The sequence below is a fragment of the Ursus arctos genome, unplaced genomic scaffold (genome assembly GCF_023065955.2).
Source record: "Ursus arctos isolate Adak ecotype North America unplaced genomic scaffold, UrsArc2.0 scaffold_26, whole genome shotgun sequence".
In the NCBI taxonomy this organism is placed as follows: domain Eukaryota; kingdom Metazoa; phylum Chordata; class Mammalia; order Carnivora; family Ursidae; genus Ursus; species Ursus arctos.
The window spans coordinates 27,956,308-28,017,255 of record NW_026622941.1 but is presented as its reverse complement, the minus strand read 5'-3'; the positions used below and the strand labels follow the sequence as shown (position 1 = coordinate 28,017,255).

The following is a 60,948-nucleotide window of genomic DNA, read 5'->3' as shown; positions in this document are numbered from 1 at the left end:
GACTCCTCCAGCCTGAAAGTAGGCACAGGTGTGACAATTTTGCAAAAACCGCTTCCAAAACTATTTTTCAACGAGAAATGGTGCGTCCCAAGAACTTCAGGGTGGAAAGCACGTCACGCAGCCGAACGTTCTCCCTCCGCTGCTAACCTTTCCGCCTTTCCCACCCCGCCACTCCCCCTACGCCGCAGCCTCCAGCCAGGGGGCGTTTGTTTACGTGACGTCAGCCGTAGTAAGCAGTCCCCGCCCCCGTTTCCCTCTGGCCGCCTCGTTTCCCGCGCCGCGGCGCTTCTCCCCTTAAAAGGACAATAGAGGCCTCGGGAGCGCGCGCGGCCGCCGGGCCTTCTCCCCTCCCAGCCCTCGACGCGCGCGCGCCCGTATGCAAATAAGTTCGATTCAGGAGAATTTTGTACCGGGAGACGCGCGTGCGCAAAGGGAAAGCGGAATCTACACCTTCCCGGCCAGCGGTAGCAACTGCAGAACTGCAGGAGACAATCTTTCTAGACAAGGCAGTTGAGGAGGAGGGAGCGATTGAAGGGGGGGTTGGCTTGGCGTGCAGTCCGCACCCCGGGAACGTTATTGCGCGTGGAACGGCTGCCTTTGGAAGGTGAGTGACTCTAACCATTACTCTGGTGCAAAACTGTCTCACGAGGCTTTGATTTCAGAGTGTTTTTTTTTTTTTCCTTTTTTTCACCTCCCCCACTTCCCCCAGTCCTTCCACACACATAACGCACACACACGCACGCACAGGAAGTTTTGTCTTGGAGATGGCATTGCTGGGAGCAATGTTCTCGTGATCTTCAAACCCCGGGTTCTTTTGTATACATATGTTTAGTGTGTCTTTTAATTGGGGAGGGTACAGGGGGCAAACCGAAAGTCTTGGGGTGGGGGAAGTGAGTGGTGGCAGCAAACGAGTGAGGAGTCGCCGGAGTTGAGGGATCCACGTTGAAGGTGACAATGACTTTTCTCAGCCGTAGTGTTCTCTGGCGGAAAGGAACTGGGTGGCTGGAAGGCCCGAGAGAAAAATGACTTGCTGGCAATTGCGGAGGGGCCCCGGGCTGGTGCATCCGCGTGGGCGCGCGCCCCGGGAGTGGTCGGGCGCCGTGGTTGAACCTCGTGGTTTAGTTTCATTGCAGCCCCCCGCGCGTGTTTGAGAAGGGTGGACAATAAACGCCATTCGCTCGGAAACTTAAGTTGCCGTCTACTTGCGAGCTGGCGGGCGTGAGGGGGTTTTAAATCGGCCTTTTGGGTCAGCGCCGGGGTGGCCGGAGTGCACGCGGCGTGGCGTTGTTTGCCGAACTCCGGAGGGATGCGGATGCGACAATGAGCAACACGCGGCCGCTCTGAAGCAGCCCGGCTCCCCAACGCCTCTTCCCCCCGGACCGCGCCCAGGCAGCGCGGGGGGCCGATGTGTCTGTGGAGCCTCAAGTTTTGTTCGCAATTTATTCACCTGTAGCGTAGATGTGGGCGCCACGGCGAGGGCTTTCTGGGGCAACCGTGTGCGGCTTAAGATGGCCAGTCAGAGCCAAGTTGACTTGGGGATGGAGGCAGCGGCGTTGTCTGCGCCGAAGGAGTGCGAGAACTCCGGAGGGCACTGCTTTTTGTGCTGAACATGACAGACCACGTGCTTGGGGCTGCGACCCTGGTTTTCGCCAGAGGTCTGTGTGACTGTCCAGCTCCGAGCCGGCAGTGAGGTGCGGGTGCTGTCGGGGCCGGGCGGCCGGCAGGACAATGTGATTTGCTGATGATGGCGTCTTGCCAGTTTAAAAAGCAGAGTGAAAGTCGCCAACTCTCCGCTGGTGCGGGGCGGGTAATCGGGCGTTTCTCATCAAGGACACTGAAAAACTTTGATTAAATGGGCTTGCTGCTGAGGGGAGGACGGGGGGACAGGCCCCGGGCTCTCGCGGCGCGGGGTCCGGACCCTTCCCCAGGGTGTTCGTCAAGTGTCTCGCCTCTGAGAAACAATCCGACATCCCTGATGCTGCACGTAGGCAGCGCCCGGCTGGACAGAAAACAAAGAGCTGCATGTGCCCGTGCGGGCCCCGCCGGCGCTCGGGGCGGCCGCCGGGCGGAGGGCCGTGCGGGCCCGGCCCCCCGAACTTCGGGCGAGTTTCGAGAGGGGCTTTTGTCCCTCAGCCCCTCGCGGGGAAACTTTGGCGGCGCTGCTGGTGTGAGGTGCCATGCTGGTGCGCGGGGAGGCGGCGTGCTCCGCGCTCCGGGCGGGCAGGGAGGCGGCGGTGGTCTCGGGGCCCCGGTGCTTCAGCACGGGCGCCGAGTGCCGCGACGGCCGAGGGGCCGGGAGAGCGTGGCCCCGAGTTCTTGGCCCGTTACCCGTGGCCCGGAGCCTGTGTCTGGGAGGTCTGTGGATTCGCCTTTGAAGTCGAACTGTTGCCATGTTTGAATTACGTCAGGGCAAAGCCATGAGGAGGAACAAGCCCCGGCAGCGCGGCGTGCGGGAGGCGCGGCCTGCGGGAGGCGCCGGGCGGGCGGGTGTGCGCGGGGGCCCGTTGTTCCGGCGCAGGTGAGGGAGGAGGCGGAGAGGGACGCGGGTCACCTCCTGCCGCCCTCGCCCCGGAGAGCAGCTTTCCGCAGGAACTTTCTTCCCGACCCAAGTTGTTCTATTTACCAACAAACCCACCGGGGAGCGTTTCTATTTGCTGCCTTGGTGCCTCTCTCTTGGCCGTCACCGTGTGCCCGAGGGGGAAGCGCGTTTGGGGGGGGGGGCCTGAGGGCCGCGGGAGGACTGGGGAGGCATCTAGCTGCTTTCTGGGAAGCCGGTGCGTGCGGCGAGCACCCCCAATCCCCCCGCAGTCGAGCCGTGGTCCGCATGTTCAGGGGACCCAGCCCCGACGACACCCGAAAAAACCACCGTGGGGAAGTTTCGGGGCTCCCCGTCGTCCTACAAAGGGAAGTGAGGACTGTGCCTGAATTGTGCGTGCCGCTGTTTTCTTTGTGTGTTTACGTGTGGGAGGGGGATCCGGGAGGGGCGAGGTTTGTTTTGGTTGCGGGTGGGGTTGGTTTCTTGGGGTGGCAGGGCGGTGCAGTTTGTTCTGGTAACTAGACCTAGTAGGTTTCTTTGTTTTTATTTTCTCCGTCTAACCTTGGATAACTACAGGCACTGGGAAGACTGGGAATTGCCGATTAGACCAGTACGGACCCTGCGTGAGGCAGTTTTATCCCAGCAGTACTCCCCCAGCCCCCACGCATCACGTTGTCCTAAGGAAGGTTAAAAAAAACTTTTTTCTTCTTTTTCTTTTAATAATTAAAAATATGAACGTGATCTTGTCATTAAAAGTACACTGAAAGCACCTGTTTTTGAACTGGAGTTTGCTAGACTTGAAAAGCCTTTTATTTTAATAATGTATGTCGCAAAACCGAACACGTTTACTTAGTTGCTCAATCTAAATTAAATTAAAGTCTGGGAGTTTGTTTCTGGTGGAGTTGGAGAAAAGCCTGATGGCATTTAAAGTATTTATATAACGATTTGGGGAAGGGGGGAAAATCTCTCTTAGCCCTAAAGATTTGCCTGGCTCAGTGTTTGGTGATTGTTCACTGCGTTATCTTAGGATGACCTTGAAGAAGCTAGCTGGTGGGGAGTTGGGCCTTTCTTGGAGATTTTATATGGGGGTTGGGGAGGAAGCTGCTCAGGGGGATGACAGGGTAAAAGGCTATAGCTAGCTATCCCTGCTAGCTGCTTCCTAGTTCCTGTGAACTGGGGTTGACCTTCTGGTTACCCCTCTTAGATTTTCTTTTCAAGCCAACCTTTTTTTTTTTTTTTTTGTTATGTGGCCCCAGGCATAGCTCAAAAATTATGCTGGTTTGACACATGGATGCTTCTTTGGTATTTGGGGTTTGCCTGCAGTCTAGACAACCGATAAGCAGCACCGTATCCGCTGCTTCTTTCCTGATTTCTCGTGCATTTGGATCATGTTTAAGGGTTAGAATCTAAAAGTGGTCATTACCAAAAATTAATATCCTTAGATGCCAAGCCCAACCCCCCCCCAAAAAAGCTGTACAAATTATACTTTTCATTGTTCTGTTATTAAATAGACATGTTTCTCCCAACTTTTGGTTGACCAAAGTCCGAATACTTAAAGGCAGCCAATACTAGTAACAGCACATTTCTGAAGTGGGTAGAAGAACATGTTAAGAAAATGAGAAAGTTTGTATTTAATAACTTTATTTTGTGCAGTTATTTCTCTGGGTTATTTTTTTTAAATGCATAAGATGCTTTGTAAGTACACTAAGAGTCTTTGATTTGTTTTTCTTAATTAGTATTTTATACCTGGGATACAGCTAGAATTTCAGTGTTCTGGAAGATTTCAAATACAATAGAGCTTAATAGTTTGTTTTAAATATCACATGATAATGTGGAACGGAGATTTTATTTATCAAAGTGAATGAATGAAGAGTGGGAAAGACCGACAGACAAGGTCTGCTGCCTTTTTGCGTTACTTTTTGAGGGAGTTTGGAGATGAAAAGTTCAATATGTAGTGTATTCTGGAACCTTGGTGGGCAGCAGGCCTCAAGACTGCTGTCGTGCAGTATTCTTAACTCTGTAGGTCTGGAACCTGGATGGTCAATTTATTTTCCCAGTTGTAATCAGGCCTTGGAAAAACCTGGCTCATGGGGCTCAGACTCCAGCAGATTTATGTCAGAAAAGCAATTTGAGAATGATTTTTCATGTAAAATAAGTTTTTCACTGGGACAAGCTTAAGTTTATTTGAAATCTAAACCAACTTTATAAGCTGTCATGAGAACAAATTAATTTACCATGCTAACACATAGTAGGTTGCTTTAAAAATAGGACATTTTTCCCCCCACGTAAAGGGAATATAATTGGCTGAGAAAGAAGGGGGAACCCATTTGTTGAGGCACTTAGGTTAGTTGTTCAGAAGTCTCGGCTTTAAATGCCTAAGTTTCAAAGCTCTGATCATGTTAAATAAGTCACTTTGTGGTCCAGTTTTTCTCCTCTGCAAAACAGTAATAATAATTTAACCTACTTCACAAGGCTGTAAATAATTAAGCTAGTAATGTGCTTGGTAAATACTGGCTGTTCTCACAACTTTGGGAAGTAGACATTTTACAGGAGACAAAACTGAGGCCTGAAGGCCAGTTACATTGCTGGAGGAAATACTCAATAATGTTGAGTGGAAAGAATGAGTGTCTTTGGCCCTCTCCCCCACCTTCAGAAACTGGTTTTGGGAAGACATTGTCTTCTACACCAGGTTGCCTGTCCAATTCTGATTGAACCATTTTACATCAAAAACTTGTGGAAATCGAGAAAATGCCATTTTCTTTCTTTCTGATTTCTCTTGTCCACAAGAGTCCTTTCATTTCCCACACTTAGTTTTGATTCTGGTAGGTTCTAAATTGAAAGCATCGTCTTTTGGCTCTTCAGTTTCTCTTTTAATTGAGTCTGTAACTAAGGTTTTCTGTATTATGGAAATGATCCGGAAATGCATCTAGTCTAAGAGAAGGCAGTTCATTTTCAAGGAAGATTTTCTTTTTTGCACCAGAAGTATAAGAGTTGCAGTTGAGCTAAAATAATTCATTTCTAGCTTTGTATTGAGTTGTTTACACCTATTATGAGTTTGATTTGTCTTAATGTAATTTTAATTTGGTTCATGTTAATGTATGCTGAGTTTAAATAGCTCTCATTTTGAGATTCATTTCGTTCCACGCTATTCTCCTAATCTTTCCTTCCTCCCCACATGCCTCCTTCAAAAAGCAAGAAATATTTTTCTACTGATTGTTACGAAAGCATTGAATTATTTACTATTAATCTTCTCTAATTAAAGTAATTCACTTAGTTTACATTTCCTGGATCTTTGAACCTCAAGATTTTTTTTTCTGCAAAAGTATAGACTAACTGTTAAAAATGACTCCATTCAAAATATCAGTTTTTTAATACACCTCTTTATTGTGGACACCATTTCCCATTCTGTGCCCTTAAGTATACAGTTCAGATCTGTTTGCCTATCCCAACTTCAGGTGTTAGCAAATTCTGCATGTATCTGTGTACCATGTACAGGCACCACCTGGCTGTAATATAAAACTTAGTTCCAGCCCTGCAACAGTTTACCATTGAGAGGAAGAGATAATACAGCAAACAAGTATGTAAAAATCCTGTGTTGGGTGTTATAATACAGATATAGACAGCTTTTGTTTAAAAAAAAATCATCATTTACTGAGTTAAGGGGATGGAGGTAAACCATTCCAGACAGAGATAACAACCTGAGTAGTGATGTGGCTAGTTATTAAAGTTGGTTTGACACTCCTGGAATATCAGGACTCCAAGTTGGGAGCAGCTGGTAGGCAGGACCAGATCCTGAAAAGCTTTGCATTTCTTGCCAGGGAATTTAGATATTATCCTGAAGCCCATATTGATTGATACCTTGGAAGAGATGATTAATGTTTGAGCTTTGGGAAGGGACCACCTGTTTGAAGGTTCTGAGGAAGTCAATTACGAGGCTCCAGCACCATGATGAGGAACAAATAGGCAGTGGGGACAGAAGGGACATGAACCAGAGAAGTGAAGGAAGAAGTAGAGTCTTCAAGGACTTTATAGTAGAAACATGTTGGAGGCCACGCAGAGGATGAGAAGGGAAAGCCCAGTTGACCTCCAGATTTTTTGTGTGACTGTATAGGTGATAACTAAGATAGGTAAACACCAGAAGATGTTGTCTGGAAGGGAAGATTATAGAATTAATTTAGAGTAAAGGTTAGGACTTGCCAGTCCTTGTGTTGATGCTTTATAGGTACCATCAGAAATGAGAGGGTCAGAGAGCTTAAGAAAATTTTCTGAGGGTTGGCTTAGACCAGGTGTATGCTAACATATCCCGTTTCTTAACATTTTTCGTAAGTTTGGAAATAGCTTCACAGAAAAGAATATGGTCCAATTTCATGACCTTAAAATCTCCCTGAAAAGACCAAGTTCCTCTTTTCCCGAAAACCTGAGCTTAAAAGAAAACCTTCAGAAATCAGGATTCTATCCTCAGTTTAATTTGTTGGACGTGTCCTGGGATAGATAGAGTTTATATTTCTATAATGTGCAAGTCTTATAAAAGCAAGGAAATAAGTGGTATACAGACACTGGTATTTTCATACTCTTGCTTCACAGCATCCCTGGAAAGTAGAAGTGAGATTTCACCCTAATATTGCAGAAGGGCAAATAAAATTAGAAGTGACTTCCTATTCAGTTGTAAAGACAAAAGCAGAAATAGACTCCAACCAACTTGACTCATTACAGTGCCTTTTTCACCGGACTCAATAATAGTTACATTTCTTAAATGATGATAATCACCCTTTAGAAGCAAATAAATACTATCTTCACACTGGAGATCCACTGGAATCACTCCTAATCTAGAATTGGGATACCCACTGTTTTTTCACACTATTAAAAATGGGAGGACCTAATATTTTTTTTTTTTACACTATCTAAAAACTCAGAGACCTTGATTTTTGATTTTTATTTTTAACTTATGCTATTTCAGTTGAAGACTTTATTTCTGAGTTTGACCTCTTTCCTCTAGGATGAGTTCTAGGTTCTTATGCTAAGTGTGGATTCCATAGGTAGCCATAATAAATACTTTACCATATAATTTCTCAGAGATTGGGTGCATGTGTGAAGAAGTCAATGGCAAACAAGTGGGGTCCACAACCCTTTCTCAGTTTTCCTCCAGGCAAGTTAAAATTTGTCCCTTAAAAGTGAATAAGTAAAGTAAATTCAGAACTTCCGATGTTAGGATGTGGATTGGTATCAAGGAGGTATGAGGGAATAATCATGTTCAATTACTCCATGGCTTTTCCTTAATCGCTGATGAAACAGGTCTCATTGTGGGGGAACATTGCAACCAAGTGGCCTAGCAGCATGAGAACACAAAACACACTTAGTACTATTTGACTCTGAGAAGTGTTGCTCCAGTTACATTGTCGGTGTTTACTGGATCCTGTACTTACAGGTGATTAAAGATAGCATACCACTGAGTAAAAATGGTGTCAAGGGTGACATTAACAGTTACAGCAACTAAAGGTTGCTTATAACTTTTGATCATGGGTGTTTTTCAGTGTTTATATCTCTTCCTTTCCAATCATCCTGTCATTTAAAGTTCAACTCTAAAGAAATGCCATCTCCTTCACTTCAAAGTTGTCTTTGGTTGCTTGGTTCCTTTTGTCTTTGTTCACCGCTGCTTCCTTCCCACTTTACAAATCTTTTGCTTGTCTCTTCTCTGCAGCTTCCTTCCCATTCTGCTCCATGTCTGTTCTGTACTCTGTCTCTGCTGCGGAGCATATTTCCTAATGTGTATCTCTCCATCTTGTGTCTTTGAGGAAGTTTGTTTAAACTCTCTGGGCTCTTTCAGATCCCTCTTTAGTTAAGTCAAGGTGTGCGATAACTCAGGTTTTGGGGCGTGGTGCTAGAAAGAGGAAAGTGAAAGTAAGCTTCCTTCATTCTTGCTCCCCTCAGAGGCAACCACTAGTTATGAGTTTTTAAAAACCTATTTTAAAAAGCCAGTTTATTTAAGGTTCCATTTTAAAAACACTATGGGATTGTACTGTGTAACTATTACTCAGCTTGCTTATTTTACAGAACAAGATATCTTGGATAGTTCCCACGCTGTACATGTCACAGATCTCTGCATTCTTTTTAGGGGCTGAAACTGTATTCTGTAGTATGAAGACATAATTTAACCAGTCTAAGAATCAATGGACATTTAGGATGCTTCCAGTATCTTGTGTATTTTTTTTTTAAGGTCTGCGTCAGTTGGTTTTTTTTAGAAAAAGTCGTGATTAGAAGCTGTAGGATTTTAGTCTATTGAAAATGAAAAACACTTTAGGAATACTGTTTTGGGGGAGGATGCACTTGTAATTGTGTTAATAGAATTTCATTTCCCAAAGTGGTGTGGACAGATCGTGACATTAACTATAAAGTTGATTTGTCACCCTTGGCATACATACTTCTCTTTCAGTTTTCTTCTCTCTAGTCCATCCAGTGGCATTTTGAGTTTTGAAAGGTATTTTTGAAAATAAAAAAACCCTTTACTTCCTGAGAGGAATCTAGAAAGTGGAATTGGGGAAGTTATCTTTAGGAGGAACTATTGGTGTCCTTCAAAGTATACCAAAAAAGGTGAGCCTATTAGATGTTGCATTTATCATAAGAAGATAAATCTCTGTTTTCCTAAATGTTAAATTAATACCCTTATAAGATATAAAAGACAAGAATACTGTGTAGAATTAAGTTCTTCACCTCACTGTCTCCAATTCCATATTAAAAAGGGTACTAAAAGCTTTAAAATTTGCATTTCACTAGTCTTCATACGACTTCCTGATTAGAGTCAAGTTTAAAATGAATTTAGTATTGTTAAAAGACCCTCTTTAAGGCTACAATTATTTATCAGAAAACTTTTTCTTAAATAGCATCCCTTCACTATTAGCTATTGCTGTGAAGATTCCTTTTCTTTCCCATTTATATTATATTGCACTCAGTATACTTACCTTCCTCATGTTGAATTAAGTGTAGAATAGATACCATCCCCGCCCTTTGGCTTCGTAATCTCATTAGATTAGATTAGAATTGGTCCTTTTGATGGGGCTTCTGGTGGCTCAGTCAGTTAGCAGAGCATTGGACTCTTGATCCCAGGGTTGAGTTTGAGCCCCACGTAGGGCCTAGAGATTACTTGATAAATAAATAAAGAGTAGAATTGGTCCTTTTGTATCTTTGATATGCAGCGTTGATGCCACCCTTTCCCTGTGTTAAAGCTAAGGTTGCATTCCCCATCCTTTAATTAATTTGATCATTAGATTTATATGAAGTGTGCAGCTTTAAAGTGGAAAAAAACTCAAGAAATTAAATGTTTAGAATTGTTGCATTTTTAAAAATTCACTTTTTGTTGTCTATGTATGATATTTTGCCCATATAATTACAGTTATTTCTCTTATGGTTTTTGCTGACTTAACTATTAACTTTAATCTTTTTAACTTTGGGAGATTGAGTTAAGTTGGACAGAACAGTAATAATCTGTGGGTATTTGGCTGACAGAAGCCAAAGAAATAATGTTAATGAAAGTGCCTTATAAAACATGAAATGCTATATAAACAACTTTTTTAAAAAAACCAACAACTTGTGAAAAAATTTAATCACATTTATTGAGTACCTACTAAGTGACAGGGATTATTCTAGATGCTGAGGTTATAAAGATATATAAAGACAGGAGCAGTCCTAACCCAGTCTGTTTTCATTTTTAAAAACAAGCTTTTTGAGATTAATTCACACACCATAAAATTCACTGTTTTAAAGTGTACAATTAGTATATTTACAGAGTTTTGCAACCATCGCCACTATTCTAATTTTAGAAGACAAATGGCAGTTTTTAATAAGCATTTTTAGTCTTTCCTGATTTTTGGCTTTTTCTCAAAGCTTAATTTTCTCCTGCTTTACCCACACACTTTCGAGCAGGATTGTGTGGTGTCCACTCTCTTCTGTAATTATTCATCAGTTAGGAAGCAGATGGTATTAGCTTCCGTCTGTGAAAACAGTGCCGAATGATGGGATTCCTGTGAGTAGATGCAAAAGTCACAAATAGTTTAATAGCTTACAGTGTCATTTGAACAAATAAATTGTTCTGGAGGAATCACTTAATATTGCACAAATGTGGGACTAGGAAAGAAGTATTCTGAAGAACCACCAGATTTGTTGAAATAACAGAAATTCCAGGTTTAAAATCTAGTTGTGTCACACCTACCTACCACGTTCTCAAATATAAAAAGTAAGTTGGTTTTTGAACCATTTGTGTCCTTTTCCTCCAGACAGTGGATAGGTTTTTTTAGGGTTGTTTTTGTTTTATTTTGTTTTTTTAAACATTAGCAGGTCTGTAGATTCCTTGGAAATACTTTCATTAGTTTCTGGGCTCCCCAAAGTGCAAAATGGTTAAACACCAACCACTGCTTAACTGGGTTGCTGTAAACAAAGCCCAGAATGAAACCCCTGTGTATTTGCTGCAGATTCCCAGGTGCCTCTCAAGTGCAGGAATAAGCTCAGAAAAGGTTTAATAGGTTTAAGTAATCCGTTAAAAGGTTCATACACTACTTGTGTGTTGTGCCAGGTGAGTGCCTTGCACCTTACTGCATTTAGCACTGCCTAGAAGAGCGTGGGCACCCCTCTCAGACATTGAAGCAGAATTTTATCAGGACGAACATAAGGTCTCAGAGCTACATAAAAGATTGTCAGTCAGAAGATATTAGGCTATTTTATTTTCCCTGATAGCAAAAAACAACAACAACAACAAAAAACAACAAAAAACTCAATCTGAAGAATGGGATGTCTTGTAGGGATTGTTGGGTAAGTTTTGTGGAGATCCCCACCAACAAAAAAAAATCATACTGAAGATGAACACTTGATTCACAATAGCTGCTTATAAAACAGAAGGCCTTGGTATTTAGCTGTAACCCTAGCATTCCTTAAAAGCTTGCCAGTGTAATAACTGGCACAAACTCTGTTTCTTGGTCAAATCCAGTCTTAGTGAAGATAGTTCCTATCTTGGAGATGACCCTAATGTATGGTTTTGATAGCATGTTTATTTGTGGAAAGCGAAGGGGATTGTGAGTGGAGAGATAGGAATCTATCTGTTGTAATAGGATTTGGTCTGTGTATTAATGGAATGAACTGGCCTTTCTTGCTGTACTTCCTTTGTCCTTGCTGAGAAGGGAGGCTGAAGTTTCCTAGAGCTATTGATGAAGCTGGCGACTGTAAGAGGAAGTGTGGACTTTTGACCTTCTTGATGGTAATGGAGAATGTTAGGGGAGTTTGGAGAGCCCACAGGTTAGTTGTGAGGACTAGAAAGAGTTATGTAACATTTTTGCCTCGAAACAGGAATACATAATCATTTTCTTCATGACATTTTCTTTTCTTTTTTCTTTCTTTTTTAAGATTTTGTTTATCTATTTGACAGAGCAAGAGAGCACAAGCAGGGGGAGCAGGAGAAGGAGAAGCAGGCCCCCCACTGAGCAGGGAGCCCAATGCGGGCTGGATGCACATGACCCGAGCCAAAGGCAGATGCTTAACCAACTGAGCCACCCAGATGCCCCCAGGACATTTTCTTTTCGTTCATCATTTGGATTGGTTGTTTGGGGAAAAAAAAATCTGTATCTCATTTCACAGGCCTTACTATATATACCTCTTCCTACCAAATAGATTATCTTCCTCATTTTTTTCTCTCAAAAAAATCAAATTCCTAAGTGCTCCACTTAACAGAAATAATCAACTAAGAATATTTTGTTTTCTTGTGTTAACAATTCTTAAATTGAAATAACTGTTTAGACTTGAAGTGCCTCAGTGGCCTTCTGCCCCGCCCCATCTCCCTTCTTTGCCTGCCACCCTTACCAACAAAAACATTAAAGAAGAACGCTTGATAAATAGCCCCGGTTTTAAAAAGGAAAGCTTCAGTGTTTAGCTAATTGTTAGCTAATAAAACATTTTCTTAAAAATAAATCATAAATCCTCTGTCCATATTTCAGAATCCCTCAATCTCAGACACATACCACAGCATGGGTATTTTGTTATTTCTGTGAATTGTTTTTGTAAATACTTGCTCTGGTATCCTAACCAGAATTGAGATGGATGATCAGATCAAAAGACATACCGAAGTTTTTGTTTTACTCCTGTATTTCAGTGTATTTCTAAAAGACCTTTAAAAGGAGATGGTGTTCTGTGGTTATGACTCCTAAAACTATGGGCACCAATCTAATTGGTATTAATAATTTTTTCTTATTGATGTTGTATGTGATGCTTTTGTGATGATTTGTTGTTGGACTCTTAACACTTGTCCATTGGGGTTCAGTTTCTTTTTTTTCTTTTCTTTTTTTTTTTTAAAAAAGATTTTATTTATTTGACAGAAAGAGAGAGCAAGCTCAAGCGGGCAGAGCAGAAGCAGAGGGAGAGGGAGAAGCAGGCTCCCTGCTGAGCAGGGAGCCTGATGTGGGGCTCGATCCCAGGACCCCGGGATCATGACCCGAGCCGAAGGCAGATGCTCAACCAACCGAGCCACCCAGGCGCCGCGGGGTTTAGTTTCTATATTCATTGCTTTTTAGTCCATCTCTTATGGGACACCATAAGAGAACACCAGATGTTCTGGTGAAACTGGCCCTTGGTTTGGATATTCTAAATTTCTTCTAAGGTGGGTATTTACTGCCTGCTACGTTTTTGCTACATGTAGCTCTAGAGCCGTTTCTTCTTCTTGCTTGATGTTGAGATTTTTTTTTGATCATGAGAATCACAATTTATCTCACCCTACATTTCTTGGATATCTGCCTTTTATTATTTATTACTGCTCTCAGCCACAGGGCTCCATAGAGAGCTCCAGAAACTTCTGTAACAGCTGAACCAGACCAATGGTCAGGAAATACGAGCTTGTTTTTAATTCATTTTAAAGATTTATGAAATTATTATTTTTAAATCCTGACCCTGGATTTTTGTGAATTTTACATCCTCCTTTCAGTAGTTTTAATTCAGAGTCAACTTGCTGCTGAGAACTTCCCATTTATCACAGAAGAAATCCCCTCTAACTTCCCATAGGGCAAAGTGTTGTGGGTTGATGCATATTGAGCTACTTGTGTTCCTAGTATCAAACAGTGGTCATTGTAAATGCTCAGAACTTCCCCAGCAGGGAATCGTATCCATGCAAAGGTGCAAAATAGAAGGGGGGTGCCTTACCTTAAATTTTAGGATGCGTCCTTCATTGTGATTCCATCATTTTATAGTGGGGAGAGTTTGTTACATTTTCTACTTAAAAAGTTGATTTTTAAAAAATGCTTCCCTCCCTTCATTTTTGGAATGAGTGTTGCCAGGAGGGCAGTAGGAGGTATGGTAGAGGCCTTGTTAAGTAACTGAGCTACTCTGTGTTTTATACACTTGCCATGCTAGTGCCAAAAATGGAGGTGGATCCAGGAGGTCTTCCCCAGAGCCCTCCTGTCTGGCTTGGTCATGTAATATCAAGTTGCTGCGGGTGGGGTGGAGCAGAGAACTCTCTTTTTAATGGTTCCTTGTTACAGCCCTCAACAAAGCTGTGTCAATTCCCTTGGCTTTACAGACTATTGCCCAGAAGAAAAGATGTTTGGTTTTCACAAGCCAAAGATGTACCGAAGTATAGAGGGCTGCTGTATTTGCAGAGCGAAGTCCTCCAGTTCTCGCTTCACTGACAGTAAACGCTATGAAAAGGACTTCCAGAGCTGTTTCGGGTAAGATCATCTGATGTTTTTACCATTCTTAGAGTGAAAAAGATCACAGCTTACGGAAGTATTTCCAAGCAAGGCAGGCAATGGGAGTAGCATGCTAATAAATTAAAATCACTTGCATTCTCATCTAGGCTATTTTAAGACTCTTGCTTTGAAAACGAATCAAACAATACTGACCACTTACCCTATTCCAGATTATAAGGAACTACCCAGTTGGAAGCCCCTTAGTTATACCAAACAAACTCTTTTGTTTTTAACTTCTAGATATATAGAGACTTTTACTCTTATTCTCTCCTAATAGTAGTTGTTCTCCGGTAGTTTTCTATTCTTTGCATTGTTTTTTCTAAATTATGGAAATGTATTTTAACTCAGCCTCCTGAGGATAATAACAAGACTTAATGTCCTGCCCTGAAATCTGTCATTTTATAATTTTGTTCATTTATGTTTTTTTTTTAAGATTTCTTTTATACATTTGGGGGGAAGGGGCAGAGGGAGAGAGAAAATCTCTGAAGCGGACTCCCCGCTGAGCGCAGGCAGTAGGTGGGGCTCCATCCCACAACCCTGAGATCAGGATCTGAGCTGAAATCCAGAGTTGGACGCTTAACTGATCAGCCATCCATGCGCCCCTCCTTTATCTTTTGACAGTAAACCTCTGGTTAATAAAATGGAATTTGCTTTCTGACAAATACTTGGATAAAATACTTAATGTTGAACCATTTCCCATGTTAGAAGTTATTTTTGTGACTTTTTTTTTTTAATGAAAATACTTGATTGTTTGTTAATCCTGGATTTTGTAGTTATTTTGAAGGTTGTTAAAGTTTCTCCTGACCTTGCCTTTTTAAATTAAACATTTTTCTCTTAATGTTTCCAGTGGTATACATGGTAAAAGTCACCAGTATTTTTCTCTATGTATTTATAATACAGGAAAAGTGTATTAAATGAAAGTTCCTCAAAGATATAATTTAAAAAGAGCTTGCTGATTAGTCCTATAGATTTTTCCCCCATGCAGATGCAATCATTTTGAAGAAATTTCAGTGCCTCTTCAGTTATGTGTCTTGTAAAACTAGAATATCATGGTACATTATTTGACTTAAAAGGTGGCATTTGGTTGCCTGTGGAAGTACCTACACACTTCAGAAAGATTAATTGGACAACATTGTTTGAAACCATGGTGATCAGGATCTCCTCTAGGTCTTAAATTTTACTTTAATTTTAAAAACATTATTTTAGAATGACCAAATTGCAGTACGTAGAATTGGTTCATTGGATCGAGGAGTTAATTATATTTCCAAAATGTACCACAGAAACAATGGAACTGGATCGCCCAGAGCAATTAGAAATAGCATCTATAAACTATAAACTGGTGTATTTCTTTCTAAAAGAAGTGTAATTGCATGAATTCTTTTTTTTTTTTTCCTCCTCTAACATTTTATTTTTAAGTAATCTCTACACTCAGTATGGGGCTTGAACTTATAACCCCAAGATCAAGAGTTACACGCTCTACCAACTGAGCCAGCCAGGAGCCCCTGCATGAATTCTTTAATGTAAATGAGACTAATAAAGGTTTGATTGTTTTCTTATCAGGTTGCATGAGACTCGTTCAGGAGACATCTGTAATGCCTGTGTCCTGCTTGTGAAAAGATGGAAGAAACTGCCTGCAGGATCAAAAAAAAACTGGAATCATGTTAGTTCATCTTTTGTCTTTCTCAGTTATACCTCTATTACGTTTAAAGTAACATTAGCTCCCCCCCTCATTTAGGAAGTAGTACATCCCTCAGACGGAAAAGTGGAAAAAATAAAAACACCAGTTACTGCTCAGATATAATTACTTAACATTTTGGCATGTTTAGAAGCAAAATAGCTTGGTGTAGCATTTCCCTAAGGCTGTATCCAGTATCCTCATTTTGGAGATTTCACAGTGTACATTCACATATTTTTAGGTTTAACACACATTCCTCCAGTTAATTAGACATGGATCCTTTTTTTCATCTCTTAGGATAACATTTATCCTAACTCAAGGTGGTACCATTATGAACACGTAGGGTTTAGAATCAACTGGATTTGAATCCTGGCGTTACCACTTACTAGTTGTGAACTTCAGGCAAGTTACATTTACTTATGAAGTGCAAGGATAATAGCTATCTCATAGCTCTTGTGAGAACCGAATGAGATTATATACATAAAGTCTAACACACAGTGATCAATTATGTGGAAGCTATTCTTATGCTCTATATTTAAATCTAGTTGAGCTCATACTGATATGTAAGTGTGTTCTATTTGCTCATTGTCACTGGTTTTCAATGACCAGAACAACACCGTTAAGTCTTATTTAATTCTTCTGTATGTAGCTTTTAGAACATTTATGGCATTTATACAAAATACTTGTTTTTAAGCAAGCAGACATTTATCTTTTTTGGTAACACTAGCCTTACATTGTCGTTTGGTGACCGTGTTACATTATTATGATAGGTTTTTGTGGGCCTTATAACTTACAAAAAGTTTATTTAAAAAAGTGACTGTTCTTTAATTAATAGCTTATCTAGAAACGGTCCCAATTGTGATTTTGAAGGTGTTGGCAACGTTTTTAAGGGTAGAAATGCACAAATAGTAAACATGAATGAATTCATGAGAAGTGGTACCATGCAGGGCCGGACCAGTGACCATGCTAGAACATACCGTTGCTGTCATGTAAATGACCCCAGCGGACTAAAACGTGTAGTGAAAAGAGCATAAAGCATAGGTAGTGAAAACCTTGATTTGAGTCTTGTACCCTTCTCTACCCATTCTTGCCCGTTTACTAGCTTAGTGAATATAAGGCAAAAGATAACTTGTCTTGTTTTCCTTCACTCTAAATTGGAGTAACAGAAATAGTCCCCTTACTACTTTGTAGTGAAGGTAAAATCAAAAGTGTGTGAAAGCTTTTTATAAACCGTAAAACACTGTCTCGTAGAAATGTTAGTTGTTGTTAGGCTTGCTTTTCTTTAACCTATTGGGTCATTCTTATATAAATCTATTTCAGTTACACTTATTATTGCCTGCTTCAAAGGAAAAAAAATACGACATGAACTGTTCATTCTACAGTACCATGTGATGATTAAAAGTACATGTGGATGCTCAAACACTCTGAGTAGGAAGCTGGTTCTCAATTTTGGCTGCTTCAAATAGGCATTCGTCTGAACCAAAGGAATACAAGAGGTGTCATTTTTTAAATGGTATTAAATATTCAGTATTTTCTTCCAGGTGGTAGATGCAAGGGCAGGACCCAGTCTGAAGACTACATTGAAACCAAAGAAAGTGAAAACTCTATCTGGAAACAGGATAAAAAGCAACCAGATCAGTAAACTACAGAAGGAATTTAAGCGTCACAGTAAGTTTGATATTGAAATACAGGTACTTAAGAATAGTTGTTTGGTTTTTGTGTGTGGGGTGGGGGGTGGCATATCGTATATATAGATTTCTTAAGTTTCTTTTAAAAAGTGTTTGAAGGCATTGTCTTCTGTAGAGATATTTCTATGGACTCTCGAAACTCTAATTTTGATGTCATCAAAGTACTTTGACCAGCAGCTTCTTCAGATTGTGTGGAGACCCCTCTGACCACTAAGATCTCTTTATTACCATCTTACATTTTCTAGAAGATGTGTTTTTCAAGCTTGTTCACTTGTTTTTTGTGGACAATATGAGACCAAAGCCCAGGTTTTCTGGAAAGTGACTTTAGAAATCATAACTCACATATTGCACTAAAGCTAGCCTCAGGACTTTCGGGTTTCTGGGGCAGTGTGTGTTTTGTGTGGTGAAATGGGAAAGGAATGACAAACTAATATCAGGTTCATACACTCTTAAAGGAAGTTGTTGAAGGAGAGGGCACCTGTAGTGGTATTTCGGAGTTTAGATTTCAGGGTTTGAAAAGGAAATGCAGTACACATAATGTTGCTATATTTAGCATTTGCATCAAGCGGGAGGGTTACTAAGGCAGCACTATTGAATTAAATACAGTAGTATTTCTGTAGCAGAAATTCAGAGGAGTATTCACATAGGTGGAATAAATAAAACTTGCATGGGCTAGTCAGGCTTAGCTACCCTAATTTTATAGTTCAGGTCAGGCCAGATTTTGTGGCCAAACTTTCTGTTTTCAGAACTTTTTTTTTTTTTTAAAGATTTATTTATTTATTTGATAGAGAGCCAGCCAGCGAGAGAGGGAACACAAGCAAGGGGATTGGGAGAGGAAGAAGCAGGCTCCCAGTGGAGCAGGTAGCCCAATGCGGGGCTTGATCCCAGAACCCTGGGATCAGGCTCTGGGTTAAAGGCAGATGCTTAACGACTGAGGCACTCAGGCGCCCCTATTTTCAGAGCTTTTTCTCAAAACTGTAGATGGGGGTGGTGGACCAGTAATAGAATTTTCAGCATTAAAAGAATAATCTGTTGGACCCTGTAGAACAATTATAATAACAGTTGGAAGGACAAAATATTATCAATCAATGCTTGTTTTAGAATAATGGTAAAAGATAGTTAAGTATACTGATAAGGTAGAGTGAGAAAAGGAAAACTATGATTTCTTGGGCATTTTGGTATATGTACCAAGCACTTTACATACATAGCTGTCTTGATAATTTGTTTAGAGACTAGGATAGGAACTAGAGTGGTGATTTTACCGTGACCCAGGTCATTTAGTAAAGATGCTAGAGATGAATTCAGCCTCTGGTTTGTCTTGACTTCAAAGGCCTGTGCTCTTTCTATAATACCACCCTGCTCTCTGGGGTAGTATAATCAATACCCATGACTCTGAAGTCTTTGCAGAACTTCTGCTAACTTTCTGCTCTTTTAAGTAGGTGTTACTAGTTCATAGTTATTCTGATGATATATTTAATCTTTGGCTAAAATATCTTAATACTTTATAGTAAAATATTTAGGTAATAGCATATATGTGTGTATTTTAATTATACATGTTCTTCTGTCTTTTATTTAAAAAAATGTTTTTTCCCCCAAGTTTTTATTTAAATTCCATTTAACATACAGTATAATATTAGTTTCAGGAGTAGAATTTAGTGATTCATCACTTAAATATACCCAGTGCTTATCACAATACGTGCCCTCTCCCTAATACCCATCCCCCACTTAGCCCATTCTCGCCCCACCCGCCTTCTAGTAACCAACCCCTAGTTTGTTCCCTTTAGTTAAGAGTCTGTTCTGGTTTGCCTCCCCCCACCCACGTTCATGTCTTTTATTTCTTAAGTTGTACGTATGAGTGAAATCATATGATATTCGTCTTTCTCTGACTGACTTATTTCACTTAGCATAATATTCTCTAGCTCTATCCATGTCATTGCAAACCTTCTTTTAAAAATCTCATTCTTGGGGCGCCTGGGTGGCACAGCGGTTAAGCGTCTGCCATCGGCTCAGGGTGTGATCCCGGCGTTATGGGATCGAGCCCCATATCAGGCTCCTCCGCTGGGAGCCTGCTTCTTCCTCTCCCACTCCCCCTGCTTGTGTTCCCTCTCTCGCTGGCTGTCTCTATCTCTGTCGAATAAATAAATAAAATCTTTAAAAACATATATATAGGGGCGCCTGGGTGGCACAGTGGTTAAGTGTCTGCCATCGGCTCAGGGTGTGATCCCGGCGTTATGGGATCGAGCCCCACATCAGGCTCCTCCGCTATGAGCCTGCTTCTTCCTCTCCCGTTCCCCCTGCTTGTGTTCCCTCTCTTGCTGGCTGTCTCTCTCTCTGTCAAATAAATAAGATCTTTAAAAAAAAAAAAAAATCTCATTCTTTATGGGTGTGTAATGTTCCTGCGCGCGCGCGCGCGCGCGCACACACACACACACACGCACACACACACACACACACACACCCATCTTTGTTTATCTATATAGATGGACCCTTGGGTTGCTTCCATAGCTTGGCTGTTGTAAATAATGCTTCAATAAACATAGGGGTGCATACATCTTTTCAACTTAGTGTTTTCATTTTCTTTGGGTAAATATGCAGTAGTGGAATCACTGGATCACATATTTCTATTTTTAATTTTTTGAGGGAACCTCCATACTGTTTTCTACAGTGGTTGTACCAGTTTGCATTCCCACCAATAATGCACAAGGGTTCCTTTTTCTTCACATCCTTGCCAACACTTATTTTTTGCCCTTTTTTTCTTTCTTTGGAAAAATGTCTTTTAAGGACCCTTTTGTAACTGAATTATTTGTTTATACATGTTCCCTTCTTAATCAGCTATCACCCAGGGAAAAGAAAAAGACTAACTCTGTCCTCCATTCTTACCAGGTTTTAATGAACATTTGGGAAATAGTAATTTTCTTCTACCACTTGAAGGTTAGAGGAATTGATCATTCGTATGTATATTCTTAGCTCCGCCCTTTAATTATGGGGAAAGTGATACCTGACTCAGTTTTGCCTTACCTAAGGGAATATGTCCAGTGTAATTTTAGATTTTTATTACAAAGCTGTGTTGTGGAGAGAGGGATTGGAGACTGAAAATAAGTCCCTTTGAAAAAGGTGTGTGGGCCTTGTAGGCTTAGACCAAAACAGGGTTTTCCCATGTGCATTGTGAATTGATAGCACCTGTGTGTAACACAACAGTTTTGAGTTTTTATACGTCATCCACTAAATAGTGTTCCCACCTCTGGTTATATATTTGCTTCCATGCATCCTGCCTGTACCTGACCTTTATTTCTCTTTCTGAGATAGTCTTTCTTATGTGTGGTGTACTGGAAAGGCATAAGACCTAGAGCTTGAAGATCTGGATTTGAGTTACTGTTCTTGAAACTTAACAAATATGTGACCCTCGTGGCACTTAACATTGAACCATATTTTTCTAATCTGAGAAATGGGGATAATCAAGTTAAAAAGTGTTTTGTAAAACAAAACAAATTCCTATATAAATGTTATTCTTTTTGTCATTCTTCTTAAAATCTACAATGAATTCTGGTTGCTATGGAATAAAGTTGAAAATCCCTAGTGAGTCTTTTGGAGATCCTATTTCAGGCAAAGAATATTTGGACTGAGTCAGTTCCCTTCCTGTGCATAGTGTGTTCTGCTTCCACTACTTTGCTCATCATCCCTACCTACCCCATGCTAGCTAATTACTCTTATGTGCCTTTTCAAATCCCACAGTTTTTAAGATTTTAAAAATTGTAGTTCTTTGAAGAATTTCCAGGCCTGCATTCTAGAAGAGAATTTTCTTCCTTACTGCATTTTTATATAGTTAGTTGTATTCTTGTATCCCAGGTGTTAGATTTAGCCATGTGAAATTGCCATTTTTATGGGTAGAAAATGGTCTAATAAACTGCAGCTTCAAATGTTTCTTAGATATTAAGTGCTTCCTAGGATAGTGCATTTTCTTCACCAGCATAGAGCTGATTGCTGCTGTTGCTGCTAATTGTTTGGGAAGCCTTTTAAACATTCCAGTAGACTTATTTCTTAAAGCGTGCTGTTCTTGAGGATTTTGTAGGTAAACTTTCTGGCTTGTAAATTTGACTTGTCTTTTAGGGGTGAAAATACTAAGTCATGTTTAGCTTGTATCTGATGAATTGCTTTTATACCTTTTGAAATCAAGATCTGTTGTTTTTCCTTTATAGGTAAGGTATTGTTTTTCTTTGGTTGTTTTTAAGATTTTTTCTTGTCTTTAGTTTTAAGAAATTTAATTAATGGTGTGTCTTGGTATTGATTTCTTTGAGTACATCCTGTTCGGGGTTTGCTCAGCTTCTTGAATATATCAGTTTATGTCTCTTGCCAAATTTGGCAAGTTCTCAGCCATTATATTTCTTTAAGTACATTTTCACCTCCGCCGTCTCTGTCTTTCCAGGACTGCAGTGACACAAATGCAGATTTTTTGTTATAGTCCCAGAGGTCTCTAAGTCTCTATTCAGTTGTTTTCTCTGTGTTGTTCAGGTTGGATAATTTCTGTTGTTCTTTCTTCCAGTTCATTGATTGTTTCCTCTGTCTCCTCCATTCTGCTGTTAAGCACATCCACTGAGCTTTTTATTTCATTTATTGGGTTTTTTTTTTCCAGTTCAAATTTTAGTCCACTTGGTTCTTTATTTTTTAAACTGAGATCTACTCATGGAGACTCTTTTCATTTGTTTCAGTCATGTTCATGATGGCTCACTGAAGCATTTTTGTCACAGTTATGTTAAAATCTTGGTCAGTTAATTGTAACATCTGTCATCTTGCTGCTAATATCTGCTTAACTTTTCTTGCAGTTTGAGATCTTCTTGGTTCTGGATATGGGGGATTTTTTAATCCCCTTTTATTTAATATTTATTTTAAATAAACTGTTCCCTGGGTGTGGAACTCGAACTCATGACCCCAAGATCAAGAGTTGAATGCTCTACCAACTGAGCTCTACCATAGGTGCCCCTATGAGGGATTTTTTTTTTTTTTTTAAGATTTATTTATTAGAGAGAGAGTGCACAAGCAGGGGGAAGGGCAGAGGGAGAGAGAAATCCTCAAACAGACTGCCTGCTGAGCACAGAGGCTGACATGGGGCTTGATCCCAGGACCCTGAAACCATGACCTGAGCTGAAATCAAGAGTCAGACATGTAGCCAACTGAGCCACCCAGATGCTCCTCCTTTTTTTTTTTTTTTTTTAAGATTTTATTTATTTATTTGACAGAGACAGCGAGTGAGAGAGGGAACACAAGCAGGGGGAGTGGGAGAGGAAGAAGCAGGCTCCCAGCGGAGGAGCCTGATGTGGGGGTTGATCCCAGAACGCTGGGATCACGCCCTGAGCTGAAGGCAGACGCTTGACTGCGCCACCCAGGTGCCCCCCCCCTTTTTAAAGTAGTCTCCATGCCCAGTGTGGAGCCCAAAGTGGGACCCAAACCCACAGCCCTGAGATCAAGACCTGAGCCAAAATCTTCGGGTGCTTCACTGGTGGAGCCACCCAGGTGCCCCTGAGGCATTTTTTTAAATCGAAACCTGTGGAATTTAAGAAACAAAACAGAGAACATAGGGCAAGGGAAGGAAAATAAAATCAGATGAAAGTAGAGAGGGAGGCAAACCATAAAGAGACTCTTTTATAGGAAACAAACTGAGGGTTGCAGGAGGGGAGGTGGGGGGGATGGGGTAACTGGGTGATTGGGCATTAAGGAGGACACTTGAAGTAATGAGTATTAGGTGTTGTATGCAACTGATAAATCACTGAATTCTACCTCTGAAACTAATAATGCAGTATGTGTTAATTGAATTTAAATAAAAAATGAATTGAAACCTGGACATTTAAAAATTATGTTATGGATCTTACTTAAACCTTTGATTTTACTGGCTTTTTTGGACACCCCTGTAACAGAGGTATTAAAAGTTACTGCCCAGGGGCGCCTGGGTAGCGCAGTCTTTAAGCATCTGCCTTCGGCTCAGGGCGTGATCCCGGTGTTCCGGGATCAAGTCCCACATCAGGCTCCTCCGCTGGGAGCCTACTTCTTCCTCTCCCACTCCCCCTGTCTGTGTTCCCTCTCTCGCTGGCTGTCTCTCTGTCAAATAAATAAATAAAATCTTAAAAAAAAAAAAAGTTACTGCCCAGTTAAAAGTCAGGTTCCCCCCTCCACCTCCATTGACACCTGGGAGGTGGGAGAGGAGCTCCTCATTGCTATGGGATGGGGGTGGGAGTTAAAGTTCCCACATGGTGGGGGTACTCATTCCTGGTAGGCCATGGTGAAAGTCCTGACTCTTCAGCAGGCTTCCTCTTGACACCCTGGTGGAGTTGTTGGGGTTTCATACCAACCTTAGGAGGATGGAAATCTTAGGCTCCCCACTTGGCCTGTGTTGGAGTGGGTGGGGTTGGGGCCTCTTTTTTCTGTGGTGCTTGAGTAGAGTGATTATTGTCTATAAAAGTTTCCTGTCTTGTTAGGCTGCCACTTTCCTCCTGGCCTTTTGTTTAGAGAGCAGGGTTTCGTTGGCACCTTTTGGGGGGGAGTGTCTATACCCATTGGTATTTCTGGGTTGTTGGCTTCTCTAGCTCTAAGATTGGGATTTATGAGGCAAGAAGAAAACCCATAAAAACTAGGGAACTCACCACCGTGTCTTTTCTTGGGTCGAGCTCTCTAACTGTTGCCGACTTTCAGAGTCTTCAGGTTTGTTTTATATGTAATATCCAGGGTTTTTAGTTGTACTTATTTATTAGTAGGAAGAATGGGGAAAGGTATGTCTGTTCTTATCTTCCTGGAAGCTTATATCCTCATTTTCTTTTAGAAACACTTTAGTACAAATGTCTTCAAATACCAGTAATAAATAGAAAATAAATTCTTTTTTTCTTTTTACTAGTTCTTTCACAGTTTTTTATGCTGAGCCTTAGCTGCATATAATGAAATTATACATTTTTCTTCCTCTTTATTGCAGATTCTGATGCTCACAGTACCACCTCAAGTGCCTCCCCAGCTCAATCTCCTTGTTATAGTAACCAGTCAGATGATGGCTCAGATACAGAGATGGCCTCTGGCTCTAACAGAACGCCAGTTTTTTCCTTTTTAGATCTCACATACTGGAAAAGGTAAAAGCAACAGAAAATATCTTTCTAACCAGCAAACCTTCTTAATTACAGGCAATGGTTTCCCACTTCCTTAGCAATTAAATGGCATTTGGCAAACAGCTGTTAGCACACATGGTTGGAGGTGGATTAAGCAAGAACTGAGCTGAGAGTTGGGATTTTGTGTGCTTTTCCTATTAAAATTGATGTAAAATAAAAGTCATGTTAGAGAACCTAGATTTCCTATAATGGAGTAGACTAGGTATTGATCAGTTCTCTCACTGGAAAAAGTAAAAGCTAGAGATTTATATTTTTAAGTCTTTAAAAATAGCATTGATAAGTGAGTAAATTAATAAGGAATAATCAGAGGCCAAAATGCTAAGTGAATGTAGGACCCCCAAAGTCAAAAAAGGGAGAATAGACCAGGAAAGAGAATATTCAAAGAGAAAATGATTAAGGATTTTCTTTTTCACAGATTTGGGGAGACTAACAAATTAAATGTGAGATAATAAGCATTTATCTTATGATAGAGAAAATTCACCCACAGATGACTTGTTAGAGTGAAACTGGAAAATGAAAGACAAAATAGATCTTTAAGCAATGAGAAAATAAAGACATTATTTTCAAAGGAACAACAAACATACAAAGCTGAGTTCTCAGCATGAACAAAGGAAGCCAAAAAACAATAGTATTTTCAACGGACCAAGAGATGGTAACTCTCAGCATAGAATTATGTATATGTAGCAGAAGTATCCCTTTGTGGGGTACCTGGCTGGCTCAGTTGGAAGAGCATTTTATTCTTGATCTTGAGGTTGTCAGTTTGAGCCCCATGTTGGGTGTAGAGATTACTTAAATAAACTTTTAAAAAAGTTATCTTTTATGAACAAGGGCATAGGACTTTTTGACTGGGAAAAATACTTGAGAATTTGCTGCCAACCTGACTCTAAATAAAGTTCTACAGACAGAAAAAGAGATCCTAGATTAAAATTCTGAGGCTAGATAAAGAACGTAGCAAACATTTAGGTAAATTTGAACAAACACTTACTGCTTGAAATTACAATAGTTGTGGGAGTAAAAAAAAAAAAAAAGAATTACAAGACAACAGTAATATATAAATCCAGGCAATAAAAGTGATAGGAGTTAAGGTATCCTAACATCCTAGCATTGTTGAGAGTGAATCAGTGAATAACTAACTAGATTAACTATGTCACCACGAAAAGAATAAAAAAAGAGTGAAAACCTCCAGAGTCGAGAAGGGGAGGGCAGAAAATCTAAAACCTACCTAAATGTACCTAGCAAAACAGGATGGAAATAGAAAACCTCTATATTTGTAAATTAAGAAACCAAAGTCCAGAGAAGAAAGTATAATATGAGAAAATCTTTATAACTAAAGAATAACTGAAAAATACCATGAGTCAGAACATACGGTATGAAGTTTAAAAGAGTTGGAGGAAAAGTTAATGCATTTATTTATTTATTTTAATTTAAGATTTTATTGATTTATTTGACAGAGGGAGTGTGCTCAGGAGAGAGCACAGAGCATGTGCACAAGCAGGCGGATGCACAAGCAGGGGGAGTGGGAGAGGGAGAAGGAGGCCCCCCACTGAGCAGAGAGCCCGACGTGGGTTTTGATTCCGGGACCCTGATGCAGGGCTCGATCCGAGGACCCTGGGATGGTGACCTGAGCCGAAGACAGACGCTTAACCAACTGAGCCACTCAGGCACCCCAAGTTAATGCCTAAATGCTTAGAAAAGAAAGACTAAAAATAAATGAAGTGATACGTATCCAATTTAAAGATTAATGAAACCCAATACAAAGAAAAATAAAAGCAAGGAGGTCTTAAAGATACGAGTAGAAACAAATGGAGTAGAAAGCCAGTATGTAGTGAACAGGATCAGTAAAGTGTTGGATCTTGAAAAAGACCTGACAAAAAAACTACTAGAGATGAAGCAGATAGATAAAAAAGAGATAATACACATAAGCATCTTGGATAACAAAAGGGAGATTTAGTTATAAATAAAACAAATTTAAAAGGCAGGACATTAAAAGCAACTGTATGCTAGTAAATTGAACATATAGGTGAAGTGGATACGTGAGTAGAAAAAGTTTACCTAAATTGTCTCAGGAAAAAATAGAACCTGTATAGTCTTATAATAAGTTGATTCATTGGTCAAAGTCTTCCCTCCAGAAACCCCAGGCCCATTTAGGCAAGTTCTGCCAAACATTCTAGAAACAAATGATTCTGATCTTGCATTGGCTTTTTCAGAGTAAAAGAGTTCTTTTTTACATGAGTAAAAGAGAACATTGGCTCCAAGCATTCTATGAGGCTAACATAACTTCAGTACTGAAAGAATGTATCATGACCAGATTAGATTTATTCTAGGGATAGAAGATTGGTTTAAACATTAAAAATCAACTCATAGAAATTTGCCACCTGACAGTTTGTAAAGGAGGGGGGGAAATGCCTACCATTTTAGCAATACTTTGAAGATGTTTGATAAATTTGAATGTTTCTTCAAAGTTTAAAATAAAACCCTTAGTAAATAGGAATACACAGGAACCACATTGATAAATAATTGGCATTTTCAAGTAAACATGAACATGTTTCCATTTCTGTATCCCAGAACATAGCCTAGAAAACGTTTAGGCATACATTGGTATGTATAGCATGCATGTAGTGGCAGAAGTTGTACCAATAAAAGGAGAGTGGAGGGGCGCCCAGGTGGCTCACCTGTTAAGTGTCTGCCTTCGACTCAGGTCATGATCCCAGCGTCTTGGATCAAGCCCTGCGTTGGGCTCCCTGCTCAGCGGGGAGCCTGCTTCTCCCTCTCCAGCTCCCGCTACTTGTGTTCTCTCTCTCGCTGTCTCTGTCAAATAAATAAATAAAATCTAAAAAAAAAAAAAAGAGTGGATAAACTGTGGTATATTTATATGGTAGAATACTATACCCAAAATGAAATAAAAGCTCTAACAATAGGTATGAACCCAATGTTGAGCAAAAAAATTGCAGCATAGAGTATGATTCCATATATTATGGGTTTCTTTTAAATAGGAGATAACCAAGCGATACATGTAGAGATGCAGATGTGGTAAAACTATGAAGTGTAAAGAAAAAAGGCAGTGACAGGCTTAAAATTAAAGAGGAGAGAATGAGATGGGGTAGGGTGGGATTGGAGAGGGGCCTACAGGAGTACTTCATAGGAAATGATTTTTTTTTTCCCATAGAGTATGTGATCCATGGATGTTTTGTTGTACTGTCATTTTTTATGCCTTTATGTATATTTGATTATATATATATTTACCGGTTGTATCAGCCTGTTTATGATGACTGTTTGTTTGTTTCCAAGAGTCGGTGATTTTTAGGGGAAACAGTTTACAGTGTTAGGAGCAGCTTCTGAAACTGCTATCTCTCAGAATGACCCCTGCCCCCCGTAATGTTTGATAAGAATCCAGTGCGAGATTGAAGGGACCTGGGTAATTCCCATAACTTAGCTAATTGGGGGTCTCTCTAGGAGCCTTTCATTTGGACTGTTTGCTCATGTTGTACTTAGTTATAAGGATGTAGATTTTTTCCCCCTTTGCTTTCTTGTATTACTAGTTTTCTACCTTATTAATCGATTTCTCTCCCATTTTTTTCTTTTAGACAGAAAATATGTTGTGGGATTATCTATAAAGGCCGTTTTGGGGAGGTCCTCATTGACACGCATCTCTTCAAGCCCTGCTGCAGCAATAAGAAAACAGCTCCTGAGAAGCCGGAGGAGCAGGGGCCAGAGCCTCTGCCCATCTCCACTCAGGAGTGGTGACTGAGGTTTAGGTAGAAGGGGAACAAAAACGATTTAAATTTTGCAAAGAAAACAAAGCAACAAAACCCTCCTATTTTTAACTCGGATACCTGCTATTCCGCCAAAAGACAATTTCTAGAATAGTTTTGAATGGGCTGTTATTTCTCCTCCAGTTCCACAAACTCTGAAGCCAGTGTCTAGCTTACTAAAAGAAAAAAAGAAGTGTACATAATATTTAAGATGCTGAGTATTTCATAGGAAAGCTGAATGCTGCTGTAAAGTGCTCTTTAAGTCTTTTTTTTTTTTTTTAATCCCCTTCTAATGAATGAAACTAGGGGAATTTCAGGGGACAGAGATGGGATTTGTTGTATGATAAACGTATGTAGTTTTAGCCTTTCTATATTGAGAAGCAGTGGTTGGGGCATTTTTTAAGATGGCTGGCTATACTTGTTTTCCTTCATGATAATAAATTTGTCATAACTCAGTAACATGGACTTGCCCCTAGAGGTAGTTGTTGATAATTTTGCAATAATAAGGTCTTGCCAAGGTTCTGATGACTCAAACCTGTACTACTGAATATGAAGCAGGACAGACGAAGCTCTCTGGTGCAAATACCTTGAAGGAGTAATTTCTAAGTAGACAGAGAGGTAACTTAACTGTATATGTTGTATCCTGTGTCACCTCCCTCCATATTGATGTTTGATAAAGATTTTAATCTATATTGAAACTTCTAAAGCAGAATCAGAGCTCCTCTGGGGAAATGTCAAGTTTTAGGATGAGCAATCCTAAATGAATAGTACCAAAGCATTACCACTTGGTAGAGATCACATTCTATTAAAAAGGTTAAATTATCTGAAAAAATGTGCAAGTCTTCAGGATGGCACACACAACTAGACAAAGGTTAATGCTTCTTGGGGCACATTTCTTAGAGGGCTTGCCTAGTGTGTAAATAATTGACTTTTGTTTGTGTTTCATGACTGGCGACTTCATTGAAAATCTGCACAATTCAGTTTTAGCTCTGGATTACTTCAGTTGACCTTTGTGAAGGTTTTATCTGTGTAGAGTGGTTGTTTGACTTGTTTTAACCTATTAGGGTTTGGGGTTTCTTTTCACTCTATATTAAAGTAAAATTCTACTAAAAGAAAAGAGGTGTGTGTTAATGCTGAGTGGGTTGGTTTAGGTTTGGCTTCTTAGAGTCTGGCTTTGTGAACCCTGAGCTATTAGATGATAAATCCTAAACACGGAGCTCTTCAGTTCTAAAATCTTCATTTGAAAAGCCTTTTACTTGAACCCAAACCAAAGTACTCTCATCGCCTCTTTTCTAAATGTTCAGGAAGAACATACCCCCAGTTCAGACTTTGATAATGAGGGAGGATCATTTGCCTGCCTTATAGTAACATGACTCAGTGCTTATTTTTAAAACTGGATTTTTAAAATTGGATAGTATAAATAACAATAAGGAGTGAGCCACTTTTTATGGGCACCCTGTAGTTTTATAGTTCTTAATCTAAACTTTAAAATTTTATATTTCTTCCTTATGGCAAAAACTACAAGCCACCATATGCACAGACTACACAGTGAGTTGGGTTGGCTCTCCCACAGCCTTTGAGGTGTATTACAAGAGTCCCAGCCATTATCATCTTCCTCCCGTTATTTTGAAATGGCTTTTTTTTTTTTTTGTACATTTTGGCTACAGTATTGGTGGTAGAATATACTATAATATGGATCATCTCTACTTCTGTATTTATTTATTTATTACTAGACCTCAACCACAGTCTTCTTTTTCCCCTTCCACCTCTTTGCCTGTAGGATGTACTGTACGTAGTCATGCACTTTGTATTAATATATTAGAAATCTACGAATCTGTTTTGTACTTTTTATACTGTTGGATACTTATAATCAAAACTTTTACTTAGGGTATTGAATAAATTTAGTCTTACTAGAAAATAAAAGAAGCTGTTCTGTGACTTTGTTTAAAAGGTGTTCTTAGGTAAGAATAACTAACGTTTTTGGCCTTCACAGATACTCAGTTTAACTCCCTAAGTTTTATAATAAGCCATGAAGGAAAAAAGTCCTCTTTATGGAGAGATACTTTAAAAGACATTTTAACTGACATGCCGAATAATTAACCTTAGTAGATAAGAAGATTTTAATAATGAAGGACAAACTCTCTCCAGTGGTTAATTGATTTTTTTTTCTTTTCTGCTCTTCTGTTTTCTATTTCATTATTTATCTATCTATCTATCTATCTATTTATTTATTTTTAAAAATGTCTCCAGTGTTTTAATGTCTATGATGTGGTTTTATTGTTACTGCCTATTGGAGTAGTGGGAATCATCATTGAAACTTTTTTTTTTTTTAGACTTTTTAAAAATTAACATATAATGTATTGTTTCAGGGGTACAGGTCTGTGATTCATCACTCTTGCACAATACACAGTGCTGCCCACAACACACACCCTCCCCAATGTCCATCACCCAGCCACCCCATCCCTCCCACCCCTGGCCGCTCCAGCAACAAACCCTCAGTTTGTTTCCTGAGCTAAGAGTCTCTTATGGTTTGTCTTCCACTCGGGTTTTTGTCTTGTTTCCTTTTTTCTTCTTTTCCCCTATGATCCTCTGCCTTGTTTCTCAAATTCCACATATCAGTGAGATGAAATAATTGTCTTTCTCTGATTGACTTATTTCTCTTAGCATAATACCCTTTACTTCCATCCACATAGTTGCAAATGGCAAGATTTCATTTTTTGATGGCTGCATAATATTCCATTTTACACACACGCACACATGCATACATACACATACACACCACCATCATTGAGACTTTAAAGAAATTATAAAAACTGGTGATAGCAAAAGGTGGATTTTGGCACTGGAGTCAGACATGGTCTTTTATTTTAATTTTTTTTATTTTTATTTTTATTTTTTTTAAAGATTTTATTTATTTATTCGACAGAGAGAGAGACAGCCAGCGAGAGAGGGAACACAAGCAGGGGGAGTGGGAGAGGACGAAGCAGGCTCACAGCGGAAGAGCCTGATGTGGGGCTCGATCCCATAACGCCGGGATCACGCCCTGAGCTGAAGGCAGACACTCAACCGCTGTGCCACCCAGGCGCCCCTAGACATGGTCTTTTAATTTCTGACCATGCCCCTTTATTAGCCATTTGAGTCACTTGGTCTTCGTGAGCCTCCAAACTTCTGTAAAATAATTTACTTTATAGAATTATTTACTTCATAGAATTATGAGGAATCTAAAGGGGTGTAATCCATATCGAAGTTTTTTTTTTAAGATTTTATTTATTTGAGAGAGCACAGTCACAGAAGAGGGGGCAGAGGGAGAGGGAGAAGCAGACTCCCTGCTGAGCGGGGGCCCTACGTGGGGCTCAATCCCAGACCCTGAGATCATGACCCAAGCCAAAGGCAGACACCTAACCATCTGAGACACCCAGGCACCCAATACAGTGTTTGAATTTGGTTTGAGATAGTCCAGATGATTTGCCAACATCTAATCTAGTCACTCTGAATTTACGAAGTTAACCTGAAGTTAAGCTCAGGTGGTTGGCAGAAATCATTTCGTGTGGCTTTAGGATGGAGAGCCCAGATTTCTTAACTGGCTGTAGGGCCCTGGGTTCCTCGCCACCTGGGTTCTTCTGATGTGGCTGCTTCCTGCATCAAGCCAGCAGATCTCCAGAGCCAGTTTGCTAGCGAGTCCGAGTCTCCTCAGGTCCTGTCCACATTCAAATGAAGAAGATTACACAATGAACACCGTGAGGTGGGGTGTGGGGCTCATGAGGGACGTCTTAGAGTGTTCTCTGCCACAGCACCTCATTTTCTTTTCTGACTGAATCACTTGAAATTGGGCCTCTTTGCCCTACATTACAAGTGCTTTCTGTAGCAAGTTTAAAAAAAAAATTCCCCTACTGTGGGTCAGGCGCTTTTAAACATTGTTTAAACAACTTTGCAAAGTTAAAAAAAAAAAAACCAAACAAACCTGTTCACAGGTAAGTGGAGGTGCAAGGAGGTCTTTTGTAACTTAAATCAACTTTCCTGATTCCAAAGCCTTTCCTCACTGAATTGGCCCCTATCCCTGCTATAGCAGTGGTATTGTCTTAACCTGCATTTGGAGGTGGTTACATAGCTCTGTTTTAATGAGAGGTTGACTTAGTCTAAATCAGTTGATCAAGTTTTGTTTCTTAATTGTGATGTATCTGTTAATATACTGTCTTTTTGTGTAGCGAAACAACTGGGTATTCTAAAAATAAATGAAGGTAGCCAGAGCTCCCTGCTTGCTCTTCAGTGGAGGATGAAGATGCCCAGGGAGCCTCGTGGTCCAGCGTTCCTATAACAGTTTCCTAATGTTCCAGATTTGGCATTGTGGTACTCTGGCAGTCATTTTTGTGTGATGTTCAGTGACCTGGGAAGGGAGGCAAAAGCCAAATTGGATCAAAGATAGATAATTTCACAGGCTTATGTTCTCAAAGAAAGGGATCTGAGGGTTCTAACAATTTCTTGAACTGTGGAGTTTGGTTACTCATTGTGACCATGAGAATGCTTTCGGGTGCAGGTATCTTGCACCCTGGTTAGAAGCTGCTTGTTATTGTATGTTAAGTTAGGCAGTCTTGGACATACTTAGTTGCTGGCTTCAGGGTAAAAGAGTTTATCTTGTAGTTTAGAGAACTGAAAAGATTTGGGCAAAGCCTCTCCTTTTTTTCAACGCTTGAAAGGGGGGGGGAAATAATTTGGTCTGTTTTAGAACTTGGTTTTCTACACTCAGCTTACATTAGCTTTAACATTGTGGGGGGGTTTTGTTTTTGCTTTTTTGTAATTACAAGAAAGAGTGGTTGTTTTAAATATAAAAAGACTCAAAAATCTCAAGATTATTCAGTCATTGGTAGGATTAAAATAGGAACTTGAACAATTATGTTGTGTCCCCCCGCCCGAACACGTTTGTAAGGTAACAGTGTATTCTTCGCCTCCAGCCACCTGTATGATCCACCCAGGGTTGATTCTGTCCCCACCACTCCAGGGACCACTGATGGCTTTCTCATGGGGAATTCCAGAGTCCTCAGTTTTTTCACTTAGCTCCTCAGCAGCACTTGCTGTAATGGATGGTATCTTTCTTCAGATATTCTTGGCTGATAACACTGCAGCTTCTAGGTTTTCCTACCTCAGATGCTCACTGGCCAGGTCATCTTCGGGGCTCTTCCTGGACCATCTCCATTCCCACCATCCCAGACACTATCTAAAATATGCAGGCATCTCTGAAGTCTGTCTCCAGAGCTTTTACCAGTCAGGGTGCTGGCAGGAAGTAGATGACTTACTGAAATGCATAATTGAGGAAAGCTTAATAAAGGGACTTTACAAAGCCGTGCATGTGGTATAGGGAAACCCCAGGGGAGAATGCAGTTCTCAGGCCCAGGAACACTGGGACTAGTAATACTGGGGTGCTGTTCCCGCCTGCAGGTCTGAAAGGTCGAAGGGAGGGAGTGGTTAATGGAACCAGGAGACCTCTATAGAAAGGGTGGGAAACTGGGAAGCCGCAGGAGTATATGTATATTCCTGTCACTTTCCAGATTGACCAACTCCATCATTAGTGCTTTCACACATACTGTTTGGTCCCCCTGACCCATTTCCCTACTACCTTCTAGCCAGGCTTCACCTCCTTACACTTCAGGTTTCCTCTCAGGTACCACTTGGGGAAGCCTTCCAGAGCAGCCTCTACCCTCATCACTCACAATTATATGTTGAGTAGGTTCCCTGAAAGTTGGAACCATGTCTTTTCTCACCATTATCACTCCCACAGTCTAGCACAGTGATTACTATGACGTAAATAGGAACACAATACATATTTATTGATTATAATTTTGTATTTTCAGAAGTTCGTAGAAGAATTGAATTTATGCTAATAGTCTGTTTTTAAAAAATACTTAGAGAGGGAGGGACAGGGAGAGGGAGAAGCAGACTCCCCACTGAGCAGGAAGCCCATCCCAGCACCTGGAGATCATGACCTGAGTCAAAGGCAGAGTCCCAAGCGACAGAGCCACCCAGGCGTCCCTATGCTGATGGTCCTGATATTCAAGAATTTGAAACACATTTAAAAGTTGAAAGGGCAGCACCATAGTATAACTTGCCTAGATCCACCAACTGTTAACCTTTTACCACATGTACTTCTAATTTGTTTTGCTGAATCATTTGAAAGTAGTGACAACATGGCACTTCATCCCTGGATACTTGAGCATTCATCTTGGAATAAGGATTTTCTACATAAAACCACAATGCCATATAATATAATCTGTATGGGATAAATTGCCCTATTATCCCAAATGTCTTTTAAAACCTTTTGCTTGGGGCACCTGGGTGGCTCAGTAGGTTAAGCGTCTGACACTTGATTTCAGCTCAGGTCATGATCTCAGGGTTGTGGAATTGAGCCCTATGTTGGGCTCTGCTCCGCGCGGGGACTGCTTGAGATTTTCTGTCTCCCTCCCTCTACCTGTTCTCCCCCCATGTTCTCTCTCTCTCTCTCTCTCAAATAAATAAAAATCTTTAAAACTTTTTCCTCATCCAGGACCCAATCAAGGTTTTTGCATACATTTTAATCTGGAATAGTCCTCCCTGCCTTTTTTCCCCCATGATATTGAGTGTTGGTGTCCCAGTCAGTTGTACAATGTCCCATATCCTGGACTTTTTCTGGTTTTTCTTAGTAGATTTGGACTGTACTTTTTGGTAAGAATGTAACAGGCTATGTGGTTCATCTCTTATTGTGTCACATCAAGATGCCTGCAATGTCAAGTTGATGCTAAGATTGATGATTTGGTTAAGATGGTGACTGCCAGAACTTTCCATTTTAAAGGACGTTTTTTCCTTTTGTAAATGAACAATCTGTGGGGTGGTAAGTACTGTGAGACTTTTTAAACAAACTTTCATTCAAGTATTCATTGAGCATCTATCTCCAAGACCCTGTTACGTGTCCTAAATAGTTCCTCACACTTGAGAAGTCATGTCGTCCTTACCTCCTTTGAGGATCTCGGCTCACTTAGGGTGTTGTGCTTATTCTTGTCCTTTCATTGCCCTTGACTCATGTTCTTGATTTCTCTGTGGTTTTCATTCAGAAGTAAAGTGGTGGTGTAGGGGTTATGTTTGGCACATGAGCTTGTTAGTAAATATCGACAGGGCATAGATGAATAAACAATGGAATTAGAGTCAAAAGACTTGAATTTAAATCTTGATTTTGGTACTTTCTGGCCCTATGATCTCCGATAATTTCTCTGAGCTCATTTCCTCCTCTGTAAATTGGAGGAAATATAGCAGAGCTGTAGTAAGAATGAAATGAGGCGCCTGGGTGGCTCAGTGGGTTAAGTGTCTGCCTTTGGCTCAGGTCATGATCCCAGGGTCCTGAGCAAGAGAGCCCACTTCTCCCTCTCCTGCTACCCATGCTTCTGCTCGCTCGCTCTCTGTCAAATAAATAAAAAATAAAATCCAAAAAAAAAAAATGCTAATAAAATGAGAGATGCATCATAAAGGGTCTAGCCTAAAATGGGTGCACAGTGAAAGGTGTGGGCCATCATTTGTTCTTTTCTTCTTTATGAGGTCTAAGTGGTTACAATAGGAATGAAAACTCTTATTATCTATAGTTCGGTGAACACAGGAAAGGTCTTCAACATTGTACATCAAGACACCTACCTCCTCAATAAAGAGCTCTGAAGCTTTGTTAGGTTTCAGTGCTTAAAGGAGAAAATGTATTCACTACAAGATGATTATGCTTTGGCAGCACATGAATCCCAGGATTGGGAAAGTGTACAAAGGGCATGAAGTGGTGCCAGATATACAGTAATTAAGCTGCACAAAAGTGTGCTGAAATGCAGGGAGTGGCCAAGATAGGCTCTTGGGATGATTTTTGAAGGGAAAAATTTGGCTGTGTTGTAACAGTGGAACCAATTCATAAAACATGCTGAAATAGGACAGAATACCTTTTAGCCTTGAGGCCCAAATCTCTTAACAGTTTAAGCCCAGCCAGTTTCCTGCTTCCACCAGCCTGGCCTTCTGGAAGAGCTCCAAAGGAGCACCATTCACACTGTAACCAAAATGCTGTCCCCCTTCCCCACTTAGGCTGGTGCCAAAGACAGTGGCATTGGAGTGCAGAATTTCAGGGGTGCTTTGGCTCTTGCAGCTTGAGACTCTGCTCCTTAAATTCTCCATTAGACAGATTTCAGATTTTGTAATGGTTTCTTTCTTTTCCAAATAAGCCTATGATGAGAGAGGAGTGCAGTAGGGATAGGTTTGGCTGTTTCTAGAGCATTCCGGGGATGTCAGTCTGTCAGGTGTTAAGAGGAAGAAATCTGTCATAGTTAAAAACTATAATTTTCATTTTTTTTTCTGAAGAACTAAAGCCATTTCACATATTCCCAGTAAACTATGAATTATTGAGGAGGCTGTCAGGAAGAACTGAGGGGCTAAGGCCTTCACTGCTGTTTCAACCAGCAGCTTTTCTACCCTGGCCATGTAACTTCCCTTATCATGTACTTCTAGGAGAATGTCCACGAGGTGGCGCTAGTTACATATCATGCCCTGAGAAGGTTTTCGCATCATCCAGGTTCGCACGCTCATTTTGCAAATGAAAGTTACCTAGCGATCACGTAGGTAGGTAGTTGTACAGCTTAAACTGGAGTTAATCCAATGCTTCATCCATAGGTAAGTAGTCATTTAGCTTAAATGCAAGCCTTAGAAACATTTAAAATGTTTGTAGAATCTATTTCTAGTTCCTTTTGGAAGAGAAAATTTTACTGTTTAATAAGAAGTAAAAGCCAGCCCTTACTATTTTCTGCAATTAATTTTAAATTATTACAAAGGAGAAAGAAAGTGTTCTCTAAATGTCCTTATCTTAGAAGACTGCCATTTCTGTTTATTTTGTTTCTCTCATTTTTTTCCTCCTTTTTGTATTGAGGTATAATTGACATGTAATGTATTAGTTTCAGGTGTACAACACAGTGATTCGATATTTGTATATACTAGGTGTTTATGCACTGTTTTATGTTTTATAGTATATATATCAGCACAGTGCTACATGGTCATAATATGTAAAAAAAATGAGTACATACTCATTTTTTTCCTAATGAAAAGAGAGATCAGAAAGATTTGGAGAGTTGTGTACCTCTCTGTATGTGTATTACATGTCAATAAGATGAAAAGTGTTTGAAGGAAACCATAGAGCCATGGAAGATTGGGGGTGAGGGCTATTCAAGTCCAAGAGATGATTTTGGTGAAAGTGGGTTTACGAACCTTTCCTAGATTTGAGGGAGAAGGAGTGAGAGCAGCCAGAACTGTTTTATATTACATGCTTATCAAACGGTTGTTTCCTCTCCCTTGCCTGTATCCCATAGTGTGTTTTTCAGAATGGGATATCCTACCTCAGGAATAAAGTTATTAAGCATGCCATGTCATCACTGGAAAGGAAACAAAAACCTGGCTTTACCTGGGGACTTCTGGTTTCTTCCTTCACCTCCCATTTAATTGGATGCCCACAATTCTTAGCCCCAGATTATTTTTTCTTTTTCTTTTTCTTTTTCTTCTTTTTTTATTTATCTATCATTTTTATTATATTATGTTAGTCACCATACAGTACATACAGTACTAGTTTTCGATGTAAAGTTCCATGCCAGATTATTTTTTCTTAATCATGTTGAAATGTTGTAAAAATTAGTGGGAATGGCCAAACTGGTTTATTCATCAAAGATAAGTCTCTACATTTGGCCCAGAGCAGAAAAAATTATGACTTGCAAGGCTTTTTAAAGAAGGTTGAGTGGAAGGTAGAAATGAAGTTATTTGGATATGGCAGTTGTAAAAAAGTTCGACAGCTGCCCTAACAAGACAGGTAATAAAGAATATGAGGGACTAGTAGAAAGAATATTTTAGGGGAAAGTATTAGTGGATGATAGAGACCAAGAAAACTTGTTTCAGGGAAAATGAATGTGATTCCATAATTTAGCAATAAAATAGATGCTGCAAAGTATCTGAAATTTATTTATTCAATCATCTACTAAATAAATATCAAGTTTTTATTCTATGCCAGAGGCTGAACTAGACTCTGGGAATATTGTATACTACACAGTATCCCAGCTCTCAAGTGCTTCACCGTCTTGCAAAATAGACAGTAAGAAATGCTAAGACAACAGTTAGTACAGGATGCTATATTAGCCACATGGGAAGTCCCACTGGTTTAGAGAAAAGTATTAAGTTACCATTGAATATTTTGTACCAGGCACTGTGCTAAGCACTTTTAAAATCACACTGGCTTTTATTTCTTTTTTTAAGTTTATTAATCTTTTTTAGTAATCTCTACAACCCAACATGGGGTTCGAACTCACAACCCCAAGATCGTGTTGCATCCTCTTCTGGCTGAGTCAGCCAGGCACCCCTAAAAATCACACTGGCTTTTAAATTCTACCGTTGTCCTCATTTTACAGATGAGAAAACAGAGGTTCAGAAAGGCCAACTGGTAAGAAACAATTTTGATGCCAATACCAAAAATTCTGTAAGTAGAAATCTGAAAAACTAAAAAGTAATTTGAAAAGTATTTGCATATAAATATTTAGCCACTAAAATTTTAAGCTTCCCTGGGTACATTTATTTTCAAATTTTTCATCAAAGTGTAATACATAAAAAGAAGGGCACTGTCAGAGCCCCTGGCTGGCTCAGTCAGTAGAGCATGCAATTCTTGATCTCAGGGTCATGAGTTTAAGCCCTATGTTAGGTGTGAAGTCTACTTAAAAAAAAAAAAAAAAGGACATTATCATAAATGTATAGCCCAATGACTTTGCTAATGAGCATGCCCATGTAACTTGCATCCAGTTTAAGAAATGCAACATTACCAGTTTTTTCAGAAGCCCACCCACCCATGCTCCTTTCTAGTCACTACCTTCCCTTGACTTCCAACAATCTAGATTAATTTTTCCTGTGTTTGTACTTTGTAGAAATGGAATTGGATAGCATGTATTCTTTTCTATCTGGCTTTTTTTTTTTTTTTTTTTTTTTGCAAAACCTTGTTTTAAGATCATCTACATTGTTGCATATAGTTTTAGATCACTCCTTTTCCTTACAGTATAATTTTCATCATTTGAATGTACCATAATTTTTTTCATAGGTATTTTTTTAGCTTTGATGAACATTGCAGTACATGTCTTCTGGTGAACTATAGATGCATTTCTGTTGGATGTATAGTAGGGGTGGAATTATTTTATCATAGGATACGCGTGTGTTCACTTTTCAGAGATATTGGCAAATGATTTTCCCAAGTGTTCGTACTGTTTTGTACTCTACCAGCAGTGTATGAGAGTTCCATTTGTTCCATATCCTTGCCAACAATTGTTATTTATCATCTTCTCATTTTAGTCGTTCTGGTCACATTTTAGCTTTGATCCACATATCCTTGATGACTGATGAGTTGAGCACATTTTCAGGTGTTTATTGGCCATTCATATAGCCTTTTATGAAATATGTGCAATGTCTTGTCTTTTCCTAGTTGACTATCTTTTTTTTCTTACTGATTTGTAAGAGTTTTATACGTATTCTGGATATTAATCCTTTGAGTGCCATGTTTGTGTGTGTGTGTGTGTGTGTGTGTGTGCGTGTGTACATAGATGTGTGGCAAATATCTTCTCCCTCTCTGTAGGTTGCCTTTTAGATCTCTTAATGCTATCTTTCAGATGTTCTTAATTTAATTTAATTTGTGTAGGGAGTTGTGCCTGGCTTGGTCAATTCCAGGTTTGGAGGAACTGAGACCTGAGAACTGTTTTTTATAGTAATTCCAAATACTTTCAAATAGATAACTAATTATCATTTTTTTCCAGCTTTGAGATATAATTGACAAGTAACATTGTAAGATATTTAAAAGTAAACAATGTTATTATCTATACACACACACACACACGCACGTATATATAGTGAAAGTGTTCCCCAAATGATTAACATAGAAGCTCTTCATTTTAATACAAACTAATTTATCACCTTTTTCTTTCATGTTTATTTTATTTTTTTTAAGGATTTTACTTATTTAGGGGCACCTGGGTGGCTCAGTCGGTTAAGCATCTTCCAGGGTCCTGGGATCAAGCCCTGCATTGGGCTCCCTGCTCCACAGGGAGTCTGCTTTTCCCTCTCCCTCTGCCTGCTGCTCTCCCTTCCTGTGCTCTCTCTCTGTCAAATAAATGAATGAATGAATGAATGAATGAATAAATAAATAAATAAATAAATAAATAAAATCTTTTAAAAAAAGATTTTATTTATTTATTTATTTGAGAGATAGGGAGAAAGAGAGATTGGGGGAGCAGAGGAAGAGGGACAAGCAGATTCCATGCTGAGTGCAGAGCACAGAGCCCAATGTGGGGCTCCATCTCACTATTCCAAGACCATGACCTAAGGCCAAATCAAGATTTGGAAGCTTAATTGACTCAGCCACCCAGGTGCCCCTGTGGTTATGTTTTTATGTCTTCTTTAAGAAATCTTTGCTATAGGGGTGGCTCATGATCCTGGGTCCTGGGATTGAGCCCCACATCTGGGATTGAGCCCTGTGTTATGCTCCCTGCTCACTGGGAAGTCTGCTTCTCCCTCTTCCTCTGCACCTGCCCCCTGCTTGTGCTCTGTCTCTTTCATGCTCTCTCTCAAAAAAGGAAAGAAGAAAGAAAGAAAGAAAGAAAGAGAAAGAAAGAAAAAAGAAAAAGAATCTTTGCTACAAGGTATCTTGTGAAATGGACTTTATATGTAATGGAAAAGGAGGCTTGCCACTGAAAGGAAGTATGGGAAAAATAGCATCATATGGATTGGTCTCTCTCCAATCAAAGGAGCTCAGAAAGGAGCATTGCTTGGGATTTATAGGCTCTGAAGTGAAACTGCGGAGTGTGCTCTCTATAGAAAATACTGCCAACTTGACCCTTACTGTAGTGCATATTCCCGGTATCAGCTCTGCCAGACAGCTTAGAGAACCAAGCTGCCCTGATGTTTTACTCATCGGAGGGAGAGAGCTTTTAGACCTTCACCATGTGTAAAGCCTATATTTTAGTTATTTATTATTAGTTATTTATTTTTTCATATTGTGAGAGAGAACTCACTACTTGGTTAGATATAGCTTTCTTCTTTTATGGATTAATATACATATATATATATATATTTTATATATTCGGTGAGTAAGTTCACACGGTTTTCCTGGACTGCAGATACCTCATGTTATGTAGGGTGCAATGGGTGCATTAAACATGACCCTCCTTGCATCAGAACAAATAACCATAGCCATGAAGCCAGGCTGTCTGGCTTTAGAAAAAGGTATTCTCATTGTAAAGATAATGGTACATTTTTAAGAACAAAGTAAAAAATCACGTGTAAATCCAGTTTTCCATTCCCGACCCCCAGTGTACTAATAGCCTTGTCTTTGTCGTTGGCTGTGGAGCTCAGTATCTAGTCCTGCCCTATTTAATTGAGAGAGAGATGGAGAGAGAGTGCACACAAGCCAGGGGAGGGGCAGAGGGAGAGGGTAAACCAGACTCCCTGCAGGCCTCAGTCCCAGGACCCTGGGATCGTGAGGGACGTTTATCATCATCGTCATCATCATCGTCATCATCAAGGCAGATGCTTAACCGACTGAGCCACTCAGGCGCCCGTTTTCCTAGTTTAATCGGCACAATCCAAATGCCAGCCAAATAGTCAGTCATAAAAAGGAATGAAGCACTAATTCCTGCGGCACCGAAGTGCCACAACAAGGATGAATCTTGAAACATGTTGCTAAGTGAAAGAAGCCAGGCACAAAAGGCTACATATAGTATAATTCTATTTATCTGAAGCACCCAGGACAGGTAAACCCATAGGACAGAAAGTAGATTAGTGGTTGCCAGGGATGGGAGAAGGGGGCAATTGGGAGTGATTGCTAATAGTATGGGGATTCTTTTGGGGGTGATGGAAATGCTCTGGAACTAGATGGTGGTGATGATTGCCCAATCTTGTGAATATACTAGCAATTTCTGAATTGTACATTTTAACACTGTTAAAATGGTAAATTTTGTTTTGTGAATTTTATCTCAGAAAATTTACCAAAATAATTTGGCTTACAAGGATGTTCACTAAATTTTTTTTTAAAGATGTTATTTATTTAGGGGCACCTGGGTGGCTCAGTTGTTAAGCGTCTGCCTTTGGCTCAGGTCGTGGTCCCAGGGTCTTGGGATTGAGCCCCGTATTGGGCTCCCTGCTTGGCGGGAAGCCTGCTTCTCCCTCTCCCACTCCCCCTGCTTGTGTTCCCTTTCTCACTCTCTCTCTCCCTAAAATAAATAAATAAATTCTTTAAAAAATAATAATAACGTTATTTATTTATTTGACACGGGGTTGGGGGGGAGCAAGCACAAGCAGGGGGAGCAGCAGGCAGAGGGAAAAGCAGGCTCCCCACTGAGCAGGTACCCCAAATTGTTTAATTTTTTGTTTTTTAAAGAAGATTTATTTATTTAGAGAGCATGAGTTGGGGGAGCAGCAGGAGGAGAGAATCTTTCACATGGATTCCCTGCTGAGCACGGGCCCAGCGTGGAGCTCAGTCTCACAATCCTGAGATCATGACCTGAGCCGAAACCCAAAAGTCGAACGCTTAACCGACTGAGCCACTCAGGCACCTCTAAATTGTTATTTTTAATATAAAAAAAGAAGGAAAAGAAAACATTTTAAATGTTCCATGATGGGATATTCTTGAATAAATTGTGCTACAGACATGTACAGATTTGTAGACATTAATTTATTGACATAAAGTTCATGATATTGAGTAAAGAAGAGCTAGTTAAGGAATGACAACAAAATAACACAAGAGTGAGAGACTGGGAGGGCATGCACTAACATGTCAGATAGCTCTGGGTGGTGATTTTGTTCCTTTCTTCCCTTCCCCTTCCCGCCTTCCCCCTTCCTCCCTCCCTTCCTTCTTTCCTTCCTTCCTCCCTTCCATCCTTCTTTCCTTCCTTCCTCCCTCCCTCTCTCCCTCCTTTTTTCCTTCTTTCTCTCTCTCTCTTTCTCTCCTCATTTTCTCTGATTTTTCCACGATAAACTTAGGCTGTGTTCTTTAAAAGTTATGTTAAAAACAAAGCTAAAGAGCCAGAAGAATTATATTTCATGCAAAGGTGATCCCAACTCTAGCTCTAAAATTTGCTCCCCAAATTTCCCTCTCCCTTTTTCTTTCCCTTGACAGATTATGGTGAAAGAATTGGCAAAAATGGAGGAGTCTAGAATTCTGAAGTCCTATGCCACCTGGGCTCTCGGGCTTGTCCAAAGCAGTGTTTTCCTCAAAGTTGGGAAAACATGACAATTGAAGCGGAAGGAGAAGGGTCTCTAGGGAATAAAGAAATCGATTTATAAAATGTCATTAGGCAAATGGTGCCTATAACTGCTAGAGTGCCTGCTGCTTGACTATTTCCTCTGGCCCTTCATACCTCTCTAGTGTAGGAGGTAAAAGAGACCAGTGTGTTGGCAATAAAATTGTTATAGCAGCACCTGGGAGTGCTACTGTAATTATGGGTCTCTGAGCACTTTCCTGCAATTCCAGTTTTCAGATGTTTAGAACTACGTTGTAAACTCTTCATCCACATTGAAACTTAGCACCTTTGATTGAAGCCCAGAGATTTAATTGTTAAAAACAACACCACCTTTTGACTGGAGGGAAAAGAAAAATAGGACTGAACATTTTTGGAGCTTGGAATATATTCTCCCACATCATTTTGCTTTTCTAAAATGAAAACTTTTACACAGTAGTCTTTATTTATTATTTATTTTTGGCACGTTAGTCTTCTTGTATCCTTAGCAGACTTAAAAACAATATGAAAAGTTAATATCTTGCAAAGCCATTTTTAAATGACTTATTGGTGAATGTTGAACATTTCTAAACACTCCAATAAATGATAAAATAAGTTTTACTATCAGCCACAAGGAACAGAGGAGACATTTATTAGCTCTTTACTGGTTGTGTAACTTCAGGAAATTTACATAACCTCTGTGCTTCATTTTACTTTCCCCAAAACAGGGATCATTATAGAACCTCCCTAACTGTGGCCGCCGTGAGGTGCACTGCTGTGCAGCTCTGGGGAGCGCTTCAGCTCTTAGGACCTTCAGGAGCCCCCTCGGATTTTGAGGCAAGATCATGATGTTCCTAGGTAGCCCCCCAGCCAGTGACTGAGCTCAGTGGGAGGTGGGCATCACCATTTCAGCCCAAGAAGAGACTCCTTCTTGGAGGGTGGGCAAGCGTTGCTCCAGAGTCCCTGACGGCCAGGGCGCCAGACTGCATCGAGGTCAGTGAGGCTCTCCCCGTCCAACCTGACATTTAATAAATGTCAGATCTGCAGTGCGGTCTGAAGACTGCCTGCCCAATCCTACTTTTCCACCTTTTCCCTCTCATAGGCATGGTGCCCCAGTAAAGCTCCATCTGCTTCCCAGACGGTCCAGCTGACACAGATGGGTGGTAAACTTTAAGTGGGATAGTACATGACAAATGTAGATGAAGTCTGGCACATAGTAAGCCCTCTCAACAAATGTTTAATATTATGGGCACCGTGTGATTGATTTTAAAAATGAGTTTTTATTTTTATTTTTTTTAAAGATTTTATTTATTCATTTGACAGAGATAGAGACAGCCAGCGAGAGAGGGAACACAAGCAGGGGGAGTGGGTTAGGAAGAAGCAGGCTCCCAGCAGAGGAGCCTGATGTGGGGCTCGATCCCAGAACACCAGGATTGCATCATGACCAATTGTTGACATTTCTCTCTATCCCCCCCTCTCTCTTTCTCTCTTTTAGTTTTGCTCTTAAGGCCTTTCACCTGATTGTATGAGGCTCACCCAGATTCTCAGGATAATCTCTTTTAACTTAAAATCAACTAACTATAGATGTTAACCACATCTAAAAAAAATACCTCACCTAGATGGGTGTTTAGCTGAGTAACTGGGGTGCTATATCCAGGCCAATTCGGCACATAAAACTAGCCATCACAAAGCACATCAAGTTTCTTTCTTGCTGTAGGTCAGGAAATATAACAGCCATTTCTACTTTCCATTTGTTTGTTCATTCCTTTATTCAAGAACTATATCTTTTTTTTTCTTTTCGAAGTTTTATTTACATTCTAGTTAGTTAACATACAGTGCAAATTTGGTTTCAGGAGTAGAATTCAGTGATTCAGCACTTACATACAGCAGCCAGTGCTCATCATAACAAGTGCCTCCTTAATGCCCATCACCCATTAGCTCATCCCCCACCCACTGCCCTCCAACAACCCTCAGTTTGTCAAGAACTGCATCTCGAGCACAAGCCATTTACCGGACACTGTGATAGATGCATGGATACATATTCTAAGATTCAGACAACCGACTTATAAATGACTGTTAGAATACAACCTACTTGTAGTTGGGACCCTATTTTATGTTTTTAGGGCTATCGTCTTATTTCTTTTTGAGTTACTTTATTTCCCTCTAGGACATAGACAGGAATGTATTCATTTTCATGGCTTTCATAAATCTTGAGTAGTTCCTTGTCAAGTAAATATAAATATGTCTTATCAAAAACAACATTTAGATTAAACCAATTGTTTTACCAAAACAGTTGAGCTCAATGGTTATTGAAGAAGAAGAGAAGGGCACCTGGGTGGAGTGGTTGAATGGTGGAGCACAGGGGACACAGTTGAGCGTTGGATTCTTGGTTTCGGCTCAGGCTGTGATCTCAGGGTCCTGGGATCCAGCCCTACGTAGGGCTCCATGCTTAGCACAGAGTCTGCTTAAGACTCTCTCTCCCTCTCCCTCTGCCCCTCTCCCACGTGATTATGCATGCAGGTGCTCTCTCTCTCTAAAATGGGTGAATAAATCTTTAAAAAAGAAAGAAGAAAGAAAAAAGAAGAGAAATCTCAACCTAATTTGGCAGCTTATTTCCAAAATCAGAAAGGACCAGCCTTGTTGCATAAATGATTAAAAAAAAAAACTTTTTATTTACGTATTTGAGACAGAGGGAAAGCAAAGAGGGAGAGTGAGAGGGAGAAGCAGAGAGCCCGATGTGGGGCTTGATCGCAGGACACTGAGATCATGACCTGAGCCAAAGGCACACGCTTAACTGACTGAGCCACCCAGCTGCCCCATAAATGCTTTTCAAGCCACTTCTTCCATTACAGTTGCTAATGTCCCATCATTACCCAAAGTAAGTCACAAGGCCGGTCCAGTTGCAAGAGGTGGGGAAATAGAATCAACATCTTTATAGAAACTGTTGCAAAGAATTTGTAGTTATTTTTGTTTTTTTCTCATATACTACACAGTTTTGAACATAATATGCAGCATATGACAGTTTGGAGCTAGTCAGAAGATCACACCAATGGAACCCAACTGGACATACGCTGGGTTATATGGGCTTTCCCTGCCATTCCATGATACCTGGTCACTTTTTAACGTAAAGGGAAAAGCTGAGGATTATGTAGTTAAATCAAACAAACCAGCTAATGCAAGCGTAAAAAAAAAATATTTGAAACCGGAATTATTGATTTTCCCATCACATTAACCAGACACCTTGTCAACTGTGCCCCTTGTTTTGAAGATCTTAGACCTACAATTTAAGTTACTGCCTCTTTCCTTTATCCTTATGCACATAACCATTCCATTAACCGTTGGAAAAATACCCAAATGTCCTTCTTTTCCTTGATTATACACCCTCTAAAAGATTACTCTATTATTTATTTATTTATGTATTTATTTATTTTTAAAGATTTTATTTATTTATTCGACAGAGATAGAGACAGCCAGCGAGAGAGGGAACACAAGCAGGGGGAGTGGGAGAGGAAGAAGCAGGCTCACAGCGGAGGAGCCTGATGTGGGGCTCGATCCCATAACGCCGGGATCACGCCCTGAGCCGAAGGCAGACGCTTAACCGCTGTGCCACCCAGGCGCCCCTGCTCTATTATTTAGATTCAGAACAAAACATTCTACTCACCTGGCGATACCTTTTTATGTTTTCTTACATAAGTAAACTGAAAGATACATGTGCTATGGTCGTTGTTCCCCCATCCACCCCCTACCCCATGGAGAATTACTTAGTTTCTGCAATAAAACATGCTATGCTTTAAAATTTGGCAAGAAATAATGAAAATACACCCTTCCACAAAGTTCTGCTGGGACACCTGAGTAAGCAGTAGTTCAGATACTACTTAGCTACGCAAATTCAACCATAACTTTCTAATTCAACTGTGCGCTAACATTCAGGATCTTGCAATGTGACCCTACTGATCTGAAAGAATGAATGCACCTTTAAAGAATGAGATTACTAGCTTCCCATCAGCAGGCTTAAAGGCTCAGTATTTTCATGGCTGTGAAATAAAGCTTTGAAAGGAGCACAGTTAAAATACCACTTTGCCAGAGTAGGAGAAGATTCAACTCAAACATATTTCAGTTCTCTTAAACAAATTTGGCCTGGGGTGTGCACACATACAATTGGTTACTTTCCTCAGTGAATGTTGGACAGCCACATGCCCTAGAAGAATCTGGCTGTGTTCAGTTCCAATTAACAAAGGGCATTTTTCAAACACCTCAAGAGTGGTATAAACAGTTGAGAAGGGTGTTCATTGCAGAAGTAAGCTGGTTTATCAAGTGAATATGTGAATGAGCTTTGTAAACGTCACAAAATGCTCTAAAAATATTTGTTCTCATTCTTTTTGTATTTGTGTGCACAATACATGCACAAAGACTAATACATTCCACCTTCCACAAAATGGTTTTGCAGTGTGTTGGGCTGAAAATGAAATCATTTTGGTAATGCTCGTGGTTAACATTGTCAGATAATTTAGGTTTGAATTCTGGCTCTTCCACTTTCTAATTACGGTAATCTGGGCAATTTATTTATTATCAGTTATAACTCAGTTTCCTTAGCTATAATATGGAATAATAGTAGTGATCTACTTTGTAGGGCTATAGTGGGGACTAAGTTAATTAATACATGTTAACATTTGGACCGGTTCCTAGCACATTATAAATATTCAGTATTATATTTAAGGTTTAAATAATTTTTATCACATAACACCAAGGCATAAGCATTTCCCAAAATAATTTAAAACACGTATTTAATGAATGTGTGACCAAATATCATATTCCATTGAATAGCTCTGCCATAATTTACTTGACCAGTTCTGTTGTTGAATATTGTGATTCCAAATTGTTACTATTATCAATATTATTTTGATGACTATCTTAATGCCTAAAGTCTTCTCTGCCTTTTGGATTATTTGATAAAGTAGATTAAGTTGATTCCTACAAGTAGACTGTGGTGACCAGCCTCCAATATGGCCCCCAACAATCCCCTTTTCCTAGTATTCTTGCCCTTGTCTAAGTCTTCCCCACCTCAAACCCACACTAAATAGTTTTTTTGTTTAACCAGTAGGATATTGCAAACATGGTGAAGGGTGACCTCTGAGGCTAGGTCACAAAAGTCACCATGGCTTCTTTTCTCTCTCTCTATGGGATCACTCAAGCTGGCAGCAGAAAGCTGACATGTTGTGAGGACGCTTTGGTATCTCCATGGAGAGGTCCTTGTAAGGAATTGAGGCACCTGCCAGCTGCTACGTGAACGAATTGTCCTGACAGCAGATCTTTCCGCCTTGGTTATGCCTTCAGATAACTGAAGCCCTGGCCAAGAGCTTGAAAAACACTGAGCCAGAACCATCTAGACCAAGCTACTCCCAGATTCCTGACCTGCGGAAACTATGTGACATAAATGTTATTGTCTATAGTGAATGTAGACAACAGTATTGTATTATAATCTTCAAACCTGCTAAAGGACTAGAACTTAGTTATTTCAACCACTAAAAAATGATAATTATGGAACGTGATACAGGTGCTAATTATCACTGCAATGGTAATCACATTACAATGTATAAATGTATTAAATGTACATGTTATACACCTTAAATTTATGCAATATTACGTGTTAAATATATCTCAATAAAAATGTGCTATAAGATGCTAAATTTGGGGGTAATTTTTCATTCAGCAGTGGATTAGTAATATACAGACAAGCTGGATTAAAAGGTAGAACATTTAAACATCCTCGATAGTGTTAAATGACTTTCCAGAAATGTGAGATTGATTAATTCTCATCGGAAATATGTGAGAGTGCTTATATTATTATACCTTCATCACCACTGACTGCTCAATTTTGTAATCTTTGTTAATTTCATAGAAAAAAGTGGACATTTTGCCACTTAAAATTTTTGCTTTTAATTGATCTCTAGTGAGATTAATATTTTTTTCTCACAGTCTTTCTTTAGCCTATTTTTTGGAGCAGTTTTAGGTTCACAGTAGAGTACAGGAAGGTAGTGAGGTTTCCCATTCACCCCCTTCCCCACACATGCACAGCCTTCCCTACTCTCAGCATCCCTCAGTAGAGTGGTATATTGTTTACACTCGGGAACCTACACGGATACATCCTGATCACCCTCGAAGTCTGTAGTTTACATTAGAATTCACTCTTGGTGGTGTGCTTAGGTTAATGTTTTCATATTTCTTTTCCATTTGTATTTTCTTTTCTTTCTTTTTTTTTTTTTAAAGATTTTATTTATTTATTTGACAGAGATAGAGACAGCCAGTGAGAGAGGGAACACAAGCCGGAGGAGTGGGAGAGGAAGAAGCAGGCTCATAGCGGAGGAGCCTGATGTGGGGCTCGATCCCATAACGCCGGGATCACGCCCTGAGCTGAAGGCAGACGCTTAACCGCTGTGCCACCCAGGTGCCCTGTATTTTCTTTTCTGGGAATCCTCTTTAATATATAGTTTGTTCAGTCTCCTTTTGGGATCTTAGAGTTTTTCTTAGTAGTTTGTATGAACTCTTTATATATAAAGGACATTAATCATTTAAATTATTTGTTATGTTTTTCAACTGGTTGTTACCATTTGGTTTTGTGTTTAATGATACACCAAGGTTTAAAATTTTTATGCAGTCAAATGGAATGTGATATTTTCTTTTGTGTGTAAGTTTAGAAAGTCCTTTCCTATTCAAGGTAAAGGTAAATATTCATGTTATAGTTTTTGGTTTTTTTATACTTGGATCTCTAATTCATTGAAGTTTATAATTTTTTTGTATCACCCAACAGGTAGTTATCTTTACAACACTATTACAACACTATTTATGCAGCAAATGGAACAATTTTCCCCCTCTTTCCTGTTGATAGTGATTTTTATATATTAAGTCCTGTTAAAATCTAGTGCCTGTTTCTGTGTTATCTTGTTTCAGTGAAAAACTCTTCTTGTGTCAGTGTCGCTCTGTTTCAATTACTGTGGTTTATAATGTTTTAGTAATCGAAAGGACTAGTTAGTAGAATGACCTTAAGAAGTATGACCTCATGGTCTCACAAACTGCAGAGCTTTTCAGAATGCAAAGAAACGCCATTCAGAAATGTTGAAGAGTTGGGTGGCCCTTCACCTAGCAGAGTAGGAAAGAAGGCAAAATTTCATAAAGATCAGAGGTCTGTGGAGCTGGCCAGAAAAAACATTTTAACATTCTAAGAGCCACAGAAATGAAAAGTGCAATCAAGTGTTTTAGCAGCCTGGGGGAGACTCGCAAACTTCCATGAGTAAATGGAAGAAAGAAGTCATGAGATGATTCAAACCCAAGGATGTAAATGAGTTCTGCTGCATAAACAAAGTTTGGCCAATAAATTAGTTTTCATATTTTTGTGCCTGTTTGTCAAACTATGGAAAGTAAAATTCCACTGCAAAACTAACTGAGCTTGGAAAGCTTCTGTGGACATTCCTGGGATAACTTAATATTTCAGTTGTAAGTTTCAGGTTTTCAACTTTTGAGTCAATTCTGGCAATTGCGATTTTTCTACTAATCATTCAATCGATATTCAAACAATACTGAGATTTCTGTTTATCTGCATATACTGATCTTCATTATTTTGTAATAAAACATTTCCAGTATATTGCTCATTTCTTATTTTATTTATGTTTTTCTCTCCTTTGTGTGTGCATATCGAATTTGACAGGAGATGTTTATTTTGTTTGTTTTCTTTTCCCCCCCAAAACACCTATTGGATATATCAATTTTACTGTTTTTATTTTCTTTTAATTTAATTCTATTTAAAATATATATATATATTTTTAAAGATTTTATTTATTTATTCGACAGAGATAGAGACAGCCAGTGAGAGAGGGAACACAAGCAGGGGGAGTGGGAGAGGAAGAAGCAGGCTCCTAGCGGAGGAGCCTGATGTGGGGGTCGATCCCAGAACGCTGGGATCACGCCCTGAGCCGAAGGCAGACGCTTAACCGCTGTGCCACCCAGGCGCCCCTATTTTTTAAAAATATATTAACTACTCTTTTTTATGAGTTGTATAGCTCGACTTTTTTTTTTTTTTTTTAAGAAAGAAAGCATTTCAAGTTTAAGGTCATTTAGCACTGAGTATAGATAGATTGGTTACATTTCCCAAACTAAGTTTTCCATATATTATTCTCATTTTCATTATTTCACAAATAGTTTAATATTATATTTTTGTCTTTGCCTCATTATTTTACTAAAAAAAAATATTAAGTCCCGACTAAGCAAATCACTTCTTTTTACATTCTTAAAAAGTGGAACAACTCTTTTTGTTCCATACTTCTCTAAAAATAGTTTTTCAAAATTGTGCCAGAGCCGAATGTTGGGAAAACCAGTAGAAGTCACTGCAGTTGAGTCATGTAGTTCACATATTTGATGCTGCTTCCGTTATGTCCCAGATTAAACAGTCTGATTTAGAGGATATACATTTTATACTATTTAACACTGAACAAGAGTGTAAAATGAAAGACGTAAGAAAAAAGGATATTTTTGACATCAGCTAATTTGTGCCACAGCTAATACCTTGGATGCATGATTCAACTGCAGAAATGTAACTAAAACAGCAGTTTCATTTGCCCAGAGCGGTAGAAAGGTACAGGTGAAGGTTATAGAATGCAAAACCCGTGGGAAGGAGGAGCCACGTGACTATCATCTTCGGGAGAAAAGCAGCTCTGACCCCAGCTGCTGAGCCCTCAGGCTTCCCAGTGGCCATCCTGGGGGAAACATCCTTACTGCCCCCCCCCCCCAGGGCTTTTCCTGCTGATCACGGGGGGGGGGGGGTGTGGGGGGGGTGGCTACTTACTGCAGCGACCTGGAAAGGCCTCGTGGATCACAGAACCCAGGGCCCTTGAGACCGAGGCACAGCCTAGAGCATTAATCTGTGCTCTGCTTCTTTTTCTGTACGACTGGGAAAGATTACTGCCCTATTAAGGGAAAACCTAGCAAACTCGACAAAATATCTCCACGCTTAAGTACTTAACCCTTGTGTCCTGTCCTCTGAGCCCCATCCTGATCCCACTGAGTCCTTGATACAAATACAAAAGGAGATGAGCCCCAAAGAAATCACCATGGAAAAAAAGAGTGATGGGCTAGCCTCATGCGCAAGCGGGAGAGATCTTCTTACTTTGCGGTTTCCAGGGACAGTCCCGCCCTCCTCCTGCGATCCGGGTATTCCTGAGCCCCCAGCCTAGCGCGCTCTTCATCGAGGTTGGGGTCATGGACTCGGAGCCCCTGATAGAGCCATGGAACCAGGAGTGAGGAAGCCTCGGGTCTATCACTGGCTGTCTCGTGGACAGATTATGGTGAGATTTTTCTTTTTTTTTTAAAACAAGCCTGCATCAGTTTTATTGAAGAAAACTCATGTGTGATTTACTTTCCACCAGTCTGTTGTGGCATGTTTCTAATGATATCAGAATCACCAGTAATGGCCAGTGTGCCCACTCTGTAGTGTTTCGCACGCGCTGGGCCCAGCTCGGTGTCATTGCCACCGGACGGGTGGACACCAGTGTTGGCCCACACGGCGTAGCATTCTAGCTCGGATTTGCTCAGGGCCGCGCAGGCGTTGGCGAGGATGACCAGGTTCGCTTTGCCCTGTCTGATCGTTTTCAGAGTCTACTTGTACCCAGCAAGTTCTTCCCACTCTTCATAGAGTTGGAGCCTAGAGTTGATCAACTCCAGCAACTTGTTCTACAAAGCAAACATTTAACATGGACCTGAAGGCCTTGTTTTTAACCATCTCAAAACCAGATCCAGCTTTCTGGAAGCCAAACCCTCGAATAAAAACTTGTAAGTCTAGGGTCCCGAGTCACTGAGGAGACATCTCGTTTCCTCTGGGGCTCATCTAAGCCAGTGGGCATGCTGTCTCTCCTAGTGTGAGTACTTTTGCAAGCCACATTGCCTCTCTGGTCCCGGTTTTCATCATTTAAAAAAAAAAAAAAAGCATTGGGATTGATGATCTCTGAGGTCCCTTCCTGATCCCAAATTCCTGACTTGATTTTCAGGAGTTTGGTCGAAGAACACAGCCTGGGATCCCGTCATGCCTACCCTTCCGTTTGTGAGGCTCTGTTGACTGCTTAACATGCTCCCATGCTCTGAAGGCTTGCGAGAATCTCACGCTGTCTCCATTCGACAGAGTGGAACTGGGAAGCTTCCAGAGGTTATGGACTTTATCCAGCTCATACAGCTAACAACCAGTGTAACTGAGTTCAGATTCTGGTTGACCTGACTTTAGAGCCAAGTCTTCTTCGCAACACATTACAACGGACTCTGTTTCCTGCTTGCTTCTGGATTATTTTGTCCTAGTCTTTACAAGTCAAGAAACTAAAATGAGAAAGAGTAGAAAATGTTCAGATTTTAGACGTCAATGAAGTTGTTTTTTTTTTTTTCTGAAGATTTTATTTATTTATTTGACAGAGAAAGAAACAGTGAGAGAAGGAACACAAGCAGGGGTAGTGGGAGAGGAAGAAGCAGGCTCATAGCGGAGGAGACTGATGTGGGACTCGATCCGAGGACTCTGGGATCACGCCCTGGGCCGAAGGCAGATGCTTAACGACTAAGCCACCCAGGCATCCCCTGAAGTTGTTTTTTTTTAAAAAAATATTTTGCTCATTTATTTGACAGAGAGAGCGCTCGAGAGCGCATGAGGGAGAGCAAGCACAAGCAGAGGGAGCGGCAGGCAGAGGGAGAGGGAGAAACAGGCTCCTTGCTGAGCAGGGAACTTGACATGGGGCTCGATCCCAGAACCCTGGGACCATAACCTGAGCTGCAGGCAGATACTTACTGAGCTACCCAGGCAACCCTAGAAATCAATGAAGTTTTTAAAAAGGAGGAGGAGGAGGAGGAGAAAAGCAACAGACATAGCTGTTTGGGATAGTTCAGACAAACAGCAATGATTGAGAATTCCACAGGGCAAATTTTGGGAACTAGTTCTCCCCATCCCGCCCCCTCACTCCCAATTCCTTTTTGAAAGAAGGACTTTCTGTAGCTAATGATACTTTAGAGGGCACTAAATCAATGGGATAAATCATGTTTAAACATAGTGTTGATAAAGTGTCTTGTATTCTCAAGTTGTTGCCTTGTTTTAATAAATGAAATCAAGACATGATAAATTTCTTATAGTTCATTGTGCTGTAGCTCCATTCATTACAACAGTATTTGTTTATTTTTAAAGATTTTAATTATTTATTTGAGAGAAAAAGTGAGAGAGAGCATGAGCAGGGTGAAGGGCAGAGGGAGAAGCAGACTCCCCCGCTGAACAGAGAGCCTGATGCTGAACAGAGAGCCTGATGCGGGGCTTGATCCTGGGAGTTTGGGACCCTGGGATCATGACCTGAGCCAAAGGCAGATGCTTAACCGACTGAGCCACCAAGGCACCCCCAAAAGAATTTAAAAGTAACTCTAAACTAATGTATTTCTAGATATTGCCTATATAAATCATGCCTCTATACTTCATATACCAACCTTGATCATTTTATAGGTCACAGAAGGTTAAAGTTGGAGGGAAACTTACGTGTTAATTTTTCTCTCCCCAAATACTAATGTGACATCATATCTGTGAATGCTCTAGGATCACTGCACATATATTCAGTTGTTCTAAAATGTTGGGGAGCGCCTGACTGGCTCAGTCGGAAGAGTGAGCGATTCCTGATCTTGGGGTCCTGAGTTCTAGCCCCACACTGGGTGTAGAGATTACTTATATAAATAAATATTAAAAAAATAAAATGTTTGGAAAGAGGTAAGAAGATTTAAGCTCACTTTAGAATTTTGTGTAAGGTCTAATCTTCTATCTTCAATTGAAATTATCTTTGAGTTTTAAAAATATGCTGATATTGACCAGATGGATTTAGCGTACACATGTCTGAAATGCGTGTAAGCTCAGAAATTGAGGCCATCTGTGTATTTGTTTGTAACTAGCTCCCTCTAGTGAGAATCATTCAAAATTGAATGGCTCATTTCTGAATCTTCTTTGAACCGGTAAGTTTTTGAAGAGCAGTTTTCAATTTTTAAGAAGTACAAATTCTTGAATTATATTCTTTGTAGAGTCCCGGGTAATAGGCTAATGAAATTTTTGTTATTGTAGGGCCTATTTTGGAAATAATTTACAGTGAAAAACAATCCAAAGACACACATTATAAATTAGCTATGTGTCAACATCATAACTGCAACTTTTTAGAGAAGTAATAAAATTGACTTGAAAGAGAAATCTTGGCAGAAAAGTAAAATACCAACAGTTCTGGAGACAAGAATTGAGTGTGGGGCTTAACAGAAGGGTGGTGATGAGATTGCTACAGAATTCATGAAGGCTGAAAAGAATAACCTTGTTAACAGTTTACAAATCACTTGCACTTGTTTTCATTTGCTCTTTGGGCTATCTTGTGAGGTCGGTATTATTCTCTTATTTTGCAGGTCAGGGAACAGGCTCAGCAAGGTAAGCGACATGCCCAGTGTTACGGAGCATTGTGGATGCTGTGGTTTGCCAGCCAGATTTCCCTTCAAGACTGAGGTACTCATTCCTCCAGTTCCCCGACTGGGAGCGGGGGGGGGGGGGGGGGGGGGGGGGTGCGGTCATTGGCGGATGACTCTCAGTTGGACTGCTTTCTGCAATTGTCCTCAGCCAAAGAAAGACACTTCACCCAAGGTTATGCAATACTCACCCCGAGCCCCCCCACTCACCCCGGGACCATGCGTATCTGATGACTGGCTCATCTGCTGACAAAGACTTGCCCACCCTGCCTCGATGTGGGGTATCTTGTTAGAGCTATGCCAGCTTCAGTGCTCCCATGGGAGCTGCTGAGACCTCCCCTGAGCTGTGATACAGTTCAACCCTTTTGTCTGCTGGGTCTTTCTTTCTCCACCACCCACAGGTTCTGTTTCTGCAAGGACTCTCCGATAACCTCTGCACAGAAACCTCAATGTCTTAGAGTCTGTCTCCCGGTAAATCCATCCTGTGACAGCTGATCCTGGATGTGGTCCTAGGGAGCTGTCTCTAAAATGAGATCTTGTTTCTGGACCTGGCTGAATGTAATAAAGATGCCCTTGCTGGTCGTAGGGGGAGCCCAGGCATGCAGTTCCAGTGCGATTGTTAAAACTTGGACAGGTGAGAACTGGGATGGGCTTCTGATGGAAGGCAATGAATGCATTGGTAGATGCAATGTCCCGGGGATTTGAGGGTTTCAGGGGAAAATTAAGTAAGCATTGCGGAATTAGATGGTCGTTGCTTGGAACCACAGATGTGTTGGAGAGGGACAAGGAAAGGCTAGGATGATTACTGGCCAATACCATGGGAAATGTGCAGCCGGAGTGCTGCTTTGGCTGTATCTAGACTCCTAGCTCCTATAGCCTGGGAGCAGTAAAGCTGGAGACTTAGAGATGATAAGAGTAGCAGAGTGCCACAGAATGCAAATTCTCAAAGGTAGTGAGCTTGCTGTATCCAGGCCAGGGCCCTGACTGGGAAGGAGTGAGCCTTTGGTTGGGGACATCTGGGTCGACGCACTAAAAAATCTTGACTCCTCAGTTTCCCTTGAACCCTCTGGGCCTGCAGACACGATGCACATCTTCCTCTTTTTCTTTTCTTTCTTTCTTTTTTAAAAATATTTATTTGAAAGAAAGAGAGTGCATGAGTGTGAGAGGAGGGGGGCTGAGAAAGGGGTAGAGGGAGAGAAGCTCAAGCAGACTCCCTGCTGAGCCCAGACCCTGAGATCATGACCTGAACTGAAACCAAGAGTTCCACACTTAACCGACTGAGCCACCCAGATGCCCCGCACCTCTTCTTCTTTAAAGACTAGTGCCAGGACGCCTGGGTGGCTCAGTCCGTTAAGCATCGAACTCTTGATTTTTGACTCAGGTCATGATCTCAGGGTCGTGAAATCGAGCCCCGTGTGGGCTCCATGTTGAGCATGGAGCGTCTCTCTCCCTCTGCTCCTCCCTCCCTCCTTCCCTCTTAAAAAAAAAAAAAGTCTAGTGTCTTTCGTTTATTTGCAGATGGTGCAGAGGATCTTGCCTCGGAAGAAAACCGTTCCCTTCTCAGGATGCACTTCTCTCTCCTCTCGTGGCCATCAGGCCCCTGACACAACACAACACAATCTGGCTGAGAAGGGCTGGGCCGGCTAAGGGAGAAAGGGGCTATGCCCTGAAGTCGTGGTAGGACCTGGTCGACACGTGGCCTCCAGGAGTAGGAGCAGCGCATGCGTGGAACTGGATCCCGAGGGTGCGCAGAATGTCACAGCGGAAGAGGGGAGTCTGTTCTTAGCCAGCCGCGCACGCGCTCGTGGCGCAGGAGTTACACCTTGACGAGGACCCCAGCAGGTGGCGCTCATACACTGTCAGTTTGCCTCCTCGAACCGGGGCGGGGGGGAGGATTCGCCCCCATGAAGTGAGGTAGAGCTGGAAGAACAGCCGTGACAAACGTGACGAACGGTGATGGATGGAGTCAGAATGTCCAGAGAAGTGGGGATGCGAGATTGAATATACTACATAGACCAGAAACCCCACCAGGCACTGTTCTGTGGGAGGGATACTCCGCTTACCCTGCGTTAAAGGGTGGCCTGGTGAGAAGGTAACAGCATCACTGAGAAGTTTTTTTTATAAATTATTAATTTATGTATTTACTTAAAAATTTTTTTCTTGAATAAATTCGACATGTAACGTGTAAGTTTAAGGTGTACAGCGTGTTACTCGGATGCATTTGTATGTTGTAATATGATTGCTGATGTAGCAATATTTATCACGTTACATAATTATCGTCCAGTACTATCACCTGTGTTCATTGTACTGCGCATTAGGTCCCTGTGGCCTATTTACTACTCCGGACGCATTTGTACCCTTTAAACACCAGCAATCTTATCCCTCCCCTCACCAAATAGCTCTTGTAGCTACTCTCCAGAGCTCTGACGGCCAGGGCCGATGGTAGGAGATGCTGTTCCAGAACTGGGCTCACTGATGGTAACGGGCTGGTGGGGTCCTCAAATAACCGAGGCCAGGTGCCCCAGCTCAGGGCCATCAGCAAGGTGGGTGTAGTTACCGTAATGAGCCGCCGAGAGCGCACCGGCGGCAAACACGGAATAACAGTGTCAGAGTCAGGAACGGCTTCCCCCCACCTCCGGAATCATACCCCTTGGGCTCAGCGACGCTTGAAACTCCTCGAGGTGAGATCTCCACGTTTCAGGGTTGGGCTCTAACTTTTGTTTTCCGTTATTGTTAACTGTCTTTTGAGCCTTTCTCAACAATGAAGTCCCAGGGCCCTATGGCACCCGTTGCATGAGATTCTTTAACTTCTTCCCGATGCCTCAGAAGAGGGCCACCCATTCCCACCCATTCCGGATTCTAGACTTACTGCTCTTGTGAGAGTGGGGAACAGCCACTCCAATCGTGTTATGGGTTCAGACGAGGAACTCCGACTGAGAAAATCTGCAGTCTACCTATATCCTTAACTTCTTCTTAACCTTTTCCAACAGTAATTCTTTCCTTTAAAAGATCCTGTTTCTCCCCAAACCTTCTCAAAAAATTTTGGGGGGCCATTCTCAACATACTTCTGTTTCTCAAGCTTGGAATCGGGCTGTCAAACTTTCAATAGCTTTCATGTCTGTTCCCTCACCCTTCAGCCCCAAATTCCTCGTCCCTTTGGAATCACTAGAACTCAGGCTTTTGAATTGCTTTCTTTTAGTGAAGGCGGCATCTCAAGGGAGCTCCTCTCCTCTCTCCTGACCTTTCTTTGCCTCAGAACACTAATTATTTTGCAACATTTATATAAACACATATAAATAATCTAGTTAATTATGTAAATATAAAATTGCATGTAATCACTTTATTAGTAGGAGTAGAAATCTTCCTAAACTCAAATATGCAAGAAGGGTAACTTAAAAATTTTTTGTAACAGGAGAGTTTCTGACGCTAAGCCTTCATTCAGCCCAGGTGTGAGGCTTGATCTCAGTCATGTCTAGGGTTCTCTGCTGGCCCCAGCCCCTGGGGTTTATTCAAGGTCAGATGGTTTTGCAGAGTTCCCTGGATGGTGGTTACTCGTGTGGTTTCTCTGGTCCCTGCTTCTCAGCCTCCTTTGCCTGCCCCTGCCCTTCTGTTAGATCCCTACGTTTTGGGGGGAGCCCAGGGCTCAGGGACGGCTCTGAGCTCAACTACAGTCTCTGTAGATCATTTGCACAGCCTAATCTGGACATAACAAGTAAGAGCTGAAGCTGGATGTCTTGGGAGAGGATTGGGCTGGGAAAAGAGATTTGAAGATAGAATTAATTAATCCTATGATAAGAGTCACAGTTGATTGCCAGATCATTTCTCTCTAGCACCCAGACTTCTCCAGTGCCTCAGAAATAGAGAAAATACATTTAAAGCTTTCCCCCTGTATTTATTTCTTCCTTCCCCACTTTCTCCCCTCCGTTCCTCCTTTTCTCCCTTCCTTTCTTCCATAAATACTTACTGAGTGCCAGCTATATGCCAGGGAAAGGACTAGATCCTGGGAAATGTATTTTTTATCTCTCTGGATACAAAAGATGTATCATTTAGAGAAGTTTTTGAATGACTTATAGTCTTCTCTGAAATCATCTACTTAACTGTCATCTATTTCAACTTGAACTGTCTTCCGTTATTAAATGGACCACTATTAAGTGTTGTGATGGTACTAGAAAATAAGTAATTTGTAAAGCATTTGCACAAATGCTAACCAGGCTTACTACTTTGGTTTTCTGTATTATCTACTTAGCAATCGAAGCAACTCCTTAATTTAACATATGATGTTGAAAATAATTTTACAATATTTCCAATTAAGTTAATTTTCACATTGCTTTTGTGTTCTTTGTCATCACATGTAGAATGCTAAAATTCTATTTTGCATATTATTAATGAATATGGTGTGTGTTTCTCCATTTGGGTCAATAAGAACTCATTATTACCTCATTTCAGAAATGAGTTCAGTGCTCAATCTACAAGTTACACAGTAACCAACTCCTCCGAATTAACCACAATTCAGAGTTACGCTCACGAGCCGCTTTTCCTACCTTTGTGCCGATCTGCAAGAAGTCAACACTTAATGATTTACAACAGCTAAGTAGGTTGGACAGAGTTTAAATGTCCATTAGCAAGAAGTCTGACCCAGAACCAAGATGGGTCATCACAGAAACGAAGAAAGTAGGA

General features: G+C 40.7%; 1 protein-coding gene across 3 annotated transcripts; it reads left to right on the top strand.

Annotated features, from left to right (window-relative positions):
- The first annotated feature begins 413 nt into the window (after positions 1-413).
- SINHCAF (SIN3-HDAC complex associated factor) lies at positions 414-30,430 on the top strand. Of its 3 annotated transcripts, none has more exons than XM_026502157.4 (6): positions 414-604; positions 14,082-14,229; positions 15,811-15,910; positions 17,467-17,593; positions 24,569-24,719; positions 28,340-30,430. In XM_026502157.4, exons 2-6 carry the CDS (start codon positions 14,102-14,104, stop codon positions 28,497-28,499), a joined length of 666 nt encoding a protein of 221 aa, XP_026357942.1. In that variant the 5' UTR covers positions 414-604; positions 14,082-14,101; the 3' UTR covers positions 28,500-30,430. The 3 variants fall into 3 exon arrangements, with proteins under 3 accessions (XP_026357942.1, XP_048072482.2, XP_026357943.1); XM_048216525.2 differs by lacking the exon at positions 414-604 and adding an exon at positions 2,062-2,183; XM_026502158.4 differs by lacking the exon at positions 414-604 and adding an exon at positions 2,747-2,928.
- Positions 30,431-60,948: the final 30,518 nt, after the last annotated feature.

What these genes read in the sequence shown, in the direction of transcription:
- SINHCAF (XM_026502157.4), top strand. Translation starts at nt 14,102, where the DNA reads ATGTTTGGTTTTCACAAGCCAAAGATGTACCGAAGTATAGAGGGCTGC. An exon ending in GACTTCCAGAGCTGTTTCGG is followed by an intron (nt 14,230 to 15,810) that starts GTAAGATCATCT and finishes TTTTCTTATCAG; the next exon opens with GTTGCATGAGACTCGTTCAG. An exon ending in GATCTCACATACTGGAAAAG is followed by an intron (nt 24,720 to 28,339) that starts GTAAAAGCAACA and finishes TTTTTCTTTTAG; the next exon opens with ACAGAAAATATGTTGTGGGA.